At 45.5% G+C, this 60,948-nt stretch overlaps 1 long non-coding RNA gene across 1 annotated transcript; it reads left to right on the forward strand.

The window, feature by feature from the left end:
* Nucleotides 1–32,894: 32,894 nt before the first annotated feature.
* LOC129380244 (uncharacterized) lies at nt 32,895–49,611 on the forward strand. The gene is made up of 5 exons (XR_008615236.2): nt 32,895–33,022; nt 33,380–33,552; nt 34,856–35,028; nt 40,128–40,300; nt 49,244–49,611. It is a non-coding gene; the product is annotated as an uncharacterized lncRNA (long non-coding RNA).
* Nucleotides 49,612–60,948: the final 11,337 nt, after the last annotated feature.

Below are 60,948 nucleotides of genomic sequence, written 5' to 3' on the forward strand. Positions count from 1 at the left end.
ACTCTGGTCTTGTTAATTACACAATGTAATTGAAAACAATGTGTGGGATTTATGCCTTGTTCTTATATGTTTTTTCCCCACTTAATCGTGAACTAAATAATTATTTTAAGTCTCGGTTGCACTTACGGTTATAGTTTGTAAGCTGATACGGTTTTATAGATGCTATATATTCTATGTATTTTCTATGTACTGCAATTCTTACTCAGTGCCTCACTTTGAGGCCTGTAAGGTATTTTTAAATAAAAATAAAATAAAAAAACATGGGATGCGGCAAGTTAGATTGAACGCGTCAACGAGTGGAATTCAAGAAAGCTGTATAAAATCGTTACTTGTCGAAGACAAGGCCCGAGCGGAAGGCTGCAGCGACGTTGCTTGTTTTCTGAGCCATATTGTTAGGCTCATAGATTTTGCATTATATGCACCTGCACTAGGTAACTAGATACTACGTCTCATGTCCCGTTCCCTAGCGCTTACTCTCATAATTCATTGGTTGCCGCTGTTCATGAATTCTTCCCTATTCTGGGCTCAGACGGTAGCCAGCATAACGGCATACACACGTAGTTACCGTTTCTATCTTGTCATCTGATTTGTGAGTAACCCCTCCTCGTTGCCCTCTTATTCTTCCATTGTTTACCTGGTAGTATGCATCAGCCAGGCTTATAGGCTCGTTTAGGGCGGTGCATTGAACAATTGCTCCATATCTGACAAGGCAACTTGCCTGGTCTGTTCTATTCAATGCTGCTGACAGATCAGTGTCTTTTCCTAGAATAATTCCTTGAACAATTGAATACTTGAAAGCGCTTCTCTTTGCTTATCGCAGAATCATACTAAGCAATACTGAAACGCGGTTGATGGGGCATGCAGTCCCACTTGCTGCCCGTTTTTGTTGTGTGTTTTACTGGTGACAGTTGCTGATATGCACTTCAGTTACAGAACTTCTAAGCAACAATCAACGGCTTACTGCACGTTGGTGCTTCGCGTGTCCATTGCAGGCACTACCACGTGGCATTTTCCCAGGAAAAATTGCATCCCAACTGCTGTGTACGAATCTGCTTCTTGGAGGCGAACATGCGTAGTAGTGAAATGGTTGCATATCTTCGCTTCAGGTCATGCGAGCTTGTTTCTAGTGGAGAGGTTTCACCTCTCCCTGGCTTCGCTGTAGGGTCCTTTTTTGTGCAGTTTTAATGTGGACGCGTACATTTATCTCTGCGGTGTGCATTTTGTACGGAGCTGGTCAGTATCAGACGAGGGAATCAGAGGAGAGAGGGACACATAATATGGTATTTTTGTTGCACGTCTTTCCTGCTCGACAGCTTTTCCTCTGGGGAAACACGATGTGCAGCATTTTACAAACATTTGTTTAGTTCTTTCTCAGTGCCTCATCCAGTAAAAAGTCTCCTCTATACGTCACGTTTCTTGAATGTGTTCTATCACATTCTTCCCCCCTGTGTCCAGGTGTTTCCCGAGGGCAGCAGCCAGAAGCGCCTACTTGAAAGGGAGTACAAGATGGTGTGGATGTGAGCATCCCAGCGCCTTCTGGCAAGACGCACACGATGGAAGATCCGACCCCTTACTCAAGAGTGGTGTTTGGCATTCTCGAAAATTTATTGAGGCAGTTCGGCCCTCGGGTAAGTGACTTCATATCTCTTGTCTAGCATTCTACTCTAAAATACGCAGATGACAGAAAGATTGGGCACTCAAATCATCAACAATGTTTGAACTAGGGATGCCTCAAGCTGTGTTGAACTATTCAACGAGTAGACTTCAGGGAAGCCATTAAAAGTGTTACTTGTCGAAGACAAGGCCCGAGCGGAAGGGAGCAGCGACATTCCTTGTTTGCTGACAGATATTGTTAGGCTCGTTGGTTTTGCATAACACGAACCTCCACTACGTAACTGGATACTTTGTCTCATGTCACGTTCCCTATCGCTTTTTCTCATAATTCATTGGTTGCCGCTGTTTATCAATTCTTCCCTATTTTGGCCTTAGAAGGTAGCCAGCATAACGGCCTACACACGTAGTTACCGTTTGTATCTTGTCATGTGATTGGTCTCTAACGTCACCTTGTTCCCCTCTTGGTCTTCCCTTTTTTCCTTGATAGTATGCATCAGCCAGGCTTATAGGCTCGTTTAAAGCGGTGCATTGAACAATTGCTCCATATCTGACAAGGCAACTTGCCTGGTCTGTTCTATTCAATGCTGCTGACAGATCAGTGTCTTTTCCTAGAATAATTCCTTGTACAATTGAATACTTGAAAGCGCTTCTCTTTGCTTATCGCAGAATCATACTAAGCAATACTGAAGCGCAGTTGATGGGGCATGCAGTCCCACTTGCTGCCCGTTTTTGTTGTGTTTTACTGGTGACAGTTGCTGATATGGACTTCAGTTAGAGAACTTCTAAGCAACAATCAACGGGTTACTGCATGTTGGTGCTTCGCGTGTCCATTGCACGCACTACCACGTGGCATTTTCCCAGGAATAATTGCACCCCAACTGCTGTCGCTGTGAATTTAACTCGAGCCACTGCAGGAATCTGCATTTTGGTGGCGAACATGCCCAGTAGTGAAATGGTTGCATATTTTCGCTTCAGGTCATGCGAGTTTGTTTCTAGTAGAGAGGTTTCACCTCTCCCTGTCTTCGCTGTAGTGTCCTTTTTTGTGCAGTCTTAATGTGGACGCGTACATTTATCTGTGCGGTGTTCATTTTGTACGAAGCTGGTCACTATCAGACGAGGGAATCAGAGGAGAGAGGGACACATAAGATGGCATTCTTGTTGCACGTCTGTCCTGCTCGACAGCTTTTTCTCTGGGGAAACACGATGTGCAGCATTTTACAAACAATTGTTTAGTTCGTTCCCAGTGCCTCATCCAGTAAAAAGTCTCCTCTATAGGTCACGTTTCTTGAATGTGTTCTATCACATTCTTCCCCCCTGTGTCCAGGTGTTTCCCGATTGCAGCAGCCAGAAGCGGCTATATGAAAGGGAGTACAAGATGGTGTGGATGTGAGCATCCCAGCGCCTTCTGGCAAGACGCACACGATGGAAGATCCGACCCCTTACTCAAGAGTGGTGTTTGGCATTCTCGAAAATTTATTGAGGCAGTTCGGCCCTCGGGTAAGTGACTTCATATCTCTTGTCTAGCATTCTACTCGGCAATAGGCAGATGACAGGAAGATTGGGCACTCAAATCATCAACAATGCTTGAACTAGGGATGCTTCAAGCTGTGTTGAACGATTCAACGAGTAGACTTCAGGGAAGCTATTAAAAGTGTTACTTGTCGAAGACAAGGCCCGAGCGGAAGGGAGCAGCGACATTCCTTTTTTGCTGACAGATATTGTTAGGCTCGTTGGTTTTGCATAACACGAACCTCCACTACGTAACTGGATACTTTGTCTCATGTCACGTTCCCTATCGCTTTTTCTCATAATTCATTGGTTGCCGCTGTTTATCAATTCTTCCCTATTTTGGCCTTAGAATGTAGCCAGCATAACGGCCTACACACGTAGTTACCGTTTGTATCTTGTCATGTGATTGGTCTCTAACGTCACCTTGTTCCCCTTTTGGTCTTCCCTTCTTTCCTTGATAGTATGCATCAGCCAGGCTTATAGGCTCGTTTAAAGCGGTGCATTGAACAATTGCTCCATATCTGACAATCTTCGCTTCAAGCCATGCGAGTTTGTTTCTAGTGGAGAGGTTTCACCTCTCCCTGTCTTCACTGTAGTGGCCTTTTTGTGCAGTTTTAATGTGGACGCGTACATTTACCTCTGCGGTGTGCATTTTGTACAAAGCTGGTCAGTATCAGACGAGGGAATCAGAGGAGAGAGGGACACATAAGATGGCATTCTTGTTGCACGTCTGTCCTGCTGGACAGCTTTTCCTCTGGGGAAACACGATGTGCAGCATTTTACAAACATTTGTTTAGTTGTTTCTAAGTGCCTCATCCAGTAAAAAGTCTCCTCTATAGGTCACGTTTCTTGAATGTCTTCTATCACATTCTTCACCCCTGTGTCCAGTTGTTTCCCGAGGGCAGCAGCCAGAAGCGGCTATTTGAAAGGGAGTACAATATGGTGTGGATGTGAGCATCCCAGCGCCTTCTGGCAAGACGCACACGATGGAAGATCCGACCCCTTACTCAAGAGTGGTGTTTGGCATTCTCGAAAATTTATTGAGGCAGTTCGGCCCTCGGGTAAGTGACTTCATATCTCTTGTCTAGCATTCTACTCTGCAATAGGCAGATGACAGGAAGATTGGGCACTCAAATCATCAACAATGCTTGAACTAGGGATGCTTCAAGCTGTGTTGAACGATTCAACGAGTAGACTTCAGGGAAGCTATTAAAAGTGTTACTTGTCGAAGACAAGGCCCGAGTGGAAGGGAGCAGCGACATTCCTTTTTTGCTGACAGATATTGTTAGGCTCGTTGGTTTTGCATACCACGAACCTCCACTGCGTAACATGATACTTTGTCTCATGTCACGTTCCCTATCGCTTTTTCTCATAATTCATTGGTTGCCGCTGTTTACCAATTCTTCCCTATTTTGGCCTTAGAAGGTAGCCAGCATAACGGCCTACACACGTAGTTACCGTTTGTATCTTGTCATGTGATTGGTCTCTAACGTCACCTTGTTCCCCTTTTGGTCTTCCCTTCTTTCCTTGATAGTATGCATCAGCCAGGCTTATAGGCTCGTTTAAAGCGGTGCATTGAACAATTGCTCCATATCTGACAATCTTCGCTTCAAGCCATGCGAGTTTGTTTCTAGTGGAGAGGTTTCACCTCTCCCTGTCTTCACTGTAGTGGCCTTTTTTGTGCAGTTTTAATGTGGACGCGTACATTTATCTCTGCGGTGTGCATTTTGTACAAAGCTGGTCAGTATCAGACGAGGGAATCAGAGGAGAGAGGGACACATAAGATGGCATTCTTGTTGCACGTCTGTCCTGCTGGACAGCTTTTCCTCTGGGGAAACACGATGTGCAGCATTTTACAAACATTTGTTTAGTTCTTTCTCAGTGCCTCATCCAGTAAAAAGTCTCCTCTATAGGTCACGTTTCTTGAATGTGTTTTATCACATGTTCCCCCCTGTGTCCAGGTGTTTCCCGAGGGCAGCAGCCAGAAGCGGCTACTTGAAAGGGAGTACAAGATGGTGTGGATGTGAGCATCCCAGCGCCTTCTGGCAAGACGCACACGATGGAAGATCCGACCCCTTACTCAAGAGTGGTGTTTGGCATTCTCGAAAATTTATTGAGGCAGTTCGGCCCTCGGGTAAGTGACTTCATATCTCTTGTCTAGCATTCTACTCTGCAACAGGCAGATGATGACAGGAAGATTGGGCACTCAAATCATCAACAATGCTTGAACTAGGGATGCCTCAAGCTAGGTTGAACGATTCAACGAGTAGACTTCACGGAAGCTATTAAAAGTGTTACTTGTCGAAGACAAGGCCCGAGAGGAAGGGAGCAGCGACATTCCTTGTTTGCTGACAGATATTGTTAGGCTCGTTGGTTTTGCATAACACGAACCTCCACTACGTAACATGATACTTTGTCTCATGTCACGTTCCCTATCGCTTTTTCTCATAATTCATTGGTTGCCGCTGTTTACCAATTCTTCCCTATTTTGGCCTTAGAAGGTAGCCAGCATAACGGCCTACACACGTAGTTACCGTTTGTATCTTGTCATGTGATTGGTCTCTAACGTCACCTTGTTCCCCTTTTGGTCTTCCCTTCTTTCCTTGATAGTATGCATCAGCCACGCTTATAGGCTCGTTTAAAGCGGTGCATTGAACAATTGCTCCATATCTGACAATCTTCGCTTCAAGCCATGCGAGTTTGTTTCTAGTGGAGAGGTTTCACCTCTCCCTGTCTTCACTGTAGTGGCCTTTTTTGTGCAGTTTTAATGTGGACGCGTACATTTATCTCTGCGGTGTGCATTTTGTACAAAGCTGGTCAGTATCAGACGAGGGAATCAGAGGAGAGAGGGACACATAAGATGGCATTCTTGTTGCACGTCTGTCCTGCTCGACAGCTTTTCCTCTGGGGAAACACGATGTGCAGCATTTTACAAACATTTGTTTAGTTCTTTCTCAGTGCCTCATCCAGTAAAAAGTCTCCTCTATAGGTCACGTTTCTTGAATGTGTTTTATCACATTCTTCCCCCCTGTGTCCAGGTGTTTCCCGAGGGCAGCAGCCAGAAGCGGCTACTTGAAAGGGAGTACAAGATGGTGTGGATGTGAGCATCCCAGCGCCTTCTGGCAAGACGCACACGATGGAAGATCCGACCCCTTACTCAAGAGTGGTGTTTGGCATTCTCGAAAATTTATTGAGGCAGTTCGGCCCTCGGGTAAGTGACTTCATATCTCTTGTCTAGCATTCTACTCTGCAACAGGCAGATGATGACAGGAAGATTGGGCACTCAAATCATCAACAATGCTTGAACTAGGGATGCCTCAAGCTAGGTTGAACGATTCAACGAGTAGACTTCACGGAAGCTATTAAAAGTGTTACTTGTCGAAGACAAGGCCCGAGAGGAAGGGAGCAGCGACATTCCTTGTTTGCTGACAGATATTGTTAGGCTCGTTGGTTTTGCATAACACGAACCTCCGCTACGTAACTGGATACTTCGTCTCATGTCACGTTCCCTATCGCTTTTTCTCATGATTGATTGGTTGCCGCTGTTTATCAATTCTTCCCTATTTTGGCCTGAGAAGGTAGCCAGCATAACGGCATACAGACGCAGTTACCGTTTGTATCTTGTCATGTTATTGGTCTCTAACGTCACCTTGTTCCCCTCTTGGTCTTCCCTTCTTTCCTTGATAGTATGCATCAGCCAGGCTTATAGGCTCGTTTAAAGCGGTGCATTGAACAATTGCTCCATATCTGACAATCTTCGCTTCAAGCCATGCGAGTTTGTTTCTAGTGGAGAGGTTTCACCTCTCCCTGTCTTCACTGTAGTGGCCTTTTTTGTGCAGTTTTAAAGTGGACGCGTACATTTATCTCTGCGGTGTGCATTTTGTACGAAGCTGGTCAGTATCAGACGAGGGAATCAGAGGAGAGAGGGACACATAAGATGGCATTCTTGTTGCACGTCTGTCCTGCTGGACAGCTTTTCCTCTGGGGAAACACGATGTGCAGCATTTTACAAACATTTGTTTAGTTGTTTCTAAGTGCCTCATCCAGTAAAAAGTCTCCTCTATAGGTCACGTTTCTTGAATGTCTTCTATCACATTCTTCACCCCTGTGTCCAGTTGTTTCCCGAGGGCAGCAGCCAGAAGCGGCTATTTGAAAGGGAGTACAATATGGTGTGGATGTGAGCATCCCAGCGCCTTCTGGCAAGACGCACACGATGGAAGATCCGACCCCTTACTCAAGAGTGGTGTTTGGCATTCTCGAAAATTTATTGAGGCAGTTCGGCCCTCGGGTAAGTGACTTCATATCTCTTGTCTAGCATTCTACTCTGCAATAGGCAGATGACAGGAAGATTGGGCACTCAAATCATCAACAATGCTTGAACTAGGGATGCTTCAAGCTGTGTTGAACGATTCAACGAGTAGACTTCAGGGAAGCTATTAAAAGTGTTACTTGTCGAAGACAAGGCCCGAGTGGAAGGGAGCAGCGACATTCCTTTTTTGCTGACAGATATTGTTAGGCTCGTTGGTTTTGTATACCACGAACCTCCACTGCGTAACATGATACTTTGTCTCATGTCACGTTCCCTATCGCTTTTTCTCATAATTCATTGGTTGCCGCTGTTTACCAATTCTTCCCTATTTTGGCCTTAGAAGGTAGCCAGCATAACGGCCTACACACGTAGTTACCGTTTGTATCTTGTCATGTGATTGGTCTCTAACGTCACCTTGTTCCCCTTTTGGTCTTCCCTTCTTTCCTTGATAGTATGCATCAGCCAGGCTTATAGGCTCGTTTAAAGCGGTGCATTGAACAATTGCTCCATATCTGACAATCTTCGCTTCAAGCCATGCGAGTTTGTTTCTAGTGGAGAGGTTTCACCTCTCCCTGTCTTCACTGTAGTGGCCTTTTTTGTGCAGTTTTAATGTGGACGCGTACATTTATCTCTGCGGTGTGCATTTTGTACAAAGCTGGTCAGTATCAGACGAGGGAATCAGAGGAGAGAGGGACACATAAGATGGCATTCTTGTTGCACGTCTGTCCTGCTCGACAGCTTTTCCTCTGGGGAAACACGATGTGCAGCATTTTACAAACATTTGTTTAGTTCTTTCTCAGTGCCTCATCCAGTAAAAAGTCTCCTCTATAGGTCACGTTTCTTGAATGTGTTTTATCACATTCTTCCCCCCTGTGTCCAGGTGTTTCCCGAGGGCAGCAGCCAGAAGCGGCTACTTGAAAGGGAGTACAAGATGGTGTGGATGTGAGCATCCCAGCGCCTTCTGGCAAGACGCACACGATGGAAGATCCGACCCCTTACTCAAGAGTGGTGTTTGGCATTCTCGAAAATTTATTGAGGCAGTTCGGCCCTCGGGTAAGTGACTTCATATCTCTTGTCTAGCATTCTACTCTGCAACAGGCAGATGATGACAGGAAGATTGGGCACTCAAATCATCAACAATGCTTGAACTAGGGATGCCTCAAGCTAGGTTGAACGATTCAACGAGTAGACTTCACGGAAGCTATTAAAAGTGTTACTTGTCGAAGACAAGGCCCGAGAGGAAGGGAGCAGCGACATTCCTTGTTTGCTGACAGATATTGTTAGGCTCGTTGGTTTTGCATAACACGAACCTCCGCTACGTAACTGGATACTTCGTCTCATGTCACGTTCCCTATCGCTTTTTCTCATGATTGATTGGTTGCCGCTGTTTATCAATTCTTCCCTATTTTGGCCTGAGAAGGTAGCCAGCATAACGGCATACAGACGCAGTTACCGTTTGTATCTTGTCATGTTATTGGTCTCCAACGTCACCTTGTTCCCCTCTTGGTCTTCCCTTCTTTCCTTGATAGTATGCATCAGCCAGGCTTATAGGCTCGTTTAAAGCGGTGCATTGAACAATTGCTCCATATCTGACAATCTTCGCTTCAAGCCATGCGAGTTTGTTTCTAGTGGAGAGGTTTCACCTCTCCCTGTCTTCACTGTAGTGGCCTTTTTTGTGCAGTTTTAAAGTGGACGCGTACATTTATCTCTGCGGTGTGCATTTTGTACGAAGCTGGTCAGTATCAGACGAGGGAATCAGAGGAGAGAGGGACACATAAGATGGCATTCTTGTTGCACGTCTGTCCTGCTGGACAGCTTTTCCTCTGGGGAAACACGATGTGCAGCATTTTACAAACATTTGTTTAGTTGTTTCTAAGTGCCTCATCCAGTAAAAAGTCTCCTCTATAGGTCACGTTTCTTGAATGTGTTTTATCACATGTTCCCCCCTGTGTCCAGGTGTTTCCCGAGGGCAGCAGCCAGAAGCGGCTACTTGAAAGGGAGTACAAGATGGTGTGGATGTGAGCATCCCAGCGCCTTCTGGCAAGACGCACACGATGGAAGATCCGACCCCTTACTCAAGAGTGGTGTTTGGCATTCTCGAAAATTTATTGAGGCAGTTCGGCCCTCGGGTAAGTGACTTCATATCTCTTGTCTAGCATTCTACTCTGCAACAGGCAGATGATGACAGGAAGATTGGGCACTCAAATCATCAACAATGCTTGAACTAGGGATGCCTCAAGCTAGGTTGAACGATTCAACGAGTAGACTTCACGGAAGCTATTAAAAGTGTTACTTGTCGAAGACAAGGCCCGAGAGGAAGGGAGCAGCGACATTCCTTGTTTGCTGACAGATATTGTTAGGCTCGTTGGTTTTGCATAACACGAACCTCCGCTACGTAACATGATACTTTGTCTCATGTCACGTTCCCTATCGCTTTTTCTCATAATTCATTGGTTGCCGCTGTTTACCAATTCTTCCCTATTTTGGCCTTAGAAGGTAGCCAGCATAACGGCCTACACACGTAGTTACCGTTTGTATCTTGTCATGTGATTGGTCTCTAACGTCACCTTGTTCCCCTTTTGGTCTTCCCTTCTTTCCTTGATAGTATGCATCAGCCAGGCTTATAGGCTCGTTTAAAGCGGTGCATTGAACAATTGCTCCATATCTGACAATCTTCGCTTCAAGCCATGCGAGTTTGTTTCTAGTGGAGAGGTTTCACCTCTCCCTGTCTTCACTGTAGTGGCCTTTTTTGTGCAGTTTTAATGTGGACGCGTACATTTATCTCTGCGGTGTGCATTTTGTACAAAGCTGGTCAGTATCAGACGAGGGAATCAGAGGAGAGAGGGACACATAAGATGGCATTCTTGTTGCACGTCTGTCCTGCTCGACAGCTTTTCCTCTGGGGAAACACGATGTGCAGCATTTTACAAACATTTGTTTAGTTCTTTCTCAGTGCCTCATCCAGTAAAAAGTCTCCTCTATAGGTCACGTTTCTTGAATGTGTTTTATCACATTCTTCCCCCCTGTGTCCAGGTGTTTCCCGAGGGCAGCAGCCAGAAGCGGCTACTTGAAAGGGAGTACAAGATGGTGTGGATGTGAGCATCCCAGCGCCTTCTGGCAAGACGCACACGATGGAAGATCCGACCCCTTACTCAAGAGTGGTGTTTGGCATTCTCGAAAATTTATTGAGGCAGTTCGGCCCTCGGGTAAGTGACTTCATATCTCTTGTCTAGCATTCTACTCTGCAACAGGCAGATGATGACAGGAAGATTGGGCACTCAAATCATCAACAATGCTTGAACTAGGGATGCCTCAAGCTAGGTTGAACGATTCAACGAGTAGACTTCACGGAAGCTATTAAAAGTGTTACTTGTCGAAGACAAGGCCCGAGAGGAAGGGAGCAGCGACATTCCTTGTTTGCTGACAGATATTGTTAGGCTCGTTGGTTTTGCATAACACGAACCTCCGCTACGTAACTGGATACTTCGTCTCATGTCACGTTCCCTATCGCTTTTTCTCATGATTGATTGGTTGCCGCTGTTTATCAATTCTTCCCTATTTTGGCCTGAGAAGGTAGCCAGCATAACGGCATACAGACGCAGTTACCGTTTGTATCTTGTCATGTTATTGGTCTCCAACGTCACCTTGTTCCCCTCTTGGTCTTCCCTTCTTTCCTTGATAGTATGCATCAGCCAGGCTTATAGGCTCGTTTAAAGCGGTGCATTGAACAATTGCTCCATATCTGACAATCTTCGCTTCAAGCCATGCGAGTTTGTTTCTAGTGGAGAGGTTTCACCTCTCCCTGTCTTCACTGTAGTGGCCTTTTTTGTGCAGTTTTAAAGTGGACGCGTACATTTATCTCTGCGGTGTGCATTTTGTACGAAGCTGGTCAGTATCAGACGAGGGAATCAGAGGAGAGAGGGACACATAAGATGGCATTCTTGTTGCACGTCTGTCCTGCTGGACAGCTTTTCCTCTGGGGAAACACGATGTGCAGCATTTTACAAACATTTGTTTAGTTGTTTCTAAGTGCCTCATCCAGTAAAAAGTCTCCTCTATAGGTCACGTTTCTTGAATGTGTTTTATCACATGTTCCCCCCTGTGTCCAGGTGTTTCCCGAGGGCAGCAGCCAGAAGCGGCTACTTGAAAGGGAGTACAAGATGGTGTGGATGTGAGCATCCCAGCGCCTTCTGGCAAGACGCACACGATGGAAGATCCGACCCCTTACTCAAGAGTGGTGTTTGGCATTCTCGAAAATTTATTGAGGCAGTTCGGCCCTCGGGTAAGTGACTTCATATCTCTTGTCTAGCATTCTACTCTGCAACAGGCAGATGATGACAGGAAGATTGGGCACTCAAATCATCAACAATGCTTGAACTAGGGATGCCTCAAGCTAGGTTGAACGATTCAACGAGTAGACTTCACGGAAGCTATTAAAAGTGTTACTTGTCGAAGACAAGGCCCGAGAGGAAGGGAGCAGCGACATTCCTTGTTTGCTGACAGATATTGTTAGGCTCGTTGGTTTTGCATAACACGAACCTCCGCTACGTAACATGATACTTTGTCTCATGTCACGTTCCCTATCGCTTTTTCTCATAATTCATTGGTTGCCGCTGTTTACCAATTCTTCCCTATTTTGGCCTTAGAAGGTAGCCAGCATAACGGCCTACACACGTAGTTACCGTTTGTATCTTGTCATGTGATTGGTCTCTAACGTCACCTTGTTCCCCTTTTGGTCTTCCCTTCTTTCCTTGATAGTATGCATCAGCCACGCTTATAGGCTCGTTTAAAGCGGTGCATTGAACAATTGCTCCATATCTGACAATCTTCGCTTCAAGCCATGCGAGTTTGTTTCTAGTGGAGAGGTTTCACCTCTCCCTGTCTTCACTGTAGTGGCCTTTTTTGTGCAGTTTTAATGTGGACGCGTACATTTATCTCTGCGGTGTGCATTTTGTACAAAGCTGGTCAGTATCAGACGAGGGAATCAGGAGAGAGGGACACATAAGATGGCATTCTTGTTGCACGTCTGTCCTGCTCGACAGCTTTTCCTCTGGGGAAACACGATGTGCAGCATTTTACAAACATTTGTTTAGTTCTTTCTCAGTGCCTCATCCAGTAAAAAGTCTCCTCTATAGGTCACGTTTCTTGAATGTGTTTTATCACATTCTTCCCCCCTGTGTCCAGGTGTTTCCGGAGGGCAGCAGCCAGAAGCGGCTACTTGAAAGGGAGTACAAGATGGTGTGGATGTGAGCATCCCAGCGCCTTCTGGCAAGACGCACACGATGGAAGATCCGACCCCTTACTCAAGAGTGGTGTTTGGCATTCTCGAAAATTTATTGAGGCAGTTCGGCCCTCGGGTAAGTGACTTCATATCTCTTGTCTAGCATTCTACTCTGCAACAGGCAGATGATGACAGGAAGATTGGGCACTCAAATCATCAACAATGCTTGAACTAGGGATGCCTCAAGCTAGGTTGAACGATTCAACGAGTAGACTTCACGGAAGCTATTAAAAGTGTTACTTGTCGAAGACAAGGCCCGAGAGGAAGGGAGCAGCGACATTCCTTGTTTGCTGACAGATATTGTTAGGCTCGTTGGTTTTGCATAACACGAACCTCCGCTACGTAACTGGATACTTCGTCTCATGTCACGTTCCCTATCGCTTTTTCTCATGATTGATTGGTTGCCGCTGTTTATCAATTCTTCCCTATTTTGGCCTGAGAAGGTAGCCAGCATAACGGCATACAGACGCAGTTACCGTTTGTATCTTGTCATGTTATTGGTCTCTAACGTCACCTTGTTCCCCTCTTGGTCTTCCCTTCTTTCCTTGATAGTATGCATCAGCCAGGCTTATAGGCTCGTTTAAAGCGGTGCATTGAACAATTGCTCCATATCTGACAATCTTCGCTTCAAGCCATGCGAGTTTGTTTCTAGTGGAGAGGTTTCACCTCTCCCTGTCTTCACTGTAGTGGCCTTTTTTGTGCAGTTTTAAAGTGGACGCGTACATTTATCTCTGCGGTGTGCATTTTGTACGAAGCTGGTCAGTATCAGACGAGGGAATCAGAGGAGAGAGGGACACATAAGATGGCATTCTTGTTGCACGTCTGTCCTGCTGGACAGCTTTTCCTCTGGGGAAACACGATGTGCAGCATTTTACAAACATTTGTTTAGTTGTTTCTAAGTGCCTCATCCAGTAAAAAGTCTCCTCTATAGGTCACGTTTCTTGAATGTCTTCTATCACATTCTTCACCCCTGTGTCCAGTTGTTTCCCGAGGGCAGCAGCCAGAAGCGGCTATTTGAAAGGGAGTACAATATGGTGTGGATGTGAGCATCCCAGCGCCTTCTGGCAAGACGCACACGATGGAAGATCCGACCCCTTACTCAAGAGTGGTGTTTGGCATTCTCGAAAATTTATTGAGGCAGTTCGGCCCTCGGGTAAGTGACTTCATATCTCTTGTCTAGCATTCTACTCTGCAATAGGCAGATGACAGGAAGATTGGGCACTCAAATCATCAACAATGCTTGAACTAGGGATGCTTCAAGCTGTGTTGAACGATTCAACGAGTAGACTTCAGGGAAGCTATTAAAAGTGTTACTTGTCGAAGACAAGGCCCGAGTGGAAGGGAGCAGCGACATTCCTTTTTTGCTGACAGATATTGTTAGGCTCGTTGGTTTTGTATACCACGAACCTCCACTGCGTAACATGATACTTTGTCTCATGTCACGTTCCCTATCGCTTTTTCTCATAATTCATTGGTTGCCGCTGTTTACCAATTCTTCCCTATTTTGGCCTTAGAAGGTAGCCAGCATAACGGCCTACACACGTAGTTACCGTTTGTATCTTGTCATGTGATTGGTCTCTAACGTCACCTTGTTCCCCTTTTGGTCTTCCCTTCTTTCCTTGATAGTATGCATCAGCCAGGCTTATAGGCTCGTTTAAAGCGGTGCATTGAACAATTGCTCCATATCTGACAATCTTCGCTTCAAGCCATGCGAGTTTGTTTCTAGTGGAGAGGTTTCACCTCTCCCTGTCTTCACTGTAGTGGCCTTTTTTGTGCAGTTTTAATGTGGACGCGTACATTTATCTCTGCGGTGTGCATTTTGTACAAAGCTGGTCAGTATCAGACGAGGGAATCAGAGGAGAGAGGGACACATAAGATGGCATTCTTGTTGCACGTCTGTCCTGCTCGACAGCTTTTCCTCTGGGGAAACACGATGTGCAGCATTTTACAAACATTTGTTTAGTTCTTTCTCAGTGCCTCATCCAGTAAAAAGTCTCCTCTATAGGTCACGTTTCTTGAATGTGTTTTATCACATTCTTCCCCCCTGTGTCCAGGTGTTTCCCGAGGGCAGCAGCCAGAAGCGGCTACTTGAAAGGGAGTACAAGATGGTGTGGATGTGAGCATCCCAGCGCCTTCTGGCAAGACGCACACGATGGAAGATCCGACCCCTTACTCAAGAGTGGTGTTTGGCATTCTCGAAAATTTATTGAGGCAGTTCGGCCCTCGGGTAAGTGACTTCATATCTCTTGTCTAGCATTCTACTCTGCAACAGGCAGATGATGACAGGAAGATTGGGCACTCAAATCATCAACAATGCTTGAACTAGGGATGCCTCAAGCTAGGTTGAACGATTCAACGAGTAGACTTCACGGAAGCTATTAAAAGTGTTACTTGTCGAAGACAAGGCCCGAGAGGAAGGGAGCAGCGACATTCCTTGTTTGCTGACAGATATTGTTAGGCTCGTTGGTTTTGCATAACACGAACCTCCGCTACGTAACTGGATACTTCGTCTCATGTCACGTTCCCTATCGCTTTTTCTCATGATTGATTGGTTGCCGCTGTTTATCAATTCTTCCCTATTTTGGCCTGAGAAGGTAGCCAGCATAACGGCATACAGACGCAGTTACCGTTTGTATCTTGTCATGTTATTGGTCTCCAACGTCACCTTGTTCCCCTCTTGGTCTTCCCTTCTTTCCTTGATAGTATGCATCAGCCAGGCTTATAGGCTCGTTTAAAGCGGTGCATTGAACAATTGCTCCATATCTGACAATCTTCGCTTCAAGCCATGCGAGTTTGTTTCTAGTGGAGAGGTTTCACCTCTCCCTGTCTTCACTGTAGTGGCCTTTTTTGTGCAGTTTTAAAGTGGACGCGTACATTTATCTCTGCGGTGTGCATTTTGTACGAAGCTGGTCAGTATCAGACGAGGGAATCAGAGGAGAGAGGGACACATAAGATGGCATTCTTGTTGCACGTCTGTCCTGCTGGACAGCTTTTCCTCTGGGGAAACACGATGTGCAGCATTTTACAAACATTTGTTTAGTTGTTTCTAAGTGCCTCATCCAGTAAAAAGTCTCCTCTATAGGTCACGTTTCTTGAATGTGTTTTATCACATGTTCCCCCCTGTGTCCAGGTGTTTCCCGAGGGCAGCAGCCAGAAGCGGCTACTTGAAAGGGAGTACAAGATGGTGTGGATGTGAGCATCCCAGCGCCTTCTGGCAAGACGCACACGATGGAAGATCCGACCCCTTACTCAAGAGTGGTGTTTGGCATTCTCGAAAATTTATTGAGGCAGTTCGGCCCTCGGGTAAGTGACTTCATATCTCTTGTCTAGCATTCTACTCTGCAACAGGCAGATGATGACAGGAAGATTGGGCACTCAAATCATCAACAATGCTTGAACTAGGGATGCCTCAAGCTAGGTTGAACGATTGAACGAGTAGACTTCACGGAAGCTATTAAAAGTGTTACTTGTCGAAGACAAGGCCCGAGAGGAAGGGAGCAGCGACATTCCTTGTTTGCTGACAGATATTGTTAGGCTCGTTGGTTTTGCATAACACGAACCTCCGCTACGTAACATGATACTTTGTCTCATGTCACGTTCCCTATCGCTTTTTCTCATAATTCATTGGTTGCCGCTGTTTACCAATTCTTCCCTATTTTGGCCTTAGAAGGTAGCCAGCATAACGGCCTACACACGTAGTTACCGTTTGTATCTTGTCATGTGATTGGTCTCTAACGTCACCTTGTTCCCCTTTTGGTCTTCCCTTCTTTCCTTGATAGTATGCATCAGCCAGGCTTATAGGCTCGTTTAAAGCGGTGCATTGAACAATTGCTCCATATCTGACAATCTTCGCTTCAAGCCATGCGAGTTTGTTTCTAGTGGAGAGGTTTCACCTCTCCCTGTCTTCACTGTAGTGGCCTTTTTTGTGCAGTTTTAATGTGGACGCGTACATTTATCTCTGCGGTGTGCATTTTGTACAAAGCTGGTCAGTATCAGACGAGGGAATCAGAGGAGAGAGGGACACATAAGATGGCATTCTTGTTGCACGTCTGTCCTGCTCGACAGCTTTTCCTCTGGGGAAACACGATGTGCAGCATTTTACAAACATTTGTTTAGTTCTTTCTCAGTGCCTCATCCAGTAAAAAGTCTCCTCTATAGGTCACGTTTCTTGAATGTGTTTTATCACATTCTTCCCCCCTGTGTCCAGGTGTTTCCCGAGGGCAGCAGCCAGAAGCGGCTACTTGAAAGGGAGTACAAGATGGTGTGGATGTGAGCATCCCAGCGCCTTCTGGCAAGACGCACACGATGGAAGATCCGACCCCTTACTCAAGAGTGGTGTTTGGCATTCTCGAAAATTTATTGAGGCAGTTCGGCCCTCGGGTAAGTGACTTCATATCTCTTGTCTAGCATTCTACTCTGCAACAGGCAGATGATGACAGGAAGATTGGGCACTCAAATCATCAACAATGCTTGAACTAGGGATGCCTCAAGCTAGGTTGAACGATTCAACGAGTAGACTTCACGGAAGCTATTAAAAGTGTTACTTGTCGAAGACAAGGCCCGAGAGGAAGGGAGCAGCGACATTCCTTGTTTGCTGACAGATATTGTTAGGCTCGTTGGTTTTGCATAACACGAACCTCCACTACGTAACTGGATACTTCGTCTCATGTCACGTTCCCTATCGCTTTTTCTCATGATTGATTGGTTGCCGCTGTTTATCAATTCTTCCCTATTTTGGCCTGAGAAGGTAGCCAGCATAACGGCATACAGACGCAGTTACCGTTTGTATCTTGTCATGTTATTGGTCTCTAACGTCACCTTGTTCCCCTCTTGGTCTTCCCTTCTTTCCTTGATAGTATGCATCAGCCAGGCTTATAGGCTCGTTTAAAGCGGTGCATTGAACAATTGCTCCATATCTGACAATCTTCGCTTCAAGCCATGCGAGTTTGTTTCTAGTGGAGAGGTTTCACCTCTCCCTGTCTTCACTGTAGTGGCCTTTTTTGTGCAGTTTTAAAGTGGACGCGTACATTTATCTCTGCGGTGTGCATTTTGTACGAAGCTGGTCAGTATCAGACGAGGGAATCAGAGGAGAGAGGGACACATAAGATGGCATTCTTGTTGCACGTCTGTCCTGCTGGACAGCTTTTCCTCTGGGGAAACACGATGTGCAGCATTTTACAAACATTTGTTTAGTTGTTTCTAAGTGCCTCATCCAGTAAAAAGTCTCCTCTATAGGTCACGTTTCTTGAATGTCTTCTATCACATTCTTCACCCCTGTGTCCAGTTGTTTCCCGAGGGCAGCAGCCAGAAGCGGCTATTTGAAAGGGAGTACAATATGGTGTGGATGTGAGCATCCCAGCGCCTTCTGGCAAGACGCACACGATGGAAGATCCGACCCCTTACTCAAGAGTGGTGTTTGGCATTCTCGAAAATTTATTGAGGCAGTTCGGCCCTCGGGTAAGTGACTTCATATCTCTTGTCTAGCATTCTACTCTGCAATAGGCAGATGACAGGAAGATTGGGCACTCAAATCATCAACAATGCTTGAACTAGGGATGCTTCAAGCTGTGTTGAACGATTCAACGAGTAGACTTCAGGGAAGCTATTAAAAGTGTTACTTGTCGAAGACAAGGCCCGAGTGGAAGGGAGCAGCGACATTCCTTTTTTGCTGACAGATATTGTTAGGCTCGTTGGTTTTGTATACCACGAACCTCCACTGCGTAACATGATACTTTGTCTCATGTCACGTTCCCTATCGCTTTTTCTCATAATTCATTGGTTGCCGCTGTTTACCAATTCTTCCCTATTTTGGCCTTAGAAGGTAGCCAGCATAACGGCCTACACACGTAGTTACCGTTTGTATCTTGTCATGTGATTGGTCTCTAACGTCACCTTGTTCCCCTTTTGGTCTTCCCTTCTTTCCTTGATAGTATGCATCAGCCAGGCTTATAGGCTCGTTTAAAGCGGTGCATTGAACAATTGCTCCATATCTGACAATCTTCGCTTCAAGCCATGCGAGTTTGTTTCTAGTGGAGAGGTTTCACCTCTCCCTGTCTTCACTGTAGTGGCCTTTTTTGTGCAGTTTTAATGTGGACGCGTACATTTATCTCTGCGGTGTGCATTTTGTACAAAGCTGGTCAGTATCAGACGAGGGAATCAGAGGAGAGAGGGACACATAAGATGGCATTCTTGTTGCACGTCTGTCCTGCTCGACAGCTTTTCCTCTGGGGAAACACGATGTGCAGCATTTTACAAACATTTGTTTAGTTCTTTCTCAGTGCCTCATCCAGTAAAAAGTCTCCTCTATAGGTCACGTTTCTTGAATGTGTTTTATCACATTCTTCCCCCCTGTGTCCAGGTGTTTCCCGAGGGCAGCAGCCAGAAGCGGCTACTTGAAAGGGAGTACAAGATGGTGTGGATGTGAGCATCCCAGCGCCTTCTGGCAAGACGCACACGATGGAAGATCCGACCCCTTACTCAAGAGTGGTGTTTGGCATTCTCGAAAATTTATTGAGGCAGTTCGGCCCTCGGGTAAGTGACTTCATATCTCTTGTCTAGCATTCTACTCTGCAACAGGCAGATGATGACAGGAAGATTGGGCACTCAAATCATCAACAATGCTTGAACTAGGGATGCCTCAAGCTAGGTTGAACGATTCAACGAGTAGACTTCACGGAAGCTATTAAAAGTGTTACTTGTCGAAGACAAGGCCCGAGAGGAAGGGAGCAGCGACATTCCTTGTTTGCTGACAGATATTGTTAGGCTCGTTGGTTTTGCATAACACGAACCTCCGCTACGTAACTGGATACTTCGTCTCATGTCACGTTCCCTATCGCTTTTTCTCATGATTGATTGGTTGCCGCTGTTTATCAATTCTTCCCTATTTTGGCCTCAGAAGGTAGCCAGCATAACGGCATACAGACGCAGTTACCGTTTGTATCTTGTCATGTTATTGGTCTCCAACGTCACCTTGTTCCCCTCTTGGTCTTCCCTTCTTTCCTTGATAGTATGCATCAGCCAGGCTTATAGGCTCGTTTAAAGCGGTGCATTGAACAATTGCTCCATATCTGACAATCTTCGCTTCAAGCCATGCGAGTTTGTTTCTAGTGGAGAGGTTTCACCTCTCCCTGTCTTCACTGTAGTGGCCTTTTTTGTGCAGTTTTAATGTGGACGCGTACATTTATCTCTGCGGTGTGCATTTTGTACGAAGCTGGTCAGTATCAGACGAGGGAATCAGAGGAGAGAGGGACACATAAGATGGCATTCTTGTTGCACGTCGGTCCTGCTGGACAGCTTTTCCTCTGGGGAAACACGATGTGCAGCATTTTACAAACATTTGTTTAGTTGTTTCTAAGTGCCTCATCCAGTAAAAAGTCTCCTCTATAGGTCACGTTTCTTGAATGTCTTCTATCACATTCTTCACCCCTGTGTCCAGTTGTTTCCCGAGGGCAGCAGCCAGAAGCGGCTATTTGAAAGGGAGTACAATATGGTGTGGATGTGAGCATCCCAGCGCCTTCTGGCAAGACGCACACGATGGAAGATCCGACCCCTTACTCAAGAGTGGTGTTTGGCATTCTCGAAAATTTATTGAGGCAGTTCGGCCCTCGGGTAAGTGACTTCATATCTCTTGTCTAGCATTCTACTCTGCAATAGGCAGATGACAGGAAGATTGGGCACTCAAATCATCAACAATGCTTGAACTAGGGATGCTTCAAGCTGTGTTGAACGATTCAACGAGTAGACTTCAGGGAAGCTATTAAAAGTGTTACTTGTCGAAGACAAGGCCCGAGTGGAAGGGAGCAGCGACATTCCTTTTTTGCTGACAGATATTGTTAGGCTCGTTGGTTTTGCATACCACGAACCTCCACTGCGTAACATGATACTTTGTCTCATGTCACGTTCCCTATCGCTTTTTCTCATAATTCATTGGTTGCCGCTGTTTACCAATTCTTCCCTATTTTGGCCTTAGAAGGTAGCCAGCATAACGGCCTACACACGTAGTTACCGTTTGTATCTTGTCATGTGATTGGTCTCTAACGTCACCTTGTTCCCCTTTTGGTCTTCCCTTCTTTCCTTGATAGTATGCATCAGCCAGGCTTATAGGCTCGTTTAAAGCGGTGCATTGAACAATTGCTCCATATCTGACAATCTTCGCTTCAAGCCATGCGAGTTTGTTTCTAGTGGAGAGGTTTCACCTCTCCCTGTCTTCACTGTAGTGGCCTTTTTTGTGCAGTTTTAATGTGGACGCGTACATTTATCTCTGCGGTGTGCATTTTGTACAAAGCTGGTCAGTATCAGACGAGGGAATCAGAGGAGAGAGGGACACATAAGATGGCATTCTTGTTGCACGTCTGTCCTGCTCGACAGCTTTTCCTCTGGGGAAACACGATGTGCAGCATTTTACAAACATTTGTTTAGTTCTTTCTCAGTGCCTCATCCAGTAAAAAGTCTCCTCTATAGGTCACGTTTCTTGAATGTGTTTTATCACATTCTTCCCCCCTGTGTCCAGGTGTTTCCCGAGGGCAGCAGCCAGAAGCGGCTACTTGAAAGGGAGTACAAGATGGTGTGGATGTGAGCATCCCAGCGCCTTCTGGCAAGACGCACACGATGGAAGATCCGACCCCTTACTCAAGAGTGGTGTTTGGCATTCTCGAAAATTTATTGAGGCAGTTCGGCCCTCGGGTAAGTGACTTCATATCTCTTGTCTAGCATTCTACTCTGCAACAGGCAGATGATGACAGGAAGATTGGGCACTCAAATCATCAACAATGCTTGAACTAGGGATGCCTCAAGCTAGGTTGAACGATTCAACGAGTAGACTTCACGGAAGCTATTAAAAGTGTTACTTGTCGAAGACAAGGCCCGAGAGGAAGGGAGCAGCGACATTCCTTGTTTGCTGACAGATATTGTTAGGCTCGTTGGTTTTGCATAACACGAACCTCCGCTACGTAACTGGATACTTCGTCTCATGTCACGTTCCCTATCGCTTTTTCTCATGATTGATTGGTTGCCGCTGTTTATCAATTCTTCCCTATTTTGGCCTGAGAAGGTAGCCAGCATAACGGCATACAGACGCAGTTACCGTTTGTATCTTGTCATGTGATTTGTCTCTAACGTCACCTTGTTCCCCTCTTGGTCTTCCCTTCTTTCCTTGATAGTATGCATCAGCCAGGCTTATAGGCTCGTTTAGGGCGGTGCATTGAACAATTGCTCCATATCTGACAAGGCAACTTGCCTGGTCTGTTCTATTCAATGCTGCTGACAGATCAGTGTCTTTTCCTAGAAAATCCCTGGTTCAATTGAATACTTGGAAGCGCTTCTCCTTGCTTGCCGCACAATCATACTAAGCAATACTGAAGCGCAGTCGATGGGGCATGCAGTCCCACTTGCTGCCCGTTTTTGTTGTGTGTTTTACTGGTGACAGTTGCTGATATGGACTTCAGTTAGAGAACTTCTAAGCAACAATCAACGGGTTACTGCATGTTGGTGCTTCGCGTGGCCATTGCAGGCACTACGACGTGGCAGTTGCCGAGGAAAAATTGCACCACAACTGCTGTCACTGTTAATTTAACTCGATCCAATGTACGAATCTGCGTCTTGGAGGCGAACATGCGTAGTAGTGAAATGGTTGCATATCTTCGCTTCAGGTCATGCGAGCTTGTTTCTAGTGGAGAGGTTTCACCTCTCCCTGGCTTCGCTGTAGGGCCCTTTTTTGTGCAGTTTTAATGTGGACGCGTACATTTATCTCTGCGGTGTGCATTTTGTACGGAGCTGGTCAGTATCAGACGAGGGAATCAGAGAAGAGAGGGACACATAAGATGGCATTCTTGTTGCACGTCTGTCCTGCTCGACAGCTTTTCCTCTGGGGAAACACGATGTGCAGCATTTTACAAACATTTGTTTAGTTCTTTCTCAGTGCCTCATCCAGTAAAAAGTCTCCTCTATAGGTCACGTTTCTTGAATGTGTTTTATCACATTCTTCCCCCCTGTGTCCAGGTGTTTCCGGAGGGCAGCAGCCAGAAGCGGCTACTTGAAAGGGAGTACAAGATGGTGTGGATGTGAGCATCCCAGCGCCTTCTGGCAAGACGCACACGATGGAAGATCCGACCCCTTACTCAAGAGTGGTGTTTGGCATTCTCGAAAATTTATTGAGGCAGTTCGGCCCTCGGGTAAGTGACTTCATATCTCTTGTCTAGCATTCTACTCTGCAACAGGCAGATGATGACAGGAAGATTGGGCACTCAAATCATCAACAATGCTTGAACTAGGGATGCCTCAAGCTAGGTTGAACGATTCAACGAGTAGACTTCACGGAAGCTATTAAAAGTGTTACTTGTCGAAGACAAGGCCCGAGAGGAAGGGAGCAGCGACATTCCTTGTTTGCTGACAGATATTGTTAGGCTCGTTGGTTTTGCATAACACGAACCTCCGCTACGTAACTGGATACTTCGTCTCATGTCACGTTCCCTATCGCTTTTTCTCATGATTGATTGGTTGCCGCTGTTTATCAATTCTTCCCTATTTTGGCCTGAGAAGGTAGCCAGCATAACGGCATACAGACGCAGTTACCGTTTGTATCTTGTCATGTTATTGGTCTCCAACGTCACCTTGTTCCCCTCTTGGTCTTCCCTTCTTTCCTTGATAGTATGCATCAGCCAGGCTTATAGGCTCGTTTAAAGCGGTGCATTGAACAATTGCTCCATATCTGACAATCTTCGCTTCAAGCCATGCGAGTTTGTTTCTAGTGGAGAGGTTTCACCTCTCCCTGTCTTCACTGTAGTGGCCTTTTTTGTGCAGTTTTAATGTGGACGCGTACATTTATCTCTGCGGTGTGCATTTTGTACGAAGCTGGTCAGTATCAGACGAGGGAATCAGAGGAGAGAGGGACACATAAGATGGCATTCTTGTTGCACGTCTGTCCTGCTGGACAGCTTTTCCTCTGGGGAAACACGATGTGCAGCATTTTACAAACATTTGTTTAGTTGTTTCTAAGTGCCTCATCCAGTAAAAAGTCTCCTCTATAGGTCACGTTTCTTGAATGTCTTCTATCACATTCTTCACCCCTGTGTCCAGTTGTTTCCCGAGGGCAGCAGCCAGAAGCGGCTATTTGAAAGGGAGTACAATATGGTGTGGATGTGAGCATCCCAGCGCCTTCTGGCAAGACGCACACGATGGAAGATCCGACCCCTTACTCAAGAGTGGTGTTTGGCATTCTCGAAAATTTATTGAGGCAGTTCGGCCCTCGGGTAAGTGACTTCATATCTCTTGTCTAGCATTCTACTCTGCAATAGGCAGATGACAGGAAGACTGGGCACTCAAATCATCAACAATGCTTGAACTAGGGATGCTTCAAGCTGTGTTGAACGATTCAACGAGTAGACTTCAGGGAAGCTATTAAAAGTGTTACTTGTCGAAGACAAGGCCCGAGTGGAAGGGAGCAGCGACATTCCTTTTTTGCTGACAGATATTGTTAGGCTCGTTGGTTTTGCATACCACGAACCTCCACTGCGTAACATGATACTTTGTCTCATGTCACGTTCCCTATCGCTTTTTCTCATAATTCATTGGTTGCCGCTGTTTACCAATTCTTCCCTATTTTGGCCTTAGAAAGTAGCCAGCATAACGGCCTACACACGTAGTTACCGTTTGTATCTTGTCATGTGATTGGTCTCTAACGTCACCTTGTTCCCCTTTTGGTCTTCCCTTCTTTCCTTGATAGTATGCATCAGCCAGGCTTATAGGCTCGTTTAAAGCGGTGCATTGAACAATTGCTCCATATCTGACAATCTTCGCTTCAAGCCATGCGAGTTTGTTTCTAGTGGAGAGGTTTCACCTCTCCCTGTCTTCACTGTAGTGGCCTTTTTTGTGCAGTTTTAATGTGGACGCGTACATTTAACTCTGCGGTGTGCATTTTGTACAAAGCTGGTCAGTATCAGACGAGGGAATCAGAGGAGAGAGGGACACATAAGATGGCATTCTTGTTGCACGTCTGTCCTGCTCGACAGCTTTTCCTCTGGGGAAACACGATGTGCAGCATTTTACAAACATTTGTTTAGTTCTTTCTCAGTGCCTCATCCAGTAAAAAGTCTCCTCTATAGGTCACGTTTCTTGAATGTGTTTTATCACATTCTTCCCCCCTGTGTCCAGGTGTTTCCCGAGGGCAGCAGCCAGAAGCGGCTACTTGAAAGGGAGTACAAGATGGTGTGGATGTGAGCATCCCAGCGCCTTCTGGCAAGACGCACACGATGGAAGATCCGACCCCTTACTCAAGAGTGGTGTTTGGCATTCTCGAAAATTTATTGAGGCAGTTCGGCCCTCGGGTAAGTGACTTCATATCTCTTGTCTAGCATTCTACTCTGCAACAGGCAGATGATAACAGGAAGATTGGGCACTCAAATCATCAACAATGCTTGAACTAGGGATGCCTCAAGCTAGGTTGAACGATTCAACGAGTAGACTTCACGGAAGCTATTAAAAGTGTTACTTGTCGAAGACAAGGCCCGAGAGGAAGGGAGCAGCGACATTCCTTGTTTGCTGACAGATATTGTTAGGCTCGTTGGTTTTGCATAACACGAACCTCCGCTACGTAACTGGATACTTCGTCTCATGTCACGTTCCCTATCGCTTTTTCTCATGATTGATTGGTTGCCGCTGTTTATCAATTCTTCCCTATTTTGGCCTGAGAAGGTAGCCAGCATAACGGCATACAGACGCAGTTACCGTTTGTATCTTGTCATGTTATTGGTCTCTAACGTCACCTTGTTCCCCTCTTGGTCTTCCCTTCTTTCCTTGATAGTATGCATCAGCCAGGCTTATAGGCTCGTTTAGGGCGGTGCATTGAACAATTGCTCCATATCTGACAAGGCAACTTGCCTGGTCTGTTCTATTCAATGCTGCTGACAGATCAGTGTCTTTTCCTAGAAAATCCCTGGTTCAATTGAATACTTGGAAGCGCTTCTCCTTGCTTGCCGCACAATCATACTAAGCAATACTGAAGCGCAGTCGATGGGGCATGCAGTCCCACTTGCTGCCCGTTTTTGTTGTGTGTTTTACTGGTGACAGTTGCTGATATGGACTTCAGTTAGAGAACTTCTAAGCAACAATCAACGGGTTACTGCATGTTGGTGCTTCGCGTGGCCATTGCAGGCACTACGACGTGGCAGTTGCCGAGGAAAAATTGCACCACAACTGCTGTCACTGTGAATTTAACTCGATCCAATGTACGAATCTGCGTCTTGGAGGCGAACATGCGTAGTAGTGAAATGGTTGCATATCTTCGCTTCAGGTCATGCGAGCTTGTTTCTAGTGGAGAGGTTTCACCTCTCCCTGGCTTCGCTGTAGGGCCCTTTTTTGTGCAGTTTTAATGTGGACGCGTACATTTATCTCTGCGGTGTGCATTTTGTACGGAGCTGGTCAGTATCAGACGAGGGAATCAGAGGAGAGAGGGACACATAAGATGGCATTCTTGTTGCACGTCTGTCCTGCTCGACAGCTTTTCCTCTGGGGAAACACGATGTGCAGCATTTTACAAACATTTGTTTAGTTCTTTCTCAGTGCCTCATCCAGTAAAAAGTCTCCTCTATAGGTCACGTTTCTTGAATGTGTTTTATCACATTCTTCCCCCCTGTGTCCAGGTGTTTCCGGAGGGCAGCAGCCAGAAGCGGCTACTTGAAAGGGAGTACAAGATGGTGTGGATGTGAGCATCCCAGCGCCTTCTGGCAAGACGCACACGATGGAAGATCCGACCCCTTACTCAAGAGTGGTGTTTGGCATTCTCGAAAATTTATTGAGGCAGTTCGGGCCTCGGGTAAGTGACTTCATATCTCTTGTCTAGCATTCTACTCTGCAACAGGCAGATGATGACAGGAAGATTGGGCACTCAAATCATCAACAATGCTTGAACTAGGGATGCCTCAAGCTAGGTTGAACGATTCAACGAGTAGACTTCACGGAAGCTATTAAAAGTGTTACTTGTCGAAGACAAGGCCCGAGAGGAAGGGAGCAGCGACATTCCTTGTTTGCTGACAGATATTGTTAGGCTCGTTGGTTTTGCATAACACGAACCTCCGCTACGTAACTGGATACTTCGTCTCATGTCACGTTCCCTATCGCTTTTTCTCATGATTGATTGGTTGCCGCTGTTTATCAATTCTTCCCTATTTTGGCCTGAGAAGGTAGCCAGCATAACGGCATACAGACGCAGTTACCGTTTGTATCTTGTCATGTTATTGGTCTCTAACGTCACCTTGTTCCCCTCTTGGTCTTCCCTTCTTTCCTTGATAGTATGCATCAGCCAGGCTTATAGGCTCGTTTAGGGCGGTGCATTGAACAATTGCTCCATATCTGACAAGGCAACTTGCCTGGTCTGTTCTATTCAATGCTGCTGACAGATCAGTGTCTTTTCCTAGAAAATCCCTGGTTCAATTGAATACTTGGAAGCGCTTCTCCTTGCTTGCCGCACAATCATACTAAGCAATACTGAAGCGCAGTCGATGGGGCATGCAGTCCCACTTGCTGCCCGTTTTTGTTGTGTGTTTTACTGGTGACAGTTGCTGATATGGACTTCAGTTAGAGAACTTCTAAGCAACAATCAACGGGTTACTGCATGTTGGTGCTTCGCGTGGCCATTGCAGGCACTACGACGTGGCAGTTGCCGAGGAAAAATTGCACCACAACTGCTGTCACTGTGAATTTAACTCGATCCAATGTACGAATCTGCGTCTTGGAGGCGAACATGCGTAGTAGTGAAATGGTTGCATATCTTCGCTTCAGGTCATGCGAGCTTGTTTCTAGTGGAGAGGTTTCACCTCTCCCTGGCTTCACTGTAGTGGCCTTTTTTGTGCAGTTTTAATGTGGACGCGTACATTTATCTCTGCGGTGTGCATTTTGTACGAAGCTGGTCAGTATCAGACGAGGGAATCAGAGGAGAGAGGGACACATAAGATGGCATTCTTGTTGCACGTCTGTCCTGCTGGACAGCTTTTCCTCTGGGGAAACACGATGTGCAGCATTTTACAAACATTTGTTTAGTTGTTTCTAAGTGCCTCATCCAGTAAAAAGTCTCCTCTATAGGTCACGTTTCTTGAATGTCTTCTATCACATTCTTCACCCCTGTGTCCAGTTGTTTCCCGAGGGCAGCAGCCAGAAGCGGCTATTTGAAAGGGAGTACAATATGGTTTGGATGTGAGCATCCCAGCGCCTTCTGGCAAGACGCACACGATGGAAGATCCGACCCCTTACTCAAGAGTGGTGTTTGGCATTCTCGAAAATTTATTGAGGCAGTTCGACCCTCGGGTAAGTGACTTCATATCTCTTGTCTAGCATTCTACTCGGCAATAGGCAGATGATGACAGGAAGATTGGGCACTCAAATCATCAACAATCCTTGAACTAGGGATGCCTCAAGCTGGGTTGAACGATGCAACGAGTAGACTTCAGGGAAGCTATTAAAAGTGTTACTTGTCGAAGACAAGGCCCGAGCGGAAGGGAGCAGCGACATTCCTTGTTTGCTGACAGATATTGTTAGGCTCGTTGGTTTTGGATAACATGAACCTCCACTACGTAACTGGATGCTTCGTCGCATGTCACGTTCCCTATGGCTTTTTCTCATAATTCATTGGTTGCCGCTGTTTATCAATTCTTCCCTATTTTACCCTTAGAAGGTAGCCAGCATAACGGCATACACACGTAGTTACTGTTTGTATCTTGTCATGTGATTCGTTTCTAACGTCACCTTGTTCCCCTTGTGGTCTTCCCTTCTTTCCTTGATAGTATGCATCAGCCAGGCTGACAAGGCAACTTGCCTGGTCTGTTCTATTTAATGCTGCTGACAGATCAGTGCCTTTTCCTAGAATAATTCCTTGTTCAATGGAATACTTGGAAGCGCTTCTCTTTGCTTGCCGCAGAATCATACTAAGCAATACAGAAGCGCGGTTTATAGGGCGTGCAGTGCCACTTGCTGCCCATTAATGTTGTGTGTTTTACTGGTGACAGCTACTGATATGAACTTCAGTTCGAGCACTTCATCATCAATCGACGGGTTCCTGCATGTTGGTGCTTCGTCTGTCCACTCCAGGCGCCACCTCGCGGCATTTGGCTAAGAAAAATTGTACGCGAACTGCTGTCACTGTGAATTAAACTATAGCCATGGTAAAAATGTGCGTATTAAAAACAGACATGCAAAATACAGAACTTGTTGCTCATCTTCGCTTGAGTTCATGCGATGTTTGTTGAAGTTGTACAAGTTTCACCTCTCCCTGTTTTCGCTGTAGTGACCTTTTTTTTGCAGTTTGAAAGTGGACGCGTAAATTTGTCCTTGCGGTGTATATTTTGTACGATGTTGACCTCTATGAGACGGGGGAATCAGAGGAGAGAGGGATACAGAAGGCGGCATTGTTCTTGCATACCTGTCCTGCTCGTCAGCTTTTCCACTGGGGAAACACGATGTGCAGCATTTTTCAAACGTTCAGTTAGTTCTTCCTCCGTGCCTCAACCAGAAGAAAGTCTCAGCTATAGGCCACGTTTCTTGAATATGTTCTGTCCCCTCTATGACCAGGTCTTTCCCGAGGGCAGCAGCCAGAAGCGGCTATTTAAAAGGGAGTACAAGATGCTGTGCATCGTAGCCTACAAGCGCCTTCTGGAAAGACGCACACCGTGGAAGATCAGATATCTGACCCAGGAGTGGTGTCACGCACTCTCGAAAAATTATTGAAGTTCGGCCCTCGGGTAAGTGACATTTCGTCTTTTGTCTAGCATTCTACCCTGCACTAGGCGGATGATGGCAGGAAGATTGGGACCTCAAGTGATCAACAATGGTTTATTCGATTGCCCAGGCTATAGATGCTATCCGCCGGCTTGAAGAGGGTCAAGCTTCCCTGATAGCTGATTTGAAGTATGCCAGCGACAAGCAAGTTGAAGCTAACAAAATAAAAATTTTAAGTGACAAGACTTTGTATTTGGAAAAAGCAATGGAGTTAAATCGCAAATCTAAAGCTGGGACAGACTCCGACGCTGTACGCGTTGTATCTCAGTAAGTGGCGGTTATTAAGGCACGCTGGAACGACTCCGAGAATAGGGTGCGGCTTTGCAATCTGCTTTTCTTCGGTTTGGAAGATAACGCTAAAGAAGACTGGGCAAAGTCGGAGCAGAAAATCTATTTCTGTGTGGATAAGCTTGGCATCAAAATAAATGAAAAAAAATTTGAGCGGGTGCATCGTTTAGGAAAATGTAGCGAAGACAAGCGGAGACCCATAGTAGCCAAGCTAACCGTCTTTAAGGACAAAGATCGCATTCTCTCTTCGGCACACAAACTGAAGGGAACGTCATATTCCATTCGCCAAGATTTTTCACCGGAAAGTCGACGTTCTAGGCTAAAGCTAATTGAATTTACAAAAACCCAGAATAACGCTTTTAAGATTTCAGTAGACAATATGCGTATTGATTCAAGAATTTATCTCTACTATGGTACTGCAAGTGCCGTTGCCCCACTAAATGGATAGCCACGGTTAGGGGCATGCGCACAGATTCACCAACCGGTAAAACTAACCCCGACTTCAGCCTCGCTATCGATACCGTATGCCAGCATACGAAGCATATTCTCAAAGCGTGATCTCATCTCTTCCCTCTTGGTAGACAGTAAATCCGACATTATCGCTTTCACAGAGACCAAGCTGCATTCTGCAATAAAGAGTGATGAAATCTTTTCATCTTCAAACATGTATGACGTATATAGGTGCGACCGCTCTCTTAAAATGGGGGAGGGAGTCATGACTGGGGTAAAGAAAAGAAATACGTCATTTTCGGTCAACACAAATTCTCATCTCGAGATTGTCTCGGTGGCCTGCACGATCTCATCTTCGAGGATAATAATACGTGATTGTTACCGTGCACCAGATTCTAGGAATTCTTTCATCAATGCTTTGCGTAACACAATCAACAAAGCCATGGAACTCATTTATGATCTCCTTGTCATATGTCGTCCGAATTCATCAACTTCTCTTTAGATTTCGATCTCTCTCAAGCTATCACGAAACCCACATGTGGTGCCAATGTTCTTGTTCTTATTCCTACTACTGCACCTAAAACAATTGGTCACGTAGAATATTTGAATGGTTTCAGCGACCACTATTTGCTCCAAATAACAATAAAAACACCACCACCGGTTACGGGTGTAACGAGAAAGCAAATTCGTGGTTACAATAACGGCAATTATAAAACAATAAGCTCAGAATTTGAAACTTTCTTCGAGAACACAATGTGGCCATCATTTTACGACAGATCCGTTGAAGAAAACTGCCTCATGTTTAAAAAGACACTGTCCGCATTAACAAACAAGTATGTTCCACTCGTTAATATAACGAACGATAAGTTGAACCCTTGGTTTACTAGAAAGCTGCAGCACATGAGGAACAAGACAAAACGCTTCCGCAATATCGCTAAGCCAGATCGCACATCAGCTGCGTGGCAGAATTGCAAAACGTACCCTAAATCGTACTGCTCAGCTTTAGGTGAATGAAGCTAAAGATGAATATTTTTGTAATTATCTTCTTGAACTGCTTAAGAACAATCCTGTCAAGTTTTGGAAAATTATTTAAAGCCAACGAAGCATCCGATCAATTTTCATTATAAAACAGCAACATTATTCCCATTCCAGACAACGAATGTTGGAGGTTTTATTTCATTCTGCGGCTCCGTATTTACACAGGAGAACACTTCAATTATACCTAAACTTGAGCATTCATTACAATCCTTGAGCACTCGTCGAGACATTACGCTTTTGTGACTATTCCACAAATTGCTTCACTCCACTCGAACACCCGCTTGCTTGAAACGACCTTACTCCATGTCACATAGGCTTCATAACTATTTCAGCTATGCCCGCCTTGACGGTTCTAGAAATGCATTCCATCACTGAGCTCTTCCTCGTGCTATCAGATCATGGAATTCGCCCCCGGAGTGGATTGCATACGGGTCCAACTGCGATTCATTCCGTGACGCCTTGACTGACTACATGATTAAAGATATGCGAAGCTTTACATCTGTCACACAATGCGTACTTGCAGAACTTTTACAGTTTATTCTCGCATTATTACGGTTATGTCGCTACGTTTACCCTTCCCTTGGAATGCTGCGTTAGTAACTTTTCTGTCTTTTAGTTAATATTTGATGCTGTTTAACACTCTGGTCTTGTTTATTACACAACGTAATTGAAAACAATGTGTGTGATTTATACCTTGTTATTATGTTTTGTTCCCCCACTTAATCGTGAACTAAATAATTATGTTAAGTCTCGGTTGCACTTACGGTTATAGTTTGTAAGCTGATACGGTTTTATAGATGCTATATATTCTATGTATTTTCTATGTACTGCAATTCTTACTCAGTGCCTCACTTTGAGGCCTGTAAGGTTTTTTTAAATAAATATAAAATAAAAAACAAGGGATGCTTCATGTTAGATTGAACGCGTCAACGAGTGGAATTCATGAAAGCTGTTTAAAATCGTTACTTGTCGAAGACGAGGCCCGAGCGGAAGGCTGCAGCGACGTTGCTTGTTTCCTGAGCCATATTGTTAGGCTCATAGCTTTTGCATAATATGCACCTGCACTAGGTAACTGGATACTACGTCTCATGTCCCGTTCCCTAGCGCTTACTTCCATAATTCATTGCTTGCTGCTGTTTATCAATTCTTCCCTATTCTGGTCTCAGATGGTAGCCAGCATAACGGCATACACACGTAGTTACCGTTTATATCTTGTCATGTGATTTGTCAGTAACCCCACCCCGTTGCCCTCTTATTCTTCCCTTGTTTCCTTGGTAGTATGCATCAGCCAGGCTTATAGGCCCATTTAGGGCGGTGTATTGAACAATTTCTCCATATCTGACAAGGCAACTTGCCTGGTTTGTTCATTTCAATGCTGCTGACAGATCAGTGTTTTTTCCTAGAATAATTCCTTGTTCAATGGAATACTTGGAAGCGCCTCTCCTTGCTTGCCGCACAATCATACTAAGCAATACTGAAGCGCGGTCGATAGGGCATGCAGTCCCACTTGCTGCCCGTTTTTGTTGTGTATTTTACTGGTGACACTTGCTGATGTGGACTTCAGTTAGAGAACTTGCTTCTAAGCAACAATCAACGGGTTACTGCATGTTGGTGCTTCGCGTGTCCATTGCAGGCACTACCACGTGGCATTTTCCTAGGAAATTTGCACCCCATCTGCTGTCACTGTGAATTTAACTCGTGCCACTGCAGGAATCAGCAATATTGGAGGCGAACATGCCCAGTAGTGAAATGGTTGCATATCTTCGCGTCAGGTCAGTTTATTTCTAGTGGACAGGTTTCATCTCTCCCTGTGTTCGCTGTAGTGTCGTTTTCTGTGCAGTTTTAATGTGGACGCGTACATTTATCTCTGCGGTGTGCATTTTGTACGAAGCTGGTCAGTATCAGACGAGAGAATCAGAGGAGAGAATCAGAAGAGAGAGGGACACATAAGATGGCATTGTTGTTGCACGTCTGTCCGGCTCGACAGCTTTTCCTCTGGGGAAACACGATGTGCAGCATTTTACAAACATTTGTTTAGTTCTTTCTCAGTGCCTCATCCAGAAAAGAGTATCTGCTGTAGGTAACGTTTCTTGAATGTGTTGTTTCACATTCTTCCCCTCTGTGTCCAGGTGTTTCCCGATGGCAGCAGCCAGAAGCGGGTATTTGAAAGGGAGTACAAGATGTTGTGGATGTGAGCATCCCAGCGCCTTCTGGCAAGACGCACACGATGGAAGATCCGACCCCTTACTCAAGAGTGGTGTTTGGCATTCTCGAAAATTTATTGAGGCAGTTCGGCCCTCGGGTAAGTGACTTCATATCTCTTGTCTAGCATTCTACTCTGCAATAGGCAGATGACAGGAAGGTTGGGCACTCAAATCATCAACAATGCTTGAACTACGGATGTCTCATTCTGGATTGAACGATTCAACGAGTAGACTTCAGGAAACCTATTAAAAGTGTTAATTGTCGAAGACAAAGCCCGAGCGGAAGGGAGCAGTGACATTCCTTGTTTGCTGACAGATATTCTTAGGCTCGTTGGTTTTGCATAATATGAACCTCCACTACGTAACTGGATACTTCGTCTCAAGTCACGTTCCCTATCGCTTATACTCGTAATTCATTGGTTGCCGCTGTTTATCAATTCTTCCCTATTCTGGCCTTAGAGGGTAACCAGCATAATGGCGTACACACGTAGTTACCATTTGTATCTTGTCATGTGATTTGTCAGTAACGTCACCTCGTTGCCATCTTGTTCTTCCCTTGTTTCCTTGATAGTATGCATCAGCGAGGCTAATAGGCTCGTTTAGGGCGGTGCATTGAACAATTGCTCCTTATCTGACAAGGCAACTTGCCTGGTCTGTTCCATTCAATGCTGCGGACAGATTAGTGTCTTTTCCTAGTATAATTCCTTGTTCAACGGAATACTTGATAGCGCTTCTCTTTGCTTATCGCAGAATCATACTAAGCAATACTGAAGCGCGGTTTATAAGGCTTGCAGTGCCACTCTCTGCCCATTAATGTTGTCTTTTACTGGTGACAGCTTCTGATATGCACTTCAGTTGGAGCACTTCTATTCATCAATCGACGGGTTGCTGCATGTTGGAGCTTCGTCTGTCCACTGCAGGCGCCACCTCGCGGCATTTCCCTAAGAAGAACTGTACGCCAACTGCTGTCACTGTGAATTAAACTATAGCCATGGTAAAAATATGGGTTTTAAAAACAGACATGCAAAATACAGAACTTGTTGCTCATCTTCGCTTCAGTTCATGCGATGTTTGTTCAAGTTGTAGAAGTTTCACCTCTCCCTGTCTTCGCTGTTGTGTCCTTTTTTTGTGCAGTTTTAATGTGGACGCGTAAATTTGTCCCGGCGGTGTATATTTTGTACGATGTTGACCTGTATGAGACGGGGGAATCAGAGGAGAGAAGGATACAGAAGGCGACATTGTTCTTGCATATCTGTCCTGCTCGTCAGCTTTTCCACTGGGGAAACACGATGTGCAGCATTTTTCAAACGTTCAGTTAGTTCTTCCTCCGTGCCTCAACCAGAAGAAAGTCTCAGCTATAGGCCACGTTTCTTGAATATGTTCTGTCCCCTCTATGACCAGGTCTTTCCCGAGGGCAGCAGCCAGAAGCGGCTATTTAAAAGGGAGTGAAAGATGATGTGCATCTTAGCGTCCAAGCGCTTTCTGGAAAGACTTACACCATGGAAGATCAGATATCTGACCCAGGAGTGGTGTCACGCACTCTAGAAAAATTATTGAGGAAGTTCGGCCCTCGGGTAAGTGACATTTCATCTTTTGTCTAGCATTCTACTCTGCACTAGGCGGATGATGGCAGGAAGATTGGGACCTCAAGTGATCAACAATGGTTTATTCAATTGCCCAGGCTATAGATGCTATCCGCCGGCTTGAAGAGGGTCAAGCTTCCCTGATAACTGATTTGAAGTCCGCCAGGGAGAAGCAAGTTGAAGCTATCAAAATTAAAATCTTAAGTGACAAGATTCTGTATTTGGAAAAAGCAACGGAGTTAAATCGGAAATATAAAGCTGGGACAGATTCCGACGCTGTACGCGTTGTATCTGAGTAAGTGGTGGTTATTAAGGCACGCTGTAACGACTCCGAGAATAGGGTGCGGCTTTGCAACCTGCTTTTCTTCGGTTTGGAAGATAACGCTAAAGAAGACTAGGCAAAGTCGGAGCAGAAAATCTATTTCTGTGTGGATATGTTTGGCGTCAAAATAAATGAACAAACATTTGAGCGGGTGCATCGTTTATGAAAATGTAGCGAAGACAAGCGGAGACCCATAGTAGCCAAGCTAACCGTCTTTAAGGACAAAGATCGCATTCTCTCTTCAGCACACAAACTGAAGGGAACGTCATATTCCATTCGCGAACATTTTTCACCGGAAAATCGACGTGCCAGGCTAAAGCTAATTGAATTTGCAACAACCCAGAATAACGCTTTTAATATTTCAGTGGACAAGATGCGTATTGATTCAAGAATTTATCTCTACGATGGTTCTGCAAGTGCAGTTGCCCCACTAAATGGATAGCTACGGTTAGGGGCATGCGCACAGATTCACCAACCGGTAAAACTAACCCTGACTTCAGCCTCGCTATCGATACCGTATGCCAGCATACGAAGCATATTCTCAAAGCGTGATCTCATCTCTTCCCTCTTGGTAGACAGTAAATCCAACATTATCGCTTTCACAGAGACCAAGCTGCATTCTGCAATAAAGAGTGATGAAATCTTTTCATCTTCAAACATGTATGACATATATAGGTGCGACCGCTCTCTTAAAACGGGGGAGGGAGTCCTGATTGGGGTAAAGAAAAGAAATACGTCATTTTCGGTCAACACAAATTCTCATCTCGAGATTGTCTCGGTGGCCTGCACGATCTCATCTTCGAGGATAATAATACGTGATTGTTACCGTGCACCAGATTCTAACAATTCTTTCATGAATGCTTTCCCAACACAATCAACAAGGCCATGGAACTCATTTATGATCTCCTTGTCATATATCGTCCGAATTCATCAACTTGTCTTTAGATTTGAATCTCTCTCAAGCTCTCACGAAACCCACACGTGGGGCCAATGTTCTTGCTCTCTTTCTTACTACTGCACCTAAAACAATTGGTCACATAGAATATTTGAATGGTTTGAGCGACCGCTATTTGCTCCAAATAACAATAAAAACAACACCACCGGTTACGGGTGTAACGAGAAAGCAAATTCGTGGTTATAATAACGGCAACTATAAAACAATAAGCTCAGAGTTTGAAACTTTCTTCGAAAACACAATGTGGCCATCATTTTACGATAGATCTGTTGAAGAAAACTGGCTCATGATCAAAAAGACACTGTCCCCAATAATAAAGAAGTATGTTCCACTCGTTAATATAACGAACGATAAGTTGAACCCTTAGTTTACAAGAAAGCTTCAGCAGATGAGGAACAAGACAAAACGCTTCCACAATATTGCTAAGCGAGATCGCACATCAGCTGCGTGCACAATTGTAAAACGTATCTTAAATCGCACGGCTCAGCTTTAGGTGAAGCTAAATATGAATATTTTTGTAATTATCTTCTTGAACTGCTAAAGAATAATCCTGCCAAGTTTTAGAAAATTATTTAAAGCCAACGACGAATCCGATCAAGTGGCATTATAAAATAGCAACATTAGTCCCATTCGAGACGACGAAAGGTGCGGAGGTTTTATTTCATTCTGCAGCTCCGTATTTACACAGAAAAACACTTCAAATATGCCTTATGTTTTAGGATTAAGCTAGCAATATATGGAACCTATTGAAGAAACATTGGAGGGCCTCTCTTGTCTCATAAATAATCTTAAGATGTCTTCTTCGTGTGGCATAGAAGGCGTGAACTCAAAGATCTTAAAGAATATGGTAGAATTATCAAGTAACATTCTTTCACGTAGACAGTGAGTTGAGACTGGCCACCTTCTCGCAGATCGGAAGTTGGCGAAAGTTGTACCTGTATTTAAACATGGCAACAGGAACTCCTGTCAGAATTATCGTCCCATTTCCTTGACATGCATTCCCTGCAAGCTGCTTCAACATATTACCGCTTCGCAGAGTTACAAATATCATGAGACTAACAAATTCCTTTTTCATAATCAGCATGGTATTAGGAAGGGCTTTTCATGCGAGACACTTATTTGAATTTAGAACCGATCTACACATTATCTTAAGTTCTTCCTTACAATATGATTCTTGATTATTCGAAGGCATTCGACCATATCGCACATTGTCGCATAATATCAAAACTGTCCGAACTCAAATTGCACTGTCTTACCTTGTCATGGCGCCGTAACATTTTGTCTAATCGTCAGCAGTTTACTATTGCAAATAACTACTCTTGCTCCGTAACAGACGTTTCCTCTGGCGTACCACAAGGTAGCCTCCTCGGTCCCCGTCTTTTTGTATTCTCTATTAACGACCTACCTCAGAATTTGTCCTCCACTATAAGAATATTCGCCGACGACTGCTTAATTTATCGCCCAAACAAAAATTCAGATGATCATGTCGTTTTTCAGCAAGGCCTTCAACAGACTGTTAGCTGGTGCAATAAATCGCTAATGACTTTAAATACCTCAAGATGCAAAGTAACGTCGTTTACCGGAAAGTCGGATACCTTACCATATTCTTACCATATTAATAATTACACTGTTGCAGCGGTTACACAATATAACTATCTAGGAGTTCTAATCACATCGAATCTTTCTTGGACAGAGCACGTCACGTCCATTTCTGCTAACGCCTCCCAATCGTTTGGGTACTTGCGACGCAACTTAAGAAATGTTCCTTCTAATGTTCGCAAACTAGCTTACCTAACTCTCGTTTGTCCCAAGCTCGAGTACGCATCTGCCATTTGGTCCCCTCACCATAAATATCTCATTGAAACTCTAGAACGGATCTAGAACAGAGCAAGCCGCTTCAGTATAAACCATTACAGCTACCATTCCAGTGTAACACAAATAAAACTTGAGCATTCATTACAATCCTTGAGCGCTCGCCGAGACATTGCCCTTTTATGACTATTCCACAAATTCCTTCACTCCACTCGAACACCCGCTTGCTCGAAACGACCCTACTCCACGTCACCTAGGTTTCATAACCATTTCAGCTATGCCCGCCTGCCTTTACGGTTCTAGAAATGCATTCCATCGCTGAGCTCTTCCTCGTGCTACCAGATCATGGAATTCGCTCCCGGAGAGGATTGCATGCGGGTCCAACTGCGATTCATTCCGTGACGCCTTGACTGACTACATGATTAAAGAAATGTGAAGTTTTACAGCTGTCACACAATGCGTACTTGCACAACTTTTACAGCTTATTCTCGCATTATTACCGTTATGTCGCTATGTTTACCCTTCCCTTGGAATGTTGCGTTAGTAACTTTTCTGTCTTTTAGTTTTAATTACACAACGTAATTGAAAACAACGTGTGTGATTTATGCCTTGTTATGATATGTTTCTTCCCCACTTAATCGTAAACTGAATAATTATATTAAGTCTCGGTTGCACTTACAGTTATTGTTTGTAAACTGATACTGTTTTATATGTATTTTCTATGTACTGCAATCCTTGCTCAGTGTCCAACTTTGAGGCCTGTAAGGTAGCTTTAAATAAACATAAAATAAAAAACAAGGGATGCTTCAAGTTAGATTGAACGCGTCAACGAGTAGAATTCATGAAAGCTGCCTAATATCGTTACTTGTCGAAGACAAGGCCCAAGCGGAAGGCTGCAGCGACGTTCCTTGTTTGCAGAGCCGTATTGTTAGGCTCATAGGTTTTGGATAATATGCACCTGCACTAGGTGACTGGATACTACGTCTCATGTCCCGTTCCCTAGCGCTTACTCTAATAATTAATTGGTTGCCGCTGTTTATCAATTCTTCCCTATTCTGGCCTCAGACGGTCGCCAGCATAACGGCATACACACGTAGTTACCGGTTATATCTTGTCATGTGATTTGTCAGTAACACCACCTCGTTGCCCTCTTATTCTGCCCTCGTTTCCTTGGTAGTATGCATCAGCCAAGCTTGTAGGCTCATTTAGGGCGGTGTATTGAAGAATTGCTCCATATCTGACAAGACAACTTGCCTGGTCTGTTCCATTCAATGCTGCTGACAGATCAGTGTTTTTTCCTAGAATAATCCCTGGTTCAATTGAATACTTGGAAGCGCTTCTCCTTGCTTGCCGCACAATCATACTAAGCAATACTGAAGCGCTGTCGATGGGGCATGCAGTCCCACTTGCTGCCCGTTTTTGTTGTGTGTTTTACTGGTGACAGTTGCTGATATGGACTTCTAAGCAACAATCAACGGGTTACTGCATGTTGGTGCTTCGCGTGGCCATTGCAGGCACTACGACGTGGCAGTTGCCGAGGAAAAATTGCACCACAACTGCTGTCACTGTGAATTTAACTCGATCCAATGTACGAATCTGCGTCTTGGAGGGGAACATGCGTAGTAGTGAAATGGTTGCATATCTTCGCTTCAGGTCATGCGACCTTGTTTCTAGTGGACAGGTTTCACCTGTCCCTATCTTCGCTGTAGTGTACTTTTTTGTGCAGTTTTAATGTGGACGCGTACATTTATCTCTGCGGTGTGCATTTTGTACGAAGCTGGTCAGTATCAGACGAGGGAATCAGAGGAGAGAGGGACACATAAGTGGCATTGTTGTTGCACGTCTGTCCTGCTCGACAGCCTTTCCTCTGACGAAACACGATGTGCAGCATTTTACAAACATTTGTTTAGTTCATTCTCAGTGCCTCACCCAGAAAAAAGTCTCTGCTGTAGGTCACGTTTCTTGAATGTGTTCTGTCACATTTTTCCCCTCTGTGTCCAGGTGTTTCCCGAGGGCAGCAGCCAGAAGCGGGTATTTGAAAGGGAGTACAAGATGGTGTGGATGTGAGCATCCCAGCGCCTTCTGGCAAGACGCATACGATGGAAGATCCGACCCCTTACTCAAGGGTGGTGTTTCGCATTCTCGAAAATGTATTGAGGCACTTCGGCCCTCGGGTAAGTGACTTCATATCTCTTGTCTAGTATTCTACTCTGCAATAGGCAGATGATGACTGGACTATTGTGCTAGAACTAGGGATGCCTCAAGCTGGATTGAACGATTCAACGAGTAGACTTCAGGAAAGCTATTAAAAGTGTTACTTGCCGAAGACAAGGCCCGAGCAGAAGGGAGGAGCGACATTCCTTGTTTGCTGACAGATATTGTTAGGCTCGTTGGTTTTGCATAACACGAACCTGGACACTTCGTCTCCCATGTCACGTTCCGTAGCGCTTATTTCCATAATTCATTTGTAGCCGCTGTTTATCAATTCTTCCCTATTCTGTCCTTAGACGGTAGCCAGAATAACGGCATACACACGTAGTTACCGTGTATATCTTGTCATGTGATTTGTCAGTAACATCACCTCGTTGCTTCTTGTTCTTCCCTTGTTTCCTTGGTAGTATGCATCAGCCAGGCTTATAGGCCCATTTAGGGCGGTGTATTGAACAATTGCTCCATATCTGACAAGGCAACTTGCCTGGTCTGTTCCATTCAATGCTGCTGACAGATCAGTGTCTTTTCCTAGAATAATTCCTTGTTCAATGGAATACTTGGAAGCGCTTCTCCTTGCTTGCCGCACAATCATACTGAGCATACTGAAGCGCGGTTTATAGGGTGTTCAGTGCAATTTGCTGCCCATTAATGTTGTCTTTTACTGGTGACAACTACTGATAGGGACTTCAGTTAGAGCACTTCTAATCATCAATCAACCGGTGCTTCGTCTGTCCACTGCAGGCACCACCTCGCGGCACCACCTCGGAAAAATTGCACCCCAACTACTGTCACTGTGAATTAAAGTCCAGCCACGGTAGGAATGTGCGTTTTGGAAACAGACATGCCATATACGGAACTTGTTGCTCATCTTCACTTCAACTTAACGCTTCAACCAGTGCACTTCATGAAAGCTATTCAAAAGCGTTACTTATCGAAGCCAAGGCCAGCGAGATTCCTTGTTTGCTGACATATATTGTTTGGCTAATTGGTTTTGCATAACACGCACCTACACTAGGTAACTGGATACGTCGTCTCATTTCCCGTCATCTAGTGCTTATTCATATAATCCCCTGGTTGCCGTTGTTTATCAGTTCTGCCCTATTCTGGCCTTAGTCGGCAGCCAGCACAACGGCATACACGTGGAATTACCGTTTATATCTTGTCATGTGATTTGTCTGTAACAGCAGCTCCTTGCCCTCTTGTTCTTACCTTGTTTTGGTAGTATGCGTAAGCATAACTTGGGTCCCTTTCGTCATCATCATCATCATCATCATCATCATAATCATCATTATCACGAGCCAATTTTAAATTCCACTCCAGGACAAAGGCTTCTCCGCGCGAACTCCAATTACCCCTGTCCTGCGTCAACCGATTCCAACTAGCGCCCGCAAATTTTCTTATTTCATCGGCCCACCTAGACTTCTGCCACCCTCGACTGGGCTTCCCTTGTCTTGGTACCCATTCTTCAAGCCTAGTTTTCCAATAGTTATCCAACCTGCGTATTACAGTTCCTGCCCAGCTCCATTTTTTTCTCTTAATTTCAGTTGCAATATCGGCTATACCCATTTGCTCTCTGATCGAAACCACTCTTTCTGTCTCTTACCATTATGCCTAGCATTCTTCGTTCCATCGCTCTTTGCGCCGTCCTTAACTTGTTCTCCAGCTTCTTTGTGAATCTCCAAGTCTCTGCACCATATGTGAGCACCGGTAAAATTCAATTCACCTTCCTTTTCAATGATAACGGTGATCTTCCAGTCAGGAGCTGACAATGTCTGCCGTATGCGATCCAACCCATTTTTATTCTTCTGTGAATTTCCCTCTCATGATGAGGGTTCCCTGCGAATAATTGACCTAGGTAAACGTACTCCACGGACTCTACAAGCTTACTGGTGATCCTGAATTGATGTTCCCTTGCGCGGCTCTTGATCATTATCGTTATCTTGCGCACATTAATCTTCAAGCCCATTCTTGCTCTCTCTCTCTGTCAATGTCCTCAATCATTTGTTATTACTCGTCTTCAGTGTCGCTGAATAGAACAATGTCATCGGCAAACCGAAGTTTGCCGAGATATTCGCCGTCAATACTTACACCTAAGCTTTCCGAGTTTAACAGCTTGAAGGCAACTTGCCTGGTCTGTTCCATGCAATGCTCTTGACAGATTAGTGTTTTTCCTTGAATAATCCCTTGTTTTATGGAATACTTCGAAGTGCTTCTCCTTGCTTGCCCCACAGTCATACTAAGGAATACGAAGGCGCGGTTGATAGGGCATGTAGTGCCACTTGCTGCCCATTATTGTGTGTTTTACTGGTGACAGCTACTGATAGGGACTTCAGTTAGCGCACTTGTAATCTTCAATCAGCGGGTTACTGCATGTTGTAGTTTCGCCTGTCTCCTGCAGGCACCATCTCATGGCATTTGCCTAGGAAGGATTGCACCCCATCTGCAGCGACTCTGAATTTAACTCGAGCCACTGTAGGAATTAGCGTTTTCCAGGCAGACATGCCAACTACTGAACTTGTTGCATAACTTCGCTTCAGTTTATGAGAGCTTTCTTCAAGTTGGACAGGTTTCACCTCTCCCTGTCTACGCTGTATTGACATTTTTAGTGCAGTTTTAATGTGCACGCGTACATCTATCCCTGCAGTGTGTATTTTTTATGAAGTTTACCAGTATGAAACGGGTGAATCAGAGAGGAGAGATGGATACAGAAAACGGCATTGTTCTTGCATGTCTCTCCTGCTCGACAGCTTTTCCATTGGGGAAACACGATGAGCAGCGTTGTAAAACCTAAAAATGATAAGCCTGTATAATATACAAATATACCGTACGAGAAAACGAAATGAAAACCATATACTGCGGGTACACGACCTGTTTTTTTTTTACACAACAAATTTAGTTGGTTTGTGTGTCCTGCCAACATGCTACGAGGTGAAGTGAAAGCATGACCCAAAATATTGTAGTGGTGGAACTCAATTTGAAAAATTGTTTTGTCTGTGAAAACGCAAATAATTAGATTAAAATTTCTGTGGCGAAAGTTATTATACTTCTCAATTATATCGACTTTTCTGCGTACTTTTCCGTAGACCACCTTAGTGTGTTACGGACGTCTAAACATAGGCTGAGTTTTCAAGAAAGGAAACACAAGCGGGACAGATAATTATTGTTGTTCCACAAGGTACGACCCAAAGGATGTAAAAATTTTAAGAGTGTGTCATATGCTTACAGCAATGCTGTCGTTTTGCTATGAATATTCTACAATGTCATTTTAGTGTTTCTTGAATGTCGCAAACATCCGTTGCTTGAAAGCTCAACCTACATTAGGCAACATTCAGGTTACATCGTGAAGACGTTGAATTGATGTTATGCCAATGTCATGAATGTGCTTCTCAACGCTCCCATACCGTTACGGCCCAACGTTGCCTGTTGATCAAAAAAGCGGACATTAGCAGCATGTAGGCAACGTTATGAGTCGACATTTGGACACATTCAGAGAACGTGACGTCAACATTTTGCGTTACTTGGGTTACCGGGTCGCTGTTAGGCCTAATGAGCTATATACTTCCTTGATCAGGGGTGTAATCTAATTTGTTTCACAATTTTTTTCTCCAAAACAGTCCTTCCTGACATTAATATGATTAATATGCCTCCTTCAGCCGCTGTGGTCTTAATTGTACATGTTAAGATGCACATCAAGAGCACTGATCAATATATCTAAACCATCTAGACATTAGGCGCCGACTACAAGGGGGCGGGGCCAGGCCGTTTTACTCGTGAAACTTCACTGACAATGGAAGTGACACTTGTCAGGAAATAGTTGCAGCGAAGCAAGCCTTTTATTTCAGTTCAATTAATAATTAGGCTTGAGCTGTTCCACTATAATAGAGGAGTGAAAACGTATAAAATAACGCGCGTATAACTTTATTTTTGAGGTTACCGCCTAATTAGGTAACAGGAAAAGTACGAACTATTTGCAGCCCCACGGAAGAACAATGCCCACGCCCCATGGAACAATGAGGCGTGGGCAGGGCTTCACTGCAGACTTAAGTTGTATCCCACTGTAGTGCCTTATCTGCCGCTCCCCGGCCGAAGTAACACGCCGCGTTTGGTGTTAGTGGGAAACAAGCTGTGATAGCTGTTGTCTTAGGGTATAGAAAGTGCAGGGATATGCGCTGAATTGAAACGCTATGCACTAGATTTTCATCTAGTAACGCAACTGCACGTTTTTAGGTTTGGTACATGATAGTTGAGGAACACTGCATAATTCACTTAGTAACCAAAATGAGGCCAAGCCGGGTTAACTCGAAATCAGGATCAACAACAGTCATGCGTAGCAGCGCGAATGCTCAGACTCACAAAGATTATATATATATATATATATATATATATATATATGAGAGAGAGAGAGAGAGAGAGAGAGAGGCCGCAGTTCTGCCGGAAAGGCGTAGCAGTACTGGTACCACCGAGAGAACTCGGGCTTTGAAATTGAACTGTCTCCTACTATGAGGTCTTGCATATACCCATCCACTTTCAATTGCTTTAATCTATAATTTTTGTATTTCTATTAGTAAGTACAAGTAATTTCCCCTGTGTTGTCCTTTGTGCCTTTGTTTGTTAGCTTCTTATATGATTAACGAAAATTCAGCCCCTCCGTTAACCCCCTTTCTTCTCGTTGATTACATAACGAGAGTTTCGTATCCGGCAACATTGATGCCTCCAGGTAGCACATGTGGGTTTATTGACCAATGGCCTTCTCCTAAAAAGATCACGTACTCGTGACGCCTGCGGCAGAAAGGATGCTCCATGCAAATCCGCAGCCGAGGTTTGTGAGCGGTGTCGCTGACTAACACTCCCACGGTTAGCTCTAGTAGTAACACATAAATACCCCAGAAAGTGGATAGGAAGAAGGCCGCACGGTAGCTCCATTCGTAGAGCATCCCACGCGTAATGCGAAGACGTGGCATCGTTCCCCACCTTTGGAGGGTTGTTTTTTTTTTCATCCACTTTCAATTCCATGAATTTATAATTTTATTTCATATCAATTAGTAAGGACAAGCCATTTCCTCTGTGTTGTCCTAGTTGTCTGGTTTTGGCTTATATGATTCATAAAAATCGGGCCCCTCGGTTTGACCCCCTTTCTTGTCGTTCATTATATATATAATATGGGGTTCGGAGAGCTGGTCGCACCCCCCCCCCCCCCCCCCCAGGAAAAATGAATACTTGAAAACTCTCCGCCTGTGCATGTAGCAACACAGGTTCCATCAGAGGTGTTTCAAAATCAGAGGTGTCTACATCGTCATATAGCTTGTTCACTTTCTTTGTTCTCCATTATACTTGACAGATATAAAGCATATATTTCTAGTGGCTGGGCAATTGCTTTCGTGTATTCAAGACATTAGTTTCATCATCATCAACAACAACATATTTTAAGTACACTGCGGGACGAAGGCCTCTCCCTCCGATCTCCAATTACCCCTGTGCTGCGCCAATAGATTCCAACTTGCGCCTGTGAATTTCGTATTTTCTTCACCCTACCTGGTCTTTTGCCGTCCTCGACTCCATTTCTCTTCTCTTGGAACCCATTCTGTTACCCTAACAGTCCACCGGTTATTTAACCTACGCATTACATGACCTGCTCAGCTGCATTTCTTCCTCTTAATGTTGATTAGAATATCGGCTATGCCCTTTTGCTTTCTGATGCACACCGCTCTCTTCCCGCCTTCTTAACGTTACGCCTATCATTCTTCGTTCCGTCGCTCTTTGTGCGGTCCTTAACTTGTTTTCTAGCGTCTTTGTCAGTCTTGTCAGTTAGCACCGATAGAATGCATTGATTGCACACCTTTCTTTTTAGTGATAATGGTAAGCTTCCAGTAAGGATCTGAGTGTGGCTGCCGTATGCGCTCCAACCCAATTTTATTCTTCTGTAAATTTCCTTCTCATGATCAGGGTCTCCTGTGAGTAATTGTCCTAGGTAAACGTATTCCTCCGCATAATCTAGAGGCTGACTGGCGATCCTGAACTCTCCTTCCCTTGCCAGGCTATTGATCATTCTCTTTGTTTTCTGCATATTAACCTTCAACCACACCCTTACACTCTCTCTGTTAGGGTCCTCAATCATTTGTTGCCCCTCGTCTGCAGTATTACTGAATAGAACAATGTCGTCGGCAAACCGCAAGTTGCTGAGTTATTTGACGTCGATCCTTACCCCTAAGCCATCCCAATTTAATAGCTTGAATACTCCTTCCAAGCACGCAGTGAATAACATTGGAGAGATTGTGTCTCCTTTGATGGTCCCCGTTTTTAACGGTATCTTCCTACTTTTCTGGTGGAGAATCAGGGTAGCTGTGGAATCTTTGTAGATAATTTCCAAAACATTTACGTAAGCCTCCTCTCCTTGCTACTCCTTGCTTACGTAGTGCCTCTATGACTGCCGGTATCTCTACTGAATCAAATGCATTTTCGTAATCTATGAAAGCCATGTAGAAAGCTTGCAGATTTCTCGATTACCTGATTGATTACATGGATGTGATCAATTGCACATTATCCCTTCCTGAAGCCAGTCTTTTCCCTTGGTTGTCTGTAGTCAAGTGGTGCCCTTATTCTATTGGAAATTATCTTCGTGAACATTTTATACAATACTGAAAGTAAGCTAACGGGCCTATAATTTTTCAATTGTTTAACGTCTGCTGTGGGTTAGTAGAATGTTGGCATTCTTGCAGTTCTATGGGACCCTTGAAGTCGTGAGACATTTCGTATAAAGGGCCGCAGGCTTTTCAAGCATTTCTCCTCCATATTTCATTAAATCGACTGTTATTTCATCCTCTCCTGCCGTTTCTCGCCATTTCATGTCTTGCAAGGCTCTTCTAACTTCATCGCAAATTATAGAAAGAGCCTACATTCAAAGGAGGTGTCCTGGCTCGTCTGGGCATTGTGCAGGGAAGTGTAGAATTCTTCGGCTGCTTTTACCATATCTTCGAAATTGCTGATATTACCCTGCTTATCTTTCAGTGCATACATCTTGGCTTGTCCTATGTCAAGTTTTCTTCTCCCTGATTTCATGCTGCGTCCATTTATTGCTGCTTCCTCAGTCTTTCTTACGTTATAATTTCGAATATCTTTTACTTTCTCCTTGTTGATCAGTTTTGACAATTCCGCGAATTTTATCTGACCTCTCGAGTTGGACTGTACGATTCTTTATCGTTTCTTTATTAGGTTCCTCGTTGCTTGGGAGAGCTTACCTACTGGTTGCCTTGGTGCATTGTCTCCCATTTCACGGGCTGCTTCTGAAGTCAGTCTAGTTATGGTTTCATTCATTACCCCTACGTCATCTACAAAGGCTGCATATTTCTTTGCAGGTACCAGCCTGAATTGGTCCGCTTTTATCCTGACTGCGTCTAGGTTGGCCAGTTTCTTCGTGACCAATTTTACTTTATCTCTTCAAATTCAGGTGAATCCTAGACCTCACTAACCTATGATCACTGCACTTTACCCTACCTAACACTTCTACATCTGGCACTATGCTAGAATTGGGAGAATGTATGAAATCGATTTCATTCTTTGTTTGACCATTATGGCTTCTCCAGGTCCACTTTTTGCTGCTACGCTTTCCGAAGAAGGTGTTCATTAACCGTAGCTTATTCCTTTCCACAAATTATTCCAACATCTCTCCTCTAGTGTTCCTAGAGCCGACACCGTAGTTGTCAACTGCTTCTTCACTAGCCTGCTTTTTCCCCACTTTTGCATTTAAGTCGCCCATTACTACAGTATACTGAGTTTGCGCTTTTCTCATGCTAATTCCACGTCTTCATAAAACTGATCTACTTCATCACCATCATGACTGGATGTTGGAGCGTAGCCAAGCAGAACTTTTCGTTTGGATAGTTGGTGCATGTTAGTGAAGTACTAAGGCTCCAAACAGGCGACTCAAGAAGAGACACGGGCGAGCGCTCGTCCGTGTCTCTCCTTGCGTCGTCTGTTTGGCGCTTTATTACTTCAGTTGGAGTGTGGCTTATAGCACCTTTAATCTATAACTGTTAAGTTTTATTGCGACTACTGCTACCCTCTCATTAATGCTGTAGAATTCGTCAGTGTTGCCCGCTATGTCCTTATGTAAGGAATCTTACCCCGTATAACCTCCTATCTGGGAGTCCTCTATAGCAGAGCACGTCGCCGTTAGTCAGTATTGTATAAGCCTCATCAGTTCTTCTAACCTCACTAAGGCCAATGAAATCCCAGACAATGCCCGATAGTTTCTCAAAGAGTCCTGCTAAGTTAGCCTCACTCGAAAGGGTTCGGGTGTTGCAAGCGTCAGTTTCCATTGGCGGCCTGTCCGGGTCCAGAGATTCTTAGCACCCTCTGCTGCGTTACAGGTCTAACCGCCGCCTCGGTCAGTGCTCCGCAGCTGCTGGGGACTGAGGGTCGTGGGTTAATTGTAGGAGTCATGAGGGAGTTACTGGCCAGATACTGCACCAGGGAAGCCAATTCCTGTTCTGGTGAGGGAGTGACTTTGTTGAAGCTTAGTGGGCCTTCCTAATTCGATTAGTATAGCCCCAGTGGTTCTCGGCGTTTTAGCCGATGTTAGACGCCACTCCAGGCTTGGAGATGTTTGAGTGCTGGAGATGGTGAGTTCCAGATTACCACTCAGAATGAAATAAAAAGTTTATGTACTAAAAAAGTTTCCGCATGGAGCCCATGTTTCGTACTAGACTGAATTTGCTGGAGAATTCAATTCTTAATCAGTTCTGCGCCTGTACGCTTTCCACGATTCTGAAGATGCAAGAACTGTGGTAACTAAATTCGGGTGAACAGAATTAGCACCTTGAGGGGACATATTTTGTTCATCTCGTAAACAGCTACTGTACAGAATACAAGTTTACTTCGTTCTCTCGTTCTTCTTCGTTCTTTCCTAGGCTTCTGGGAAAGTGCATTCTGGGACTCCTCAAAGCAGCGCAGCGCCTGATTGCCGAACTTCAAGAAAGCGATCATCTAAGTCACCGACTTATCTAAATCACATTCTGGCGTTTCTTACGCTACAGTCGGTAGACCCTTCTCAGAAACCGACATTCTGCACATGGAAACGAGCTTCCTCACATCTGATGCCTACGCGATATTGTCACCTGGAAAACACATCAAGCAATTAAAACTGCAAAAGACAATTACATTTAGACTCATTAAACGTCGCCAAAGCTTTATATCATGTATAAAAGAACTTTCCTGTACTTACTGGACGTTATTCAATCATGTGCACTGTGTACACATCTCGTCAGCGTATCATAATATGCCGAGTGCCTGGGCATAGAGGCATCGATGATAATACGCTTGCGACCATATTGCCACATCTACAAAAAAGAACCAAGCAACTCTACCATCGCTGTCCCTGTCACTCATTTGCGACTTCCTTACGGAAGAAGCTGAGCAGCAATTGGCAGCGTGCGTGGGGCACTGGCTTAAAGGAGTACTGACACAAAAAAATCCACGCGGTTTTTTCTGCTTTAATAAATAGTTAATGACCCAGTAATCACGGCACGAAACCTCATTTACTTCAGAGCGCGACAGGTAATTATTTGCAGTCTATTTTGTAGCGACCAGTCGAAGTTTCGGTTCCAGAGAGCAACGAGACGGGACAAACGGGAATGTAAACAAAGTGGTCACGTGTTCGCAAAAAGCCCGGCGGGGCGGGGCAACACGGGCGGGGCCGGCGAGCGGGCGCCTTGCCGCTCCGATCATGCCTGTTTCTTTTTTTTTTCTCTCCCTGGTCGAAACGCGGGCCTCTTTCGCCGCTGATAGCGGCACATAAATGGGCTACAATTTGTGTCTGACACGAAATAACTTCTAGAATAAAGTGACCTCGAATGAGTGCGAGTTATAAAACGTTGTGCGAAATAGTAAATCGTTGGCGTGATTTCTACTCGGATGCGGTAAGCGCAGACGCGCCAGCAATCATCTGTATACGAAGCGGCTCGCCTGACTGGCCTGTTTACTAATCGCTACTAACGGCACCGGGAAAACTAACCGTATTTTCACTTAAGAGAAACATAAATGTTCAGGCATTGATTGTGCTGACGAATTTAGGCGCTTTATTACGAGCTGCGGACGCATCGCAATGACCCTCGTCCCCGGATAGACGGCCGGCGAGCTAGGTCTACATAGTCTCCCAGCGATCGCAAGCTCGCTTGGCATGCTCGTTAGCCTCCGTCGGCGCCAATGAAATCAAATGTGCTGCAATTTAAGTGTGACGTAACTGTGTACACGTTGTGCCGACTAACATAGGCACTTCGTTATACGAGCTGTAAGCGATCGTCTCACAAGCGCAACCGGTGTCGGATTCGATGGCCTAGCGAGCCTGCCGGCTCTTGGCCATCGGCGGCTGTCAACGGATCCGATACTGCTAACGGGGCCTTGCGGAAACACGTCTACAGTGCTCGGACAGACGTGTTTACATTGTCATCGTTTGTTTCAAACAAGATAGCTGTGCAAATACGGTTGCTTTCACTTTCTGTTCGAAGTTACGCAGCATTCCGAACTTCCACGCAGGGCCGCCGGTTCTGGGCCGCCGCTCGCTCATTCGTACCATGTGTCCCGAATCGCCGCATGCGGCAAGTCGCACACGACGCGCCGTACTACAGATCGCACAGAAAATCGCGCCATGTGTCTCGCGCTTTAGACGTGGCCAATCACTTAGCGACTCAGATATTACGGCCGGCGATGGCGAGGACGAACCTAAACAAAACCCTCGCATCGGCCACAATCAATGGTAAGACACAACAAATCGGCGTTGAACGTTGTGGCAGCGCAGTCAAGCTGATAGTGTGGGAAATATCCCGATGGACACGACAAAAACTGCAGTTGCAGCGACACGGAGAGCGTCCCACTACAAGTACAACAGCTAGAACAAGCAACAACAGAGGAGAAGAGCACATGTAAGCCGCATGGCAGCCAACGAAAATTCGTGACGTAGCCACATGACGTAGCGTTTTCTTGGCTATTTACAATCCCGCTTGATGTCAATGTCGCGAGGTGCTCTGTTTTGCGGTTGGCTGCGCGCACGTAGAAAATGGATTTTAAATATGTTCTAAGCGATATTCGCCACTGATATTTTATAGACGATGTGTGTGTGACCAACTAAATCGATCTCACAAGTTATCTCGACTTCAAATTTTTGTGTCAGTGCTCCTTTAAGAACATGGAGTTTATTGAGGGCTTCAAACGCAGGCCGCCTATAACGAAAACACAAGCTGATGTTATTTTCTTTCTAAGGAGTGGTCACACGTATGACATCCACTCTAATCTGTTGACGGGGGATGAACCTCCTGTCTGTGGTAGATGGGGCGAGAAGCTGGCGGTCCTTCATGTAATGTTAACGTGTTGGGAAGGAGGAGCTCAAAGAAAAAAGTATTCCTCTGGCATACAAAAACATTCTCCTCCACCCGTCAATTTTTTTTTTTTTTGGGGGGGGGGGGCATAGAACCTGCGTTAGTTTTTTTTTTTTTTTTTTTTTACAATAGGTTGGTGTATTGCGAGTAATCCACCCTAGAGATTCGTGGTGAATCCTATTCACTAGCGGCTTCTACTGCTATGGCACTTTTGTAGCGTACATGCCCCTCAATCCTTGTGTTCAAGGGCCCTGGTGAGGCACTACTGTCAGCAACTGCATTTGCTACATCGTCCCTTTGTAACGTAACTTTTACGATCATAGCAAACGTCACGATTCATTGTCATTATTTTAACTTATATATTTTCCCTACTTTGCTGCGTAAAATTTTAGGCCTCAGCAGTGTTGCATTTATCATTTGCAATTAATTTTTCCATTGACAAATCACATTTTCTATGGCTCTCTTCGGCCATATTTGGCCGTTGCGCAAAGAAACGTCATTAATGCACCCTGTTTTGTGGCAATTTAGGCATTCGGCTGCACTCAGAAGGCCTCGGAGCAGGTAGCGCCATCTCTTATGTACTCCCCAAACGGTTTATAAGCTCAGAAATCTTCCTCTGAGGTAGCAAGATGTGGAAGCTCGTTTCACTTGTTAAATTCATTTTTAATGTCTCAAAGCAACTATAGAGTTATGAGAGACGCCACGGTGGAGCGCTGCAAATCAATTTGGACCACCTGGGGTTTTTTTCATAAGCACCTGAAGTAGAGCAGTGTTTTTGCATTTTGCCCTCAGTGAGACGGAGCTGCCACGGCAGTCAAGCGAACCCGTGACAGCGTGCTCATCAGCAGAACACCACAGGTGCCGTGGCGCGTTAACTTATTCCCTAACTTTGCATGGAAGCACTCTTTATGGAAAGTCAAATGTATTTCTCATTAGGGGAGGTGGTAGGTTAATTAGCTAATTATGAGGGCTTGCACACTCAGACTGAGATGCACCATATGGACACCCTCCTCCGTACGGCACTAAAGGCAGCGCTGGGATGACCCCGAGATGCGTCTAAGCAGCTCCTACTACGACTGGGGGTGCACAACACCATCCGCGAACTAGTCGAAGGTCATTTTAACAGCCAATTGCAACGTCTGCAACGAACAATGCAAGGGTGCCACATTCTATCCCGGCTAGAATACCAAACACGAAGAAAACCACATCAGGAAAACCGCGCACTTCTTGCGCTTAGCATTCGCAAAAAAATTCACGGGTCTCCAATTCCACGGAATATGCACCCTGGCCGTCATAAAGGCCGAAGAAAGGCAAGAGCACAAGCCCTGGCTCGACTATTTGGCGATGACACATCGGACACACCGGCCCCGACAGGTGGCGCACCACGCGCGCATTGGGGCTGTGCGGGGACCGGGGCGAGGCGCGTCGCGGCCCCAACTCCCTCTCCCCTGACGACGCTTCGCCGTGCTCTCTCACGGGTTGCAGAATCAAGCGTCCTTGCTTTCTTTAGATCACTATCTATATATCTCTCTGCCCGTGCCGATCACGACGTTTGGCTGGAGTAGATCATTTCCCCCTGCTAAACAAAGCAGCAGGACAGGTGGGCCGAATGATTAGCAGAGTGGCACACAGGAGATATGGCATGAAAGAGGAGGACACACTCAGGTTGGTCAACAGAATGATAGTCAGCCGGGTAACATACTCACTGCCGTACCATGCAATCGCCAAAACCGAAAAAGAGGAAGTGGAGACCATCCTCCGGAAAGCGTGTAAAACAGCTCTCCACCTCCCAAGGAACACATCCAACGACAAACTCATGCAACTTGGAATCAGCAACACTTTTGAAGAACTAAGGGAATGCCAGCTCAAGGCACAAGTACGAAGACTCAGCAATACAACAACGGGAAGGGCGCTCCTGACAAAGCTAGGTCGGGAAGTAGAAAAACCACAAAGTAGCAGGGCCACAATGCCAGACCCACTAAGAAAGAAACTACGCATACAACCTATCCCTCGCAACATGGACCCAAACCTCCATGCGAGTAGGAGACAGACTAGGGCAGAGTTTTACGAAAAGACGATGGGACATCGGGACAATACAGTCCATACCGATGCGTCCCTATACTCACAAGCACACAAAAACAACGCGGCAGCGGTAGTAGTAAATAATCAAGGAGAATTAATCACAGGACTCACGGCCGAGGTGGCTAACATAACCGAGGCAGAGGAAATTACTATCGCACTGGCAGCGGAAGAAGGTTATAGAACAGGAATATCCCTCAATATTCTAACAGATTCACAAGAGGCGTGCCGGAGCTATATAAGAGGCAGAATTAGTAACACGGCGCTCAAGATCCTCAGCAGAGTTCCAATCGCTGAGGGACAACCCACACATAACATTATCTGGATACCAAGCCACGCAGGGATCAGGGGCAACGAAGGGGCAGACAGGGATGACCAGCCGAGCAGGAACGTCAACCGCCCCAGATGGGCCACAGATCAACTGCGGGAACAGCTATTCAGAGCTATTAAACTTCTATAAGGGGCTAAGATATCAATATCCCCCACCACATAAAGCATTAACAAAGGAGGAGGCCGCAGGATGGCGGAGACTGCAAACGGGCTCCTTCACAAACTTACACATACTAAGTAGGATGTTCCCCACGCAGTATAGCGCAACCTGTCCGTGGTGTGGAGCTAAACCAACATTATACCACATTACATGGGAGTGTACAAGAAACCAGGCATTCCACAAACACAAAACACCTAGTACGGAGCAATGGGAGAGCTGGCTCACCAGCCGCGAGCTAGAGGCTCAAAGAGCTCTAATAGCGCACGCGTGCGAGGCGGCCCGGCTCAGTGGAGCCCTGGACTAGGGGCCCATCCATGGCTGAAGAGGACCCAAGCTTCAAGAATGAAGACTTCGGCCTCGACCCGCTAAAACCTTAAAAGAGTCAATAAAGTTTTCCATTCCATTCCCCTCCGAGACACCAAGTTCTTTGGTTCGTTCCGCTTGCTCAGGCGCACGTTTCGTTGCCGCGCCGAACGCTGCGTTGCTCGACGCTCACCGCGTGATTGGTGGGTGCAAAGTCCGATGCGGGGCGCCTCGTAAGTGATCGCTGCGCCGTAGCGCATTGTCTTACACCCCTTGGCGGGTCGACGGGAACGCTGTCGCGTTTCACTCTTGAAGGCGAAGCTTAAGCGTCCTCCAATTTTTTCTCGGTGCGAGACGGGGCAATGGAAAACCGCTCCAACAGGGTGCGCACCGGTGCGGTTGATCGAGGATGAAAGTGCGCACCAAGGCGCCCCGGTGCGCACCAGTGCGGGTGATCGAGGACGCTAAAAGTCATGAAGCCGCTTGAAGCCAGAAGGACGCAGTTTAGGCAAATCCATGTGCTTCCCATAATTCCCATGCTGGCTCAACCGCTCCCATTGTAGCTCGCGTGGACACTAGTGCCAGAGTTCCTTCTAGTCATTATTGTATCAAAGTCTATTGGAGAAGCAGAGTGCAGTGGAACCATGACGCGGAAAGCGGAGGAGGAGGGTACGGCAAAAGCGTGAGAAGAAAAGCGTAGTGCCGCGCAAGGTGGGCTTTGCAGCGACGATGGCTATGAGATGCCGCCTGAGTAGCGCGCGTCGTCTGTTTGGAAGCAAAGCGCTGCATGAGCGGAGGTCTGTCCGCGGCGGCTGCTGTGAATCTCGCTCACACGTCACACATGCGCCGCCTCTCGCGATCTCCCGATTAGCGAGGTAGTCGCGCCACATTTCCCTCCGCTTGCAACGTGCCGCACGACACAATTGTCCACGCCAGCCAATATATCGTGAAATGAAAACACGTATCCAGCTCCGTTCAAATTTCGCATTAGGGAGTATCGTAATCGTCGATGAATTTTTGTTTGCTTATTTTGTTTCTTCAACGTCACTAGAACGTGTCAGTATAGTGATAGGCTTGGGAGCCGCAAGGGGCATAGCCAAGAATGGTATCCTTCGGGTATGACGAGACTCGAGCGGCCTGTGTACGCATCCCCAAATTTTAAACGCTATCAAAGGAAAAGCTAGCGTCCATCTGGTAGTTGAATGAAGCTGCTAAGGTAATTCATTGGAAAGGCAGTGCGCCATTGAATAAAAATCATTTTGGTGCAGGCTTTGAATTTGGCATCACCTTTCCTGGGCACTCACTTTAAGGAGAGGTTAGGGCGGCATGTTCCTGCGCGCAAGGCCTTGATTCGAATAGTCATTCAAGCCCCGAAATGCTTCACGTTTGCAGCGGATGCATTTTTCTGCACGGTTCGTCTAAAGAGCAGCGACCGTCATTTCCGTAGCTGACGTGCTCGCGTGTAATTTTGCGGCGGGGCGCCTTTCAACGGACCTTCCTGAACTCGTTGCTTACAGACGTAATGTGTGCACGTCCAAGGAATTTGTCTCCGTTTGCCTGCTTCCGGTTCACACCTGTGCGCCTGTGGCGCTGTCCGAACAGTATATAGGATGATATTCCGAGATACCGTGTTTTGGCGCGATTAATGATAAGAATGGGGAATGAAATGGTTAGTTACAAAATTACGTCCATTGCTCGTGTTCTCGGTGATAGCTCGACTTAGCGTTTCTTCAGCTTGCCGACGGGGTGCTGCTATCTGAGATCTCATACAACGCTTGCCACTGAACTCTAGCGTAAAGAAATGATTTTATTGCGATAGCAATTATATGGACACTCCAGGCGAATTTCTGCCGTCGCCGTGAGGTTCAATGTGAGTGAAAGCCTGTGAGGGTGAGCCGGCGAACGCGGTTCAACCGCGCGTGCGCGAGCGGGGCACGCGGCCCGGATGCATGCCCTCTCCTGCGGCGCGCGAGGCAGGGGGGTGAGGCGAGAGAGGGGCCTTCTTCTCCGGCGGCTGCTACGGCGCCTCGATACTACGGTGCCTCGGTACCAAACTTTTCTTGCGGGTAACCAACAAAAAGAATCATTTTGTATTTTTTTACGATATTACCGGTACAGTAATAAAAGAAGCAAAAGAGTATAAATACTTGAGTGTTACCAACACAAACACGCTGTTCTGGTCAAGTAATATTTATGACGTCTGCTCATCAGCCATCCACCAGCTTGGGTTCTCAAGTCATAAACTAAATACGGCACCAGCTAGCGCTAAATGTTTCTTACGAAGTTTATAATTCATAAACTGATATCACGTGGGTCATTTTGCGTTTAAATAACGTACGCAAATTGAAAACGCATCGAAAACGCCCTGTGTGCTTTCTTATATAAATATACGTCAACGAATTCATCAATGAACATACGCGTGAGCACGAAACTCCTCCATTAGATACATGGCGGTAAACTGCGATTAGTTTTGGTGCGCCCTGTATAACGGGTATTTGAATATCGGCGCGAACGGCTACATCAAACTGTTCTCTACCCGTGCGTCCCTACTTCGACGTACACAAAGCACGCTCCATTCTTTTCCACGCACGGGCACATATAAAATTTTCCTTCTCGTATAAACGACAGAATGGAATACGTTACCCGGTTGTTTTCGCAAGTCAATCTGAAAGTGGTTTGAAATGTGGTTTTGAAAGTGACATTATTTTATGATCATATAATTCCCTGAGCTATTCATTTATACATCATGTATGTTATACCTTGCTGTCTGGTGTGTCAAATCTATTAACTGTGATTGCTTGTATGTATGAACGTTTATGTTAACTGCGCAAATTTTCTGCGCTGCTGTATTGTTTCCTTTTACCTACCGCCTACCTCCTACTTCCTTGGCCTTCCTGTATAGACCGCAGTACGTAAAAAAAAAAAAAAGAACTTGGTCGCATGACTGTTTTGTTACTGAGAGCTTCATCTCACTTTCATATCCCTTTATTTGATACGTGTGTCGCTGCAGTACAGTGCTGCCAACCCTAGGGAAATTTTCCTAGATCTAGGGGTTCTAAACCTAGATTGATTTTGGAAATGGAGAAATCGGTCCAAATATAGCGCAATTTCGCACTCTAACATTGAAACGGTGAAAGTGCTGACTTGACGGCGTGTTTTGATTTCAGTCACCGCAAATCACCTTCGCATTGGCATGCGAACTACGAAACGACTTTTGATAGCACATCTGTACAATTAACATATTTTGCCAAGTAAAATTTAAGTTAAGTTCTGAAGTTTTAAGTACCAAAACTACGATCTAATTATGAGGCACGCCGTACTGGGGGCGTGCCTTCAACTGGGATTATTTAACGTGCACTCAATGCAGAGTACACGGGTGTTATTGCATTTCGCCCCCATCCATCTCGCCAAATAAATGACAGGGTATGGATGCCCTGGACCCTTTAACGGACTACTGCTGCTGCGATCTTGCCGTTCATCGATGCGACTTCGGTCGATGTCTGTGAACTCTAGATGAAATATTTATATGTAACCGACGAGACAAACGAATCATGGAAGACCAAACAAAGCAGCACGGCCATGTCTGGGCGTAAGCGAACAAACATACCTAGTGCCGAGCACTACAACGCGGTCGAGGCATAACAGCCGATATTGCACGCGTACACTAATGGCGAATTCAACAAATCGCACCGGCGCGCAACGACGTCGTGTCCTGACATATAGCATGACTATACGCCAGGACACGGCATTCAAAAAGAAAAAAAAATATATTCCCATTGGTGTCCTGAATTTGCGCACTGTTTTGACGCTGTTAAATTCTGTACGAGAGCTTCGGCGCCCGCCTTTCATACATATCGAATAAGGGTCCGTATAATCATGTCACGTTGGTCTAGGTGCAGAACAACTTCGGACAACAATAAACTTAGGGCATAAGTGCATAAGATTCTTCTGTGAATATGGCTTAAAAGCAGCTGTGATGTTCGCATACAAATTTGCGCTACGACATCATTTCACCTTGAGTTCGGTATTTTCATTATTTGAGTTTATTTACCATTGTTTTACGTCACTGCGCATGACTGTGTTACGCGCGTACAGCCTTATCGTTCAGAGCCAGCTCGTCGGATATCAGTCTCAACGTGGGAGGACCACATTGTGTGCATCGCAAAGAAAGTATGATTCTTTGTTTTTTTTTTTTGTTTTTTTAACTGGGAATACATGGGAAGAACTAACGCGTTCCCATGTATTCATGTGGGCTCGGGGAAAGCCAGTAAATCCTGTCGTTCATCGGCACCGCCAGCCGAGCCACGACATGCATTAGCAAGAGTTCTATCAGGTCTTTTTTTTTTTTTTTTTTGCGTACCGTGGACATGCCAACCACCCGGCGCTGCACCTACCGTAGTGTCCCGCAAGGCGGAGTACTAAATCAGACTTCGTTGGCCTCATTGAACGCCTGCCAACTGCAGTCAACTTATGAGTATACGAAGGCGACATCTGTTTCTCGACGTGGAGTGTAGCACGTTTTCAGATACATGCAAGAGTTCAAAAAGCTGCATGCCATATTGACAAGATTGTGCATCGGCATTCAAGCCGTGAGAGTATTGCAAGATACTTGCTCACTGGTGGCGTTTACTGTCAAATCAATGACGTCCTGTGCTATTTCTATATCATTGGATCGATCATCTCATATGCTTGGACTCTCAGATTTCTCCATTTTATCATTAACAGCGACTCTTAGAGCGCGTGCGTGACATGAAACAGCGCCTGAGCTGTTTCTTAGCTTGTCAACCTTTCTGGCAGGAAAACAGCTGGAACGTCAGCTCGTGCGATGTATGGATTGTACGCGCCATCCTTTCTCGAGTTTTTTTTAGATATAGCTTGCCCCCGTACTAGTTAACACACAGAATACGTATCTTAATTCTGAAGAAGAGTGAATTCAAGCCTGGGCTTTCGTGGTTTTGTCTTTTTTGCCAAGATGGTCATGAGCAATCGCAACTGCTGCAAATTCTCGGGACCGTCCAATACAAATACGTTACCGGGTAAGTGCTTAGTGTGAACATTAGCACATTTCTCAAGGCGGTTCCCACTATTCCGCCTCGCTTCTAGCAGAAATGCAGCGCACACTTTATTGTGCAGCTGGTTCTGCTTAACTGCACCTGTAAAGCACGAAGCTTCACTTACGCAGCTAAACGGTTGCTTCCTCCTCTTGTTTGGCTATAGCTCATGTGCACGCGTCACCGTGACAGCATTTAAAAAAAAAATCAAATACCACGCACTGTAGATCGCGGCGTAAGCGAGTTTTCATGAGCCGACAAGCCAGAACAGGGCATCACGATAAGAAACGCACAGCTGTTTTCGGCGACCGACGCGACCCGTCATATAGTTTCATATAATAATTGCTAGAGGGAAGTCTGGCACCAGTGTCTACGGGAGCTGCAGGCGGGGCGGTTCAGTCAGCACGGAAATTATGGGGAGTACGTGGATTTGCCTAAAGTTGGTCCTTCTGGCTTCAAACGACTTCGTGACTTTGTAAACTCATAATTTTCAACTATGTAATGTGTAATAAATAATTACAGAAAAATTATTAAAATTGCCCGACAGCAGGATTCGAACACAGGACCTCTACCCAGAAGCCCTATATTGAAACCACTACGCCACGGACGCATGCACCGACAAGTGCCAAAGGAATTTCTCGCGGGCAAGTCAGCGCGTTGAGACGCTTGGTGCGTTTCGATTTGGCCACCTCGACAGGCTGAACCGCTGCAATTAGTAGTGAATGTGCGTGTCCGCAAAGTCTTCTGCACTTTGAAAAGTATTGCGTTGACATTTAGAGCACATGAAGGCAGATAAAGCGCACAATAATCGAAGTCGCAAGAACGTCTGAAGCCATAATCACGAAGATCAGACCAATTCGTGTACTTCCCATCATTCCAATGGTGGCTGAACGATCGCAGCGCCAGGTTCGCTCTAGTACTTGTTGTAGGAATATGCGTCCCGTAACCTGCCCGTGACGGTCATTAGCCACTGTGGCGCACCTTGCAGCACAAAAGTAAGTCAGTCAGTTTCGTTCAAGGGTGATATTTTTGAGCGATGACTTCCGGTATACTGTCAGGCCATTTCGATTGACTTACGTTTTGTGAGCTATTCAAAAAGTGCAGCTAAAGTTTAGGTTGAGTTTCTGAACTTTCTGCACCCGTGTGACGTTGAGTGCCAATGTCGTGCAGCGACAAACTAGCAGACGATTTCTCCGGCGCCATGGCAGCTTACAACGCTACAAGAAATATGACCGTGCTGTTGGGTGGCTCGCTGATAGAAATTGCGCCCTGAATCGGCAACGGTGGCACCCATGCCCACGATAGAAGCCAATATTCGC

This window comes from Dermacentor andersoni, chromosome 1 (genome assembly GCF_023375885.2).
Source record: "Dermacentor andersoni chromosome 1, qqDerAnde1_hic_scaffold, whole genome shotgun sequence".
NCBI classification, from domain to species: Eukaryota; Metazoa; Arthropoda; class Arachnida; order Ixodida; family Ixodidae; genus Dermacentor; species Dermacentor andersoni.